The sequence below is a fragment of the Grampus griseus genome, assembly GCF_964374135.1.
Source record: "Grampus griseus genome assembly, chromosome: 2".
Lineage (NCBI taxonomy): Eukaryota > Metazoa > Chordata > Mammalia > Artiodactyla > Delphinidae > Grampus > Grampus griseus.
The window spans coordinates 175,087,657-175,149,245 of NC_139018.1; the positions used below are offsets into that span (position 1 = coordinate 175,087,657).

The 61,589-nt window shown below is 40.3% G+C and overlaps 1 protein-coding gene across 1 annotated transcript; it reads right to left on the minus strand.

Moving 5' to 3' along the window:
* Window positions 1–17,182: 17,182 nt before the first annotated feature.
* MTPAP (mitochondrial poly(A) polymerase) lies at window positions 17,183–45,758 on the minus strand. Its single transcript, XM_082649315.1, has 9 exons — window positions 45,594–45,758; window positions 40,620–40,792; window positions 39,859–40,092; window positions 38,576–38,800; window positions 32,604–32,815; window positions 29,161–29,387; window positions 19,935–20,027; window positions 19,782–19,855; window positions 17,183–18,095 (listed from the first exon to the last, which is right to left on the minus strand). The coding sequence occupies exons 1-9, from the start codon at window positions 45,745–45,747 to the stop codon at window positions 17,760–17,762; spliced, it is 1,728 nt and encodes a 575-aa protein (XP_082505441.1). The 5' UTR covers window positions 45,748–45,758; the 3' UTR covers window positions 17,183–17,759.
* Window positions 45,759–61,589: the final 15,831 nt, after the last annotated feature.

Genomic DNA, 61,589 nt, shown 5'->3' on the forward strand with positions numbered 1-61,589 from the left:
CAGGTACCAGTCCCCTCCACCAGGAAGTCTACACAATCCATTGAATCAACCTTACCCACTGGGGGCAGACACCAAAAACAACAGGAACTAAGAACATGCAGCCTGTGAAAAGGAGACCCCAAACACAGTAAATGAATTAAAATGAGAAGACAGAGGAACACACAGCAGATGAAGGAGCAAGGTAAAAACCCACCAGACCAAACAAATGAAGAGGAAATAGGCAGTCTACCTGAAAAAGAATTCAGAGTAATGATAGTAAAGATGATCCAAAATCTTGGAAATAGAATGGAGAAAATACAAGAAATGTTTAACAAGGACCCAGAAGAACTAAAGAGCAAACAAACAATGACGAACAACACAATAAATGAAATTAAATATTCTCTAGAAGGAATCAACAGCAGAATAACTGAGGCAGAAGAACGGATAAGTGACCTGGAAGATAAAATAGTGGAAATAACTACCACAGAGCAGAATAAAGAAAAAAGAATGAAAAGAATTGAGGACAGTCTCAGAGACCTCTGGGACAACATCAAATGCACCAACATTTGAATTATAGGGGAACCCAGAAGAAGAAGAGAAAAAGAAAGGGACTGAGAAAATATTTGAAGAGATTGTAGTTGAAAACTTCCTTAGGATGGAAAAGGAAATAGTCAATGAAGTCCAGGAAGCACAGAGAGTCCCATACCGGATAAATCCAAGGAGAAACATTCCAAGACACATGTTAATCAAACTATCAAAAATTAAATACAAAGAAAAAAATATTAAAAGCAGCAAGGGAAAAACAACAAATAACATACAAGGGAATCCCCATGAGGTTATCAGCTGATCTTTCAGCAGCAACTCTGCAAGCAAGAAGGGAGTAGCAGGACATATTTAAAGTGATGAAGGGGAAAAACCTACAACCAAGATTACTCTACCCAGCAAGGATCTCATTCAGATTTGATGGAGAAATTAAAACCTTAACAGACAAGCAAAAGCTAAGAGAAGTCAGCACCACCAAACCAGTTTTACAACAAATGCTAAAGGAACTTCTCTAGGCAGGAAACACAAGAGAAGAAAAGGACCTACAATAATAAACCCAAAACAATTAAGAAAATGGTAATAGGAACATACATATAATTACCTTAAATGTAAATGGATTAAATGCTCCAACCAAAAGACATAGACTGGCTGAATGGATACAAAAACAAGACCCATATATACACTGTCTACAAGAGACCCACTTCAGACTTAGGGATATATACAGACTGAAAGTGAGGGGATGGAAAAAGATATTCCTTACAAATGGAAATCAAACAAAAGCTGGAGTAGCAATTCTCATATCAGACAAAATAATTTTAAAATAAAGACTATTACAAGAGACAAAGAAGAACACTAAATAATGATCAAGGGATCAATCCAAGAAGAAGATATAATAACTGTAAATATTTATGCACCCAACATAGGAGCACCTCAATACATAAGGCAAATACTAACAGCCATAAAAGGGGAAATCGACGGTAACACAACCATAGTAGGGGACTTTAACACCCACTTTCACCAATGGATAGATCATCCAACATGAAAATAAATAAGGAAACACAAGCTTTAAATGATACATTAAACAAGATGGACTCAATTGATATTTATAGGACAGTCCATCCAAAAGCAACAGAATACATTTTCTTCTCAAGTGCTCATGGAACATTCTCCAGGATAGATCATATCTTGGGTCACAAATCAAGTCTTGGTAAATTTTAAAAAATTTAAATCATATCAAGTATCTTTTTTGACCACAACACTATGAGACTAGATATCAATTACAGGAAAAAAATCCGTAAAAAAATACAAACACAGGAAGGATAAACAATACACTACTAAATAACTAAGCGATCACTGAAGGAATTAAAGAGGAAATCAAAAAATACCTAGAAACAAATGACAATGAAAACACGATGACCCAAAACCTATGGGACGCAGCAAAAGCAGTTCTAAGAGGGAAGTTTATAGCAATACAATCGTACCTCACGAAACAAGAAACATCTCAAATAAACAATCTAACCTTACACCTAAAGCAATTAGAAAAAGAAGAACAAAAACAAGCTGAAGTTAGCAGAAGGAAAGAAATCATAAAGATCAGATCAGAAATAAAGGGAAAAAATGAATGAAACAATAGCAAAATCAATAAAATTAAAAACTGGTTCTTTGAGAAAATAAACAAAATTGATAAACCATTAGCCAGACACATCAAGAAAAAAAAGGGAGAAGACTCATATCAACAGAATTAGAAATGAAAAAGAAGTAACAACTGACGCTGCAGAAATACAAAGAATCATTAGAGATTACTACAAGCAACTATATGCGAATAAAATGGACAACCTGGAAGAAATGGACAAATTCTTAGAAAAGCACAACCTTCTGAGACTGAACCAGGAAGAAATAGAAAATATAAACAGACCAATTACAAGCACTGAAATTGAAACTGTGATTAAAAATCTTCCAACAAACAAAAGCCCAGGACCAGATGGCTTCACAGGCGAATTCTATCAAACTTTCAGAGAAGAACTAACATCTATCCTTCTGAAACTTTTCCAAAATATAGCAGAGGGAGGAACACTCCCAAACTCATTCTATGAGGCCACCATCACCCTGATACCAAAACCAGACAAAGATGTCACAAAGAAAGAAAACTACAGGCCAATATCACTGATGAACATAGATGTAAAAATCCTCAACAAAATACTAGCAAACAGAATCCAACAGCATATTAAAAGTATCATACACCATGATTAAGTGGGGTTTATCCCCAGAATGCAAGGATTCTTCAGTATAGGCAAATCAATCAATGTGATAAACCATATTAACAAATTGAAAGAGAAAAACCATATTATCATCTCAATAGATGCAGAAAAAGCTTTTGAAAAAATTCAACACCCATTTATGATAAAAACCCTCCAGAAAGTAGGCATAGAGAGAACCTACCTCAACATAATAAAGGCCACATATGACAAACCCACAGCCAATATTGTTGTCAATTGTGAAAAACTGAAAACACTTCCTCTACGATCAGGAACAAGACAAGGATATCCAGTCTCACCACTGTTATTCAACATAGTTTTAGAAGCTGTAGCCACAGCAATCAGAGAAGAAAAAGAAATAAAAGGAATCCAAATCTGAAAAGAGGTAAGCTGTCACTGTTTGCAGATAACATGATACTATACATAGAGAATCCTAAAGATGCTACCAGAAAACTACTAGAGCTAATCAATGAATTTGGTAAAGTAGCAGGATACAAAATTAATTCACAGAAATCTCTTGCATTCCTATACAGTAATGATGAAAAATCTGAAAGAGAAATTAAAGAAACATTTCCATTTACCACTGCAACAAAAAGAATAAAATACCTAGGAATAAACCTACCTAAGGAGACAAAAGACCTGTATGCAGAAAACTATAAGACACTGATGAAAGAAATTAAAGATGGTACAAACAGATGGAGAGATATACCATGTTGTTGGATTGGAAGAATCAACATTGTGAAAATGACTGTACTACCCAAAGCAATCTATAGATTCAATGCAATCCCTATCAAACTACCACTGGCACTTTTCACAGAACTAGAACAAAAAATTTCACAATTTGTATGGAAACACAAAAGACCCCAAATAGCCAGAGCAATCTTGAGAACGAAAAACGGAGCTGGAGGAATCAGGCTCCCGGACTTCAGACTATACTACAAAGCTACAATAATCAAGACAGTATGGTACTGGCACAAAAACAGAAATACAGATCAATGCAACAGGATAGAAAGCCCAGAGATAAATCCACACACCTATGTTCACCTTATTATTATTATTTTTTTTTTGCGGTATGCGGGCCTCTCACTGTTGTGGCCGCTCCCATTGCAGAGCACAGGCTCTGGACGCGCAGGCCCTGCGGCCACAGCTCACAGGCCTACCCGCTCCGCGACATGTGGGATCTTCCTGGACCGGGACATGAACCCGTGTCTCCTGAATCGGCAGGTGGACTCTAAACCACTGCGCCACCAGGGAAGCCCCTGGTCACCTTATTTTTGATAAATGAGGCAAGAATATACAATGGAGAAAAGATAGCCTCTTCAATAAGTGGTGCTGGGAAAACTGGACAGCTACATCTAAAAGAATGAAATTAGAACACTCTCTAACACCATACACAAAAATAAACTCAAAATGGGATTAAAGACCTAAATGTAAGACCAGACACTATAAAACTCTTAGAGGAAAACATAGGCAGAACACTCTATGACATAAATCACAGCAAGATCCTTTTTGACCCACCTCCTGGAGAAATGAAAACAAAAACAAAAATAAACACATGGGACCTAATGACACTTAAAAGCTTTTGCACAGCAAAGGAAAATATAAACAAGACGAAAAGACAACCGTCAGAATGGGAAAAAATATTTACAAATGAAGCAACTGACAAAGGATTAATCTCCAAAATTTACAAGCAGCTCAATATCAAAAAAGCAAACAACCCAACCCCAAAACTGGGCAGAAGACCTAAACAGACATTTCTCCAAAGAAGATATACAGATTGCCAACAAACACATGAAAGGATGCTCAACATCACTAATCATTAGAGAAATGCAAATCAAAACTACAATGAGGTATCACCTCACACCAGTCAGAATGGCCATCATCAAAAAATCTACAAACAATAAATGCTGGAGAGGGTGTGGAGAAAAGGGAACCCTCTTGCACTGTTGGTGGGAATGGAAATTGATACAGCCACTATGGAGAACATTATGGAGGTTCCTTTAAAAAATCTAAAAATAGAACTACCATATGACCAAGCAATCCCACTACTGGGCAGATACCCTGAGAAAACCATAATTCAAAAAGAGTCATGTACCACAATGTTCATTGCAGCTCTACTTACAATAGCCAGGACATGGAAGCAACCAATGTGTCCATCGACAGATGAATGGATAAAGAAGATGTGGCACATACATACAATGGAATATTACTCAGCCATAAAATGAAATGAAATTGAGTTATTTGTAGTGAGGTGGATGGACCTAGAGTCTGTCATACAGAGTGAAGTAAGTCAGAAAGAGAAAAACATATGCTAACACATATATATGGAATCCAAAAAAAAAAAAAAAAGGTTCTGAAGAACCTAGCAGCAGGACATGAATAAAGACGCAGACGTTGAGAATGGAGTTGAGGACACAGGGAGGGGAAAGGTAAGCTGGGAGAAAGTGAGAGAGTGGCATGGACATATATACACTACCAAATGTAAAATAGATAGCTAGTGGGAAGCAGCCACGTAGCACAGGGAGATCACCTCGGTGCTTTGTGACCATCTAGAGGGGTGGGATAGGGAAGGTGGGAGGGAGACACAAGAGGGAGGGGATACGGGGATATGTGTATATGTATAGCTGATTCACTTTGTTATATAGCAGAAACTAACACACCATTGTACTCCAATAAAGATGTTTAAAAAAAAGTTAGCAAACTAGAAATAATAGGGAAATTCCTTGAAGAAACATTTGCATTTGATATTATTATCTACATAAGCAAATTAAGAGACCATCTAGGCGAGCTGATTTTTTTAAAATTATGGATACAAAGTCAAATAAAATTAGTGTATTTGAACACCACGAACAATAAGTTAGGAAATGTAGTTTTAATGTCTTACTCCAAGTAGCTAACAAAAAATAACATTCCATAGAATAAATCTAACAAAAGATCTGTAAATGCTTTATGAGAACAAATTTCATACTTTATTGAAGGATATAAAGGAAGACCAGTTGGAGAGGTATACCACGTTCATGGATGGGAAAATGCACTATAATAAAGATGCAAATGTTGAAGGTTAATCTATACCATCAATATAATTTCAAAGATTTTTGTTCATAAAACTTGACAAACAGACCCTGATATTCACAAAGAAATGTTGAAGCCCAGAATAGGCAAGACAATTTTGAATAAGAACAGGGATGAAACACCTATAAGATGTGAAGACTGGTTATAAAACTTAATAAAAAAGTTGATTTGGTGAAGAAAGAGATAATTAGAAAAATGTAAAAAATAATTACAAAACCAATCCAGAATATGACAGACAATATTCACAATGAATAAAGCTAGAATACATAAAAAGCTCTTAAAATTAATAGGGAAAATACAAAACTGAGTAGAAAAATGGCAACAGCAATTTACACTAGAGGGAACACAAAATAACTATAAATATTTGGAAAATGTGCTTAGGGAACTGCAGGGTTTTTTTTTTTTTTTTTTTTTTAAGCCGTATCATCAAACTCTCTAAGTTTTTGTAGCGATGTGGAAATCTTGAATTTTTGTATTTCTGGTAGGAGGGAAAGTTTTTACAATCACTTGGCAAAGGAATTTTGAGGTATCTGCTGCATTGCATTGTTCTCCCTGATCTCCACCCCCTACCCCCATACACACACATTTTAACATTTCTGAAATGCAGATCCATTTTACAATTGTTGGTGTCTTAAGATTTTGAATGATAGCATTTTGGGTACAACTTACATTAAATGTCCTCTCAGTTTTAATAAAATATGTAATAAAGTTGAAAAAAAGAATATATATAAAGTATATAAAGCTATAAGTAAATAAGAATGTAATGAAGAAGATATTCATAGGACATTAGCAAGATGGCAGACTAGGAGGTCTCAATACTAGAACCCCCAAAAAACAACTACTAAAGTTTTTATCTTTGAGGTGTTCTTTGTCCTGCTTGTGTCCTACGAATCACTGTTTTGCTTTCTTCGATGTAACAGGCTTCTCTCAGCTATCTTGTGTACTATTTTCCTACTGCTGCACGAATTACCACAAATGTAGTGGCTTAAAACACCACAGATTTCTTAACTTACAGTTCCATCGTCAAAGACAGCAGTGAAGTATCTTCAAATACTTCTCCACCTGACCTCTGAATCCCTCATCACATCTTCTTTCCTCCTACTGACCCTTATGATTACATTGCGGCCACTTGGAAAATCCAGAATAATCTCCCCATCTCAGGGCCTTTAACTTAATCACACCCACAAAGTCCCTTTAGCCATGTAAAGTGACATGTTCAGCTTCTGGGATTAGAACATAGACATAGTCGGGGCCTTTATTCAGAGCACAGCTATAACCTTTGATTGTTTACTGATGAGGATGATTACTCATATCAATCTTCATCCTTTGACTGCCAGTCCTGAACAAAGATATTTACACTGTAAAGTGAATAAAAAATAATTTAACTTTCACAAGGGAGGTTTTCCCTAATGTATTGATTTTCTATTACTGCATAACAAACTCCCACGAACTTAGCAGCTTAAAACAATATACATTGATTTTCTCAGTTTCTGTGGCTTGAGTCAGAAATCGATTTAACTGGTCCTCTTCTCAGTCTTAGAGTGCTAAAATCGATGTGTTGGCCAAGGTGTCATCTCACCTATGCTCAGGATGCTCTTAAAAGCCCCTACATTTGTTTATTGTCTCACAGTTTCCTTGTGGCTGGGACCAAGGCCCCTGGTTGCTTGCTGGCTGTTGGTGGGGACGGCTCTCAGCTCTTAGAAGCCACCCTCAGGTTCCCGCCACGTGGCCATGCACAATGAGACAGCTTACTTCTTCGAAGCCAGCAGAAATGTCTCTCTCCAGTCTGCTAGGAGTCATATCAGGTAATAATCACAGAACGATTCAACCATCACCTTCGCCATGTAACACAACCCAATCAAGGGAGTCACTCACAGGTCTGATCACACTCAAGGAGAAGGGGTTACACAGGGGTGTCCTCCAGAGGGTGGGAATCTTGGGACCATCATAGAACCCTGCCTACAACACCATGCATTAATTTTGAACCCTTCTTTTAGAAAAAGAAGTTTAAAATTTTTAAATGGAAGCTGAGCTCTTAAATTTTTCTTAGTACTATTTTTATTTCTTAATACCTTTAAAATCATGGGCTAAGAATGGGGGTGGGATAAGGGAAAGAAAGCAATGTTTATCGATTACCAAATATGTGCCAGGCACTGTGCTAGGTCCTATACTTACTCCATATCAGAGAAAAGAACTGCATTGAAACCGATGTACTGTAAGAAATGTGACCAAATCAAGTATTAAGAGTGTTCTTAAGGCTTTTTTTTTTTTTTTTTTTTGCGGTACGTGGGCCTCTCACTGTTGTGGCCTCTCCCGTTGCGGAGCACAGGCTCCGGACGCACAGGCTCAGCGGCCATGGCTCACAGGCCCAGCCGCTCCGCGGCATGTGGGATCTTCCCGGACCGGGGCACGAACCCGTGTCCCCTGCATCGGCAGGTGGACTCTCAACCACTGTGCCACCAGAGAAGCCCTCTTAAGGCTTTTAAGTACAGATAAGAAAATCAGACAATCATAACAAATGCCATTAAATTGATAGGCTAAAACTAGTATTTCAAAATTTTCCTAAATATGTGACCGGGTATGCTTTTGATGGTCTTGGATAACAAATACTCCACATTTTCCAGTGCAATGAACTTTTTATTTTTAAAGCAAAACAGATTTCACTGCACAGAATTTAAAACATACCATAGCTTATGTAACTAAATTTAATGGCCTAAAATATTTTCTCCTAAATCACGCTGCACATATTTTACTAATCTATGAATAAAATTTACTCCAGGATGGTACTGTACATATTTAATCATAGTCAAATCTTTCTTCATCTAGAAGATCAAATATAGCTAATATTGCTTAGAAAACGGAAACTACAGAGGGCTTTAGAATTAAGAAACATTTTAAACCACATTTAAATTCAAATACTACTTAACACAATTTTCACCCTGAAGCGTCGAGAAGTTTGAAGTACTGGCTTTGTTCAGAGCAACCAAGATAAAAACACCGAATTATTTTGCTTTTCAAAATGATTTTATTAAATATTTAGACTTGAATTAAGGTTTCTGGCAATATGGCAATGCTAGAATACAAGTATCAAATTATAAGTTGAAAACTAACTCAAAATTATGATAGCTATTTTTAATTGCTACCTCTCTGTTACCTAAACAAATATAGGCTGATAATATAGCGGAAAAACTACAAATATGAAATAGCTAAATATTAAAAAAATAACTTATAGAAAAGAAACACGAGTTATTTCACTGACGTAAAAATGCACTAAAATCTTGCGTTCATAAATAAGATACTCTAACAACAACATATGCCTAAAATTCAAAAGGGAACTCTATCATAAATCATAAAATTTCCAAGGGGTTTTTGGCCTCAAATGCTTTCATTCTTGGTCTCAGCCCAGATAAATATTTTGGAAAACTGGAAGAAAAATTGTATTTCACAGTTGTTTGAGGTGTCTGAACATGGTTGGAAAAAGAAGATATTTTCCCCATTCTTATTTGGGCACTTTGCCACTCATTCACACATGGCATAAATTTAAACTTGCAACTGGCATGGACAAAATCCTCTATGAGGAAATCACAATCCAGAAGTAAAAGCTGGAAATTTCTGATTTCTGAAGCCGAGCACAGAACAACACCTGCAGAACCTTGTTTCCTCAAGGGTGAACTAGGCTTTCACTTCAGCCAGGTGTCCGCACTGCTAGGTAAAGCCCAACTCAAGGCTTTTCGGCAACTGAGACATCATGTGAAAGCCCCTTAGAAGGAAGTAAACTAAATGAACAGTATACATCATTCCTATAAAATTAAAAAAAAAGAAAAAAAATATATATATACACACATATGGGATCAGAAGCTGGACTCAAAAAGAACTCAGTGGCTTCCAGTAATGGCAGTCTAGGCAGTACGTACCAACTCTCTCTCTCTCTCTCAGCTGTCTTTGCAGCTGGGCAAGACAAAAAGCAGTTGCTTGAAAGCATCCAAACACTATCAAGGCAGTGAAAACCTACAGGACTGCAGAGACGCAGACCTACACTAGGTGAGCCTAGCACGTGGGACTGCTTTCCCCACAGGGACGCCTGCGGATGAGGCAATCAGAGCTGAGCAGGGCTTTCAGAAGGATCGCAGAGAAAGGGAGCTCAGGACCTAACGAGGAGAAGGGGCCCTGCTGAGCCCTCCTGGCTTTGGGCGAGGCTAGAATCTGGAACTGAATCCAAATTCAAAATCTCAAGCCCCTTCTGGACCACAGTGATCCAGGATCATAAGTACTCCCACCCACCTTCCAGAAGCAAAAATAAATCCATTCTGAAGGGAAATCAACATCACCCTCCCTCAAGTAATCTATTTTCCACATACAATGTCAACACACAAAACACCACCAGTCAGGCATCCTAGAATAGAAGTCAGCATCACGAAACACAGAAGCAGACCAGATAATCGATCAACTTATCAGACAGACTTTATAAGAAAATCAAAGACGAGACTCAGAATTCTGTCAGAAAATTAGGAAAAATAATTTCAAATACCAAATAGAAATCCTAGAACTGAAAAAACAAAAATAAAAACCCTACTGGAATTGAGAATTGAATGAATGGGTTTAAAAAATTAGACACCTCTAAAGAAAAAAATTGATAAGCTGTAATGCAGATTAGAAATACCCACGATGAAGAGACAAAGATAGGAAAAAAACAGGAAAGAACATGACTGAAAGTTTTCTAAATCTGATAAATATTCTTATGTCATTAACGTTGAACTCCACAGCACAGAATCATATGCGCCAACAAAATCAGCACCGTCCATGTTGTGGGAAACTCCCTAAGACAGATAACCCCATATCTTCAATGTATCGCAAAAGAAAAAGAGATGAAGTGTAAACCTAAGAATTCAAGAGACTTCAGAAACAGGCCAACCAATCACAACATGGGGACCGTAACTGGATCACGATTCAAACAAACAGTCTTGGGAAAAAACAACTGTGACATCCATAAGACAGTTGGAAACTTGAACTCTAAGTAGATATGAAGATACTAGAGAATTATTGTTTTGTTTGTTCTTCTTAGGTTTAATAATGATTTGTGATTATGTTAGAAAAAAGCTCTTATCTTTTGGCAGTAACTGACATATTTACAGATAAAATGATAGAATGACTGAAATATACTTAAAATAATACAGACTGGGTAAGTAAATGGGTTATATATTAAAGCAATTTGCCACGAGTTAATTATTGAAACAGATGATGGATTTATGCAAGTTCATTATACTTTTCAGTTTACTTTTGCCTGGGTTCAAAATGCTCCATAATAATAATGTTTTATATAATTATCTGTAAGCTTGACCATCTTTATTACTTGTCCATTTTAACTGCTTCTATGATATAGCTTTGTTCTGCCTATTTCTTATACATTTGTGGAGCTCATTATTAGAAAAATTGGCCCTTTTTCCATTAGGATCAGAATTTTGGTTATGGCTGTTTTGTGGCATAGCTTTCCATTTTAAAGTAGTCAAATCATCAATATATTCTTTTATAAATGCATGTCATACTTGAAAAGACACCCTTCCCTATCCCAAGTTCATAATATTCATCCAGGGTTGCTTTAGGACTTTATGATTTCACTTTCTTCCCCTCCACATTTAAATTCCAACCCACCTGGAGTTTATTTGGGTATTAGAGTGAGACTAGGATCAAACTATTTTTTTTCCAATAGCTACCAGTTGTCCCAACACTATTTATTGAATAATCCATCTTTCTATTGATTTGAAATGTTGCCCTTTATCATATCACTGTAAATTCCCTTACCTATCTTGAGTATATTTCTGTTACTGTTCCATTGGTTTGTCTATCTCAAACCAGTAGTATTATTTTAATTACCGTGCCTTATATTTTAATGTTATTTGTTGAATTTTTAAAAACTTTTTCTCCTATTTTTGTATGTTTATTCTTCCTCATACACTTCCAATGACTTTCAAGTTTCTTTAAAAAATTCTTAAAGAATTTTAATTGACTGCATCATCATTAATTGATACGTAGGCAAAACTGTTACCCTTACACTAAGCCTTTCTATCCAAGAACAAAAATCATTTTTCTGGCAATTCAAACCTTCCGTCTCTTGGTATGTCTCAGTTTAGAAGTTCTGGTACATAGCAATCACGGGTAAATGTTTACTGAGTGAATGACTCTGTTGTACCAGTATTTGGGGGATTAAGTGTCATTAGTAGAGAAGTTTGAAAACTTTCAGAAGTCAGTGGAGTTTATAAACAGAAGACATTTTGATGTTACAGAAAAGAATCCAGTGCTTTGTACTAATTAGAACCTTCAACTGGTATATGTTTTGTACACCTGATATTTAGAATGGCCTTAAGCTCTGTACAGTTTCAAGGTATCTTTAGAATTGCAATAAACACATATAATTTAATGTTAATTTACCATAAAAGGTACTTTGACTCCTATTCCTTTGAAAATTGATGGTTTACATGGGTACACAGAAGAGGGAAAACAGTGGGTTGGGAAACTAGCTAATACATTATTGTATTAAATTAGAAGAGAGGTAATGACATAAACTAAGCTAATGGCAACAGAAATAGAGAGATTAATTAAACAAGGTGAAAAAAAAAAGGAGTCTAAAAGGATCCCAGAGTCTGAGCTATGGTGGCAGAGAATAATGATACCAACAACAGAAATGAGCCCATTATGAGGTTAGCCAGTTTTGAGGAAGAAAATAATTTTAATTTAAAACAGGTTGAGGGACTTTCCAGGTGGTCCAGTGGATAAGAATCCGCCTTCCAATGCAGGGGACATGCGTTCGATCCCTGGTTGGGGAACTAAGATCCCACATGCCGCGGAACAACTAAGCCTGCGCACTCTGGAGCCCGCACATCTCAACTACTGAGCCCGTGCACCACAACTAGAGAGAATCCTGCAACGAACAGCCCGCGTGCCGCAATGAAGACCCAGCACAGCCTAAATAAATAAATAAAAAAATAAAAAATAAAAAAAATAAAACAGGTTGAATTGGAAGTAAAGCACAAAGTCCAGTGCACAATAATGATGAAGTTCTAGAGGTGGGACTAAAATAATCATTTGACAGTCCTATGTCCAGAGATGAGGATGAAGCTCTGGAAATCAGTGTTATATGAAAAATGTGTTCATTTGAACCCATCTTACCACTTAACAACAGATAAGTGAAGTACCACTGCTCGCTGTTATTCTAGTCATCACTTTTTTAAAAAAGAAAGATATCAAAATATAAAAATATTTTGATCAAATAAAAAATATACGAAAAATGCTGTAATCCTCTGTTTTAAAAACTCAATTATATAAAGCTGAAGAAGACCCCTCAGTCCTGATAACTGAGCTTTACAACCAGTGATGCCAAGAATCGAGCAGGGAAACGCCAAAGATACTTGCTTTAGGTTTGGTTAGAGAACTGGGGGGAAGGGGACATTATCACATAAATCATAAACAAACAATCCTTCTAAAATCACCAAAATCAACCGCTAAAGAAGAAAAACAAGGTGAAGCTTGCGCTACTTCTATACTGACAGGCGTATCTCTAGAATTATAATACACATCTCACATGAAGTAAAAAAAAAAAAATCAGGCTTTGAGTTTCAAATTCCACTGCAAGACATCAGCCAGCTTCATAATCCACCTTTTACTCAGTTTTTGAGACAAAGAGATGTTAATGTTATTTCACACCACTCTCCGAGCCCACGTGTAAGCTTAGCAAAGATTAATTAAAACTCTAACCATGAGGCTCCATTAATCTAAGCCAAGTACCAGTAACTCTGTAATAAGAAGCTTCAAAATGTATGACTTCCATTGTGCCTGACTCGTTAATGAATTTGGTGACACAGAACATAACACAAACCTAATTTGTAATCTTTCATTAACTTGCTCCATTTTATTTGACGGCATCCATTGTAGTAAGTTTTCAATGTGTCATACTTCAAAATAAACCCAGAAAATATCATTTATAATTTATATTTTTCATTATGTTGGACTTGCTCTATTCCAAATTAGGTATTTTACCATACTATGTATTCTTCACAGTGTAACATTTACTGTTTCAAATCCCATCTTTCCAATACTCTCTTTAAAACATCTCAGCACCCCATCCTAAAAGATTAGAAACTTTGCCGTGAAAAAAAAAAAAAAGTTTAAATGTATTCATCTGAAAGTAGACAGAAAAAGTGAATAATGACTTTAATCTAGTTTTGACCCCACTGAGCACTTAAAGCTGGGTGGATACACATACACACAGATAACATAAGGGATCGCATTTGAAATATAAAGAGTGTATTTTCAAAATAGTTTGTGGTGATTTATATATCCTGTATCATAGATATTTCTGATTAAAGATTCCACCTAAAATAGACATTTTCTGGGAGCTGCTCCATGGGAATTCCAGAGGAACATTGTAATGTTTATATTCGTTGGACTATGTATCCACAAGAAATTGAACTCAGCAGGGAAACTAAAATAAGCCTTTCAAGTATTTAAAATAAAATTTCCAACATCATCCCAAGGTGAAAAGTGACTTCTGATCATGTTTTCATTCCTGTCCAAGTAGATACTGCAAAGAATTTCTCATTAGGAAGGCTTTACATAAAATTACATACCATGACCTGATGATATTTCCTGATGATGGCTTTAAGCCACTTAAACTTTGCCTTCTTGTTAAATACTCTTCTGAGGTATCTGAGAGTCAGCTCCCGGACCTGTGTGCAAAATTTAACAGCCAAATTTTATCTAACTCAATGATGGAACCTAAGGTACTCAAATTTGCTAAGAGAAAAGCAGCGGCGCTTGATAACTACTTAGTATCAACAGATTTACCATCTAAAGTACTGCTTGAACTTTTATGACTCTCGTACACAAAAACCTTCAACGCTCTGCCGCTGCAAATATACTCCACCTCCTTAACTCGCTGTCCTTCCCCATCCTGCTCAACTCGACTCTCTGAGTGTCACAGCCAAACCCACCCCAGCCGGTCAGGCGGCCCGCACTCCAAACGCGCTTCGTCCTCCTGACTCCCATTTACACTGCCTTCTGCTCCCAGAATGACAATCCCTATGGCCCCTCCTTTGGTCCACAGGGATTACAGTTCCTTCAAGGCCTACCCTATTCTATTTGACGAACATCGGCCTCTTCTATCTCCGGCAGAAACAGTTTCTTCCTTGCTACAGCGTTTTGAATGTTCCCCTCCCACAACGGCTCCTGAAGGGGCTGAACCGAGACACTAGGACAGCTACTCACCAACTGAATACGGAACTCTGGAGAGTGGAGAAGAGAGCTGCTACCCGGACGTGCTGCGACTGCCTGGTGGCTCTTTCTGCGGGTTTTGCTGCAGATGTTCTCTGTGCAGGTTTAAATTATACATGTAAATGTGGCGTTTGCCTACTGTGGCAGCATCAGGCTGTAACGAATTGAATAGAGCTGTATGTCTAAGGCCAAGTGATTTCTAGGAACATGAAGTGACTTGAAACAGTCTAATTCTGGTCTCACCCTAGAGCAAAACAAAGAGCTAAGTAGTGAATGATCGCAGGAAGAAAGTCCAACTGCAACTGTTTTTATCCTCTCTTCTTCTCTATGATGACTGAAGGTCTGTGAATGAGACAGATTACGCGTTGTTTTCCTAGAATGTCTGGACAATTCTCTGATTTCCTAAAAATGGATAATAACTCCACGAATTAGCCTAGTGGGCTATAAAATCAGGAATGATGTATAATGAAATCAATCTGATTCAGGTAGGCTCACATCAAAGTTACTTTCACACAGAGAATAAAACTTATTGTTCATGAGAGTTAGTGGATGAAACCCTCATAATAGCTAGAAAAGAAAAACCTTGAAAAATTTTCCTTACCTTTATTGCTGCAGTTAGTTTTAACTAAGAAATGGCAATGACAAATAACTGCTGATTATCCCCTAAGATGTAATAAAAACTATCTTTTAAAAATTTGGTAAGTGATACAATGAACTTATGAAAAAACATAATACATTTGTTTGTAGTCATATGCAGTTTACTGGAATGAAAACTTCATGTTAAAAGATTAGTGTAGGGACTTCCCTGGTGGCACAGTGGTTAAGAATTCGCCTGCCAATGCAGGTGACACAGGTTCAATCCCTGGTTCGGGAAGATCCCACACGCCGCGGAGCAACTAAGCCCGGGCGCTTCAACTACTGAGCCTGCGCTCTAGAGCCTGTGCTCCGCAACAAGAGAAGCCACTGCAATGAGAAGCCCGCACACCGCAACGAAGAGTAGCCCCCACTCGCCGCAACTAGAGAAAGCCCATGCGCAGCAATGAAGACCAAACACAGCCAAAAATAAATTAAAAAAATAAAAATAAAAAAAAGATCAGTGTAGATTAAAACATCCTATAATTAAACCTCATTCTGAAAAGTAAAACAGACCTAGAGTGTCAAAGTTATTCTATAAATTACAAAAAAGAAAAGAAGTGCTAACACATATACATACTTTATGTGCTTAAATGACCATTTTAGACTTAACACCAACCAAAAAATGAAAATGTCCAATCAAATACCTGCGAACAGAAAAAAAAATCATTTCATTTAGAAACTCTTAAATATTTATGCTTTTTAAACCTCTTTTTAACTCTCAATACAGATTTCCGGCCCAACAGAATTAACCTAATTAAAAAACAAATGAAAAACGGCTTTTAATTTAAGGACACCGCCTGTATAGAAGAACACTGATGCCTGCCTGTTTGTTGGTCTCAGATGTGAACTCAAATAGCACGGCACATGGGCACAGAACCTACTTGCTTCATGACAATTCTATTAATGAGTTTCCCATAACGCCCCAAGCAGAGCTCATTATCGTTTCTGACCTAAAACTTAGATGGGAAACTATTTTGAAAACCAGTACAAATGCTACATCTGTATTCTGAGTAGCAAGAATAATAATTCTATACCACAAACATCACAAACACGTGCTAAGTGCCAGGCCCATGACCTTGCACTTTCCTATGGGCCTCGCCTAACCTTCACAGCCATCTGGTGAAGGAGGCACTATTATCATCCCCATTTAACAGAAGAGAAAACTGGGGCCCAAAGCGGCTGAGTAATTCACCGTGAAGTCAGCTGGCTCAAGTGTGTATTTTCCAACTCTATATTTGCTGCATAAACTGAAAGTTACTCTACAGGGAATGTAATGGAAATAGTATTTCAATACATACCTATTCCCCACAGGGAGAAAGGAATTCTTAAAAGAGAAGTGAAGGAATATTGGCAATACCACATACTAGTAGAAAAAGGATTTTATTTTTGAAAACAGAAAAATTAACTAAGTAATATTTTTAAATACAGCGCACTAGTATTTTCATATATTTGGCTTAGAATACCTAGAATGTAGTAACTGAAGTGTCTGCATTCATCTGTTTTAAAAACATGAACATTTTTGGAAATCAGTACCCATCTGCTTTTACTTATATGTGAATACGAGTACTTTGAAGAATACGAAAACAAAGAGTACTACCAAATTCTGCAGCTTTCCTGTATTCATTGCCTACGTATGTACATACCTAGAAGTCCTTCTAAGTGATTTACACCCAGAGACTGATGCAGATTTCAACAATGGTTTGATTGTAAAACTAGTTTTTCCCACTTGCTTTGTATATTTTAACTGAAGTATATTCCAATCTTCTTTCACCTGTTCCCATGGCTGGCGTTTTAATACAGTGCCACTGGCTTTCAGACTGAAAACATCGCAGAATGTCAGACCAGTTTAAGGGGCCCAATGAGAAGATCATGAAAACTGAGACATCGGATGAAAGTGTGATCTGCCAGAATTTCACACCATTCTTCCAGGCAGTCCAGTAATTATCTTAGAGGCTAAAACCAGTTCTGAAAGCGAAGGAGCAGCCATCATGCCTGAGTACTAACTGCTCTTTACCCATTGGTGGCTGTGGAATTTTCTGTACTCTCACTTTTTATGGATTCCAACAAGTTTTTAATTCTTTCACTTGCAGGCTTCTTTTTCTTCTTGGCAAGAGACATACTATTTGCTACAGAAGGTAGCAGCAGGGCTGCCAGCCCCCAGGGCTGATTATTTGATGGCGAAAGGCGATCTTTATCTTCCTGATGCAAAATCCAGGCACTTTCTCTGGCCAGATCTACAAATTTTTGCAGCTGACTTTGACTTACATTTTTGCTAATGTTGAGAGAAGTTTCAAAAGGATTCTGAATGTGCAGTGGAGAAGATTCAGGTTTGTTTTGTTCCCTTCCCTACAGATAATTACAAGGAAGACAAAGATGTATAAATATATGAAGGGCTCAGATATAAAAACTGTTTGGTTTAATAAAACGTCAAAAATGCATAAAATACCAGCATTAACTTTACAGAGTAAAGAGTTTCTTCCCCAAGGGGAGTGGGTATATATGCATGTTATGAGTTAGTGTATATGTGTGTGTGTACTTCTGACTGATTTTTTCCACTGTAGTTTTATGAATATTCTTTAGAGAAAAGTAAATTAGGTTTATGAGCTACGGATGATGATGTCACTGCTCTGATGAGAGGTATCTGGGCTGAGTCAACCAATAAAAGTATTTTTAAAATAACATAATATTTACCTAACAGAATAGAGCTGGGAAAGAAAAAAAATATGAAAAAGAAAAATGGCAGAAAACAAGATACAGTTATGTTTGAAACTTGCTAAAAACATACTTATTACAGTGGGAATAGAAGCACACAAAATCAGAAGCCTTAAATTAAATATAGTAATTAATGTTGCACAAATATGAAATGAGAAAGGAAGAGAAGGAACAAAGGATTATTCATTTAAAAACACTAGACGTTTCCCATCTACATTCCTAAAGATCCAACTTAAATAAGGCTCTGCCAGGTAAGACACAGAAATAAAAAGAAAAGCTAGAGCTCGAGTCACACAAACATCAGTGATCCACTAGCCTATATAATCGTTTCCTCTTGCAAATGACACCACATATATGACTCAGACACTGCAAAACCAGCAGTCAGGTCTCCAACGCGAGCAGCCCGTTAATTCCCTAACTCCTCTCAAGCCGCTGCCCCGCAGGGTCCTGCCTGACCACCATCCCCGAACCTTAAGGGGTAAGGGTGCAGAAAGGGTGAAGAACTCCCTATGCTCCGTGCCTTTTTCCTTCTAGACTGCAGTCCAGAGCGCTGTGCCTCTACCCTCTCCCAACCCCACACTTTCTTTCTTTTTTATTTGTTAAAAACAAGATCTCCATGAGCAGGATAAGGGTTAGGGAAGAATGAAAAAAGGAGAGTTGAAGAAACAAAAACAATATCTGAGTATGTGCTTTATGAAGCCCGTCTTCTAAGGGCTGTAACCAGATACCTACATGCTGAGCAGAACAGACCCGGAGCGCCATCTCGAGTATTTCCCACGTGCAAACAAGTTTTGCTCAGGGTTTACTCTGATAGATTCTCTTTAGGGAAAATGTCTGTCATTCCAGCTACTCAGATGAACCCAAATCATAATTCACTTGCCTAAGTAATTTAAACCCTAAGGGTTCAAACGGAGGGAATCACTCACATCTATCTTTGGGACTAGGTATTCTGTTTCTTTCATAGAAACCCAAATCCAGTTTAAAGAGAACTATATGTAAAATCATGCTTTCTAAAAAACTTTCAGAATATATTCCACATTTTGAAGGACACAGTATTAGTAGTAAGTGACACAAAGTTACTTGGCCACGTGACAAAGGCAGAAGTTGAAAAGAGCTGGCCTTTGCTCCTCCAGACACTAGATGACTGATCTTAGCCAAGTCATGTAGCTCCACTAAGGCACCAGCTTTCTTATTACCGTCTATCACCATAGAGGTGACACGCAATGACATTTGTTACAGTGCTTTGAAAACAAAACTCATTAAATATTAGTGCAGTAGAAGACCATCTACCTAATAACCAAACATTGAAACAGTATTTACCTGTCGAATATTAATGGAATTTTTATTGAACGCGAAATTTCCAAAATATTCAAAAAATTCTTTCAGTAGTAATTCTGTAAGAAAATAAAACAAGGAAAACAATAAAAAAGTCTGTTTCAGTCCAAAAGGAACAAAGAGCAAGAAAACACCTACCTAGTGTTTCTGCGTTTCCTGAAGGTTTAATTCTACTGAAGTCGCGAACAAAGGTACAGTTGTGGCCTTCTATTATACACTTATCTTCTGCATCTTAAATAACAGGGATGAGAAATATTTAGCATGCTACTTCAAAGATATGCCCTGTTCCAGAAATCTATAATCACATAAATCAAAGTTACAGATGAATGTGCCCTCTTATTAGTCAGTGTTTTTTATATATAGTAGAGACGGTTAGTAGGATTAAAACTCGACTAAAAAAAGATTTGAGAGCAATTTTACTTCGGTAAAATTAACTTCACATGTACTTTAGCAAACTAGAATTGTCTGTCAACACTCGATGACTCCTAATCTATCTTTTGAGGTCATCAGTTTTCTAGCTGAAAATGTAGAGAGTTCCCATCTTTCACCAACTTAAATCCTGGCACTATCTTTGATCAATAATATTTAATTTCCATTTTCATTCCTATCACCCTTTTGTGCGTTTACTTTCAACAATTCATCCACGATACATACGAATTGAATGTCCTAAGAATTCTGAAAAGCTTCCAGTAATTTCTAAGACGCAGGCCTCTAGAGCGACTGGGACTCAGCACCACACACTTAACAGCACAGTGGACTTAAACATTCACCCTTCCTAACAGTATATACATCTTCAGAGGTAATCATTTCCCTAGTTATCAATAAATATACAGCTACCATGAAATCCTGCAACCATTTTAACCTACCTTCCACTGTACAACATGCAGGCAAACTCCCATTCTGGAAAGTCTAATGAGTGGCCACCTAAAAACGGCTTTCGCCTTCCCTAACTCCAAGCTGGCGCTCCAGCCTTTCTGTTCTGTGCTCCATCGGCACTTGCCCGACTGCGCTATGACTGCGTGCATGCTGTCTGCTCCCTTACCCTCTGTAGTCTGGGGCTACAGAGGCCACTGTCCAATCAAGGCAGTGATGACCTTCCCTCCCCACTCCCATCCAGCCCGTAAGAACAGAGTCCAGCGTACAGCGGGCACACAACCAAGAATCTGAATGATCGCTGATATTTGACTCTGAGTGCTTATCTAGAACAGCCAGAAAGAAATTTAGAAAGAGATAAACAAGATTCCTTCCAACTTCTGTCTCCCCTTTTTTATGATTTTGGTTATTTTTTGGTTAAGACCTGAGTTACTGACTTAAGTTGTCAAAAAGCATTCCAGATTCTACCATTAATTCTAGATTCTAAAATTAATTGCTATTAATTTTAGTAGCAAATTTTATGTACTCTACTATACAACTGAAGAACTTATATACAGTTCCACTTAGATCTACTTTTTATGGGACCTGGGCATATGTTTTATTATTTCAAATTATCAACAGTTTATATTTTTTGTGACACAGGCCAGTCACATACATTGATGCTCTTTTAGCTGCTGTGTCCTTTTTTTCCCCCAGAAATGTAATTCTAATAGAAAAATGAGATCCACATTAAAGTATTTCTACATTAAAGTATTTCTAGGAATGTACACTGATGAAAATCAGACTGTGTCTATGACTGCTGGTCTTCACTAAAAGAGTTTTTAACAAAGTAGTAAAACTTAAAGGACAAAAATTATCCTCTGATTTAAGATAGGGCCATTTTTGTTTTTTCAAAATCCCCAAGGCATTCAAACCTAAGAAACAACTCAGCTGTTGAAGTCTTCCCCTTTTTTCTCTCCCTCGTTTTTCTGCTATTAAACTATCACCCAAACAACAGCTACACAGCCCAATATAACAGCCACTAGACACATGCGGCCATTAAAATTAAAAATTCAGTTCCTCAGTCACACTAACCATATTTCAAGTGCCTGATAGCCACAGATAACAGGTGGCTGCCCTAATGTACAACATGACCACAGAAAGTTCTACTGGACAGCACTGCCACAGAGAAATGATGCTCAACCTACTCAGACGTAAGATACCCTATTACTCTGCGTTAATTCCCGCGGCAATGACTTTCTTCTTAAATGTACTGTATGAAACACTGGCAAAAATTCTTCATACGAACTTTCTCAGCTGTGGACAAAATAGCCGTGTAAGCTCCTTAATTAACTCAGAATAGAGTCCTTCCCCTTAAGTGAGCTTCAAAACTACACGAAAACAATGAGGATTATGTATTTACTAAATCTGATTTTCTTGCTTCCTTTGGAAATCTTTAGATTTTCAATGACTGGTACAGCAATTACTGTTTTTCAACATGATACATATGACAAATGAAATTCACTGAATAACATTCTCACAGACATATCCAGACTGATAAACGTACCCACATTTGTCAGGGAACTAATATTGAACTACCATAACTCACAGTCTGCCAGAGAGATCACAACTGGCAAGAGTTGGTATATATTGGATTACTAGGGGCTGCAGTAGAGATAATCGTATCTATGGGGTTATATAATTATTTAGGTTCATCTTTCTGTTCGAAAGAGCCAAAATCAACACTGCACCAGCCACATGCATTTCTAACAAACAACCTGAAGTGGACAGGCATCTAAATAAGGGACGTAACAACAGGCATCAAGTTTATATGAAAGCTGATTAATTTTTCTTTGGTAACAAATCCTTCATCACGTCCTACTCTTATAAGAAGAGTTTACTGGAATTAAACTTGAATAGCTACAATTATATAACTAACTACATTCCGCTTCTACTGTAACTATCAACAGCGCCAAGCCTTCCGGTATGCCATGGGTCAGTAGTAACTGAGAGACGCCAGCAGGTGGCAGGGGACTCCGCCCCACTCACTTGTGAGGCTAACTCTTTAATATCTGGGGGTGGGGCGGGGGTAACACACCCGGGCAGTTGCCGTTTTGCTTCCTTCTAGTCCACCAGCCAGTGATTTTTGAAAATGCACATCCAAGGGATCGCCTCTCAAGTACCTGGATCTAACTCTGTGAAGACTCTGAGTGGCCTGGGTATATCCCCCCTTGAAAGCAGCTCTAACACCTCGTAGCTCACGCGACTCCAGAATAATTCACACTTAGATGCTGTTCCTCACACGTGTGCATCTGTAACACAGACTACTTACTGCTAATCACCCGTGCTAGTCTACAGACGAGGCCAGGTCCTTCTACGCACCCCTCCCCCATCAGGCCTCGTGCTCCAGTGACACTCAGCCCCTCTGGGGTAAAGATGGCAAAATAAACTCGGGCATCCACCTTTACCCCCTCCCAGAGCACCACTGAAATGACAGTAAGATGACATACAATCTTAAAGGTGGAGAAAAGAAGAGCCAAGAGCAACCAACATTTTTAAGATGAAGAACAGATGCACAAGCAGCAATGACTCAGGCAACGTGCAAACACCGGGTCCTAAACCAGCAGTGGAGAAAGCCAAGAGGAAGCCAGATGTCCAGGCAGAGCTCCCAATGGCTCAGGAGCTGAAGCGCCAGGCCCAGCCTGGACGCCTGACGGTGACAGAAGCACTGAGACCCTCCCCCGACCCCAGGTCTCTTCCTGACGGAAAATGTCGCGTTTACCCTGGAGACAGAAGAAAGAACCTCTAGACTGGGAGATGCAAGACACAGCTGACGGTGGGAAAACTGTTCTAAATGCAAGAAATGGCACAATAAATGCCACAGTTTCAGCATGCCAGTAGCCAGGCCTTTTCTGCCAGAGAAAAAGATCGAAAGAGTCCTTTCTGGGGAGCCTGCAGCCCCAGAGGAACGACCTGGATATGGGGACCCAAAGCCCCAGAGAACAGCCCGGCCGGGCCCTGTATCGTGTGTCACAGCCAGCAAGCTCCCCCCGGGCTCAGAGACTCAGATGAGCTTTTAGTTTCTAACTCAAACATGAGCAGAAATTCAAAGATTACCAGACACCTGAGGAAGGCCTCTAACATGAGACTAAACAAAATAAAATGAAGAACTATTTTTAAAAACAGAGGTTAGGTGAAGAAGAATTAATTAACAGAGTATTTGACGCTTCTATTTTGAGAAAAGATTTATTGAGATAACTCATGGCAAGTTTGAGATTCAATTAATGTTAAGTACATGAAAAACTAAGCAAACAAAATAAATAAGGAATATTAAAAACTATTAACTCCAAAAAATATAAGAAGTTGGGCAGGAAAGGAAATTAATTTTAGTTTACTGCATGGATCAGATATGAATAGTGCTTCCATAGTCACAACAGTGTCAAGAGTGCAAGCAAGATCATGCCGTAGCTCTAGTCACAATACGAGGGGTGGAAAATACGTGTGTATGTGTGAGGGCCCTACAGGAGCAAGAGTTATTCCTCCTCTTCCATAAATGGAAGTCACAGACGGTGCCGAATGCTAAAGAAAAAGGAAAATCAAGAAACAGCAATTCAGGATTTTATTTTGGAAATATGGTTTAAAATATGAAACAGATCAGGTAGAAGAGTTAAAAGCGGTGCCTACAGTGAGAGACTAAAGGAGTAGAAGGCACGGGCCCAGAGCGCGAGTTACAGTCACAAAGTCCGCAATAACCATGCGCATCTGTAACTGATAGAACTTTAAAAGCCACAGTCCTTTTCATCAGACACTATCAAGGGCGTGAAGGGAACCAGTGTGCACATAGTTGAGATACACAGATACGCATATACATACAGAACACGTGACCAAGGACTCACATGCAGAATATGTAAAGAATTCCAACGAATGAATTAGAAAATGACAGATAATCCAACAGAAAAATAAGCGAAAGACTTACAGAAACTTCACAAGAGATACCCAAATGGCTAATACATATATGAAAAGGTGCTCAATGTTATTAGTCACCGGGGAAAAGAAAATCAAAACAAACCGCGATGCCACGACACATGCAATTAGAAGAACTACATAAAAAAAGATAATCCCAGGTGTTGGCAAAGACCAACAGCATTTACAACTTGTATGCTGGGCCTGCGGGAGTTCACACTGTGGAAAACTGTTTGCCAGTGTCTCTACCAAAGCTCAATATACCCGAAGCCTGAGACTCAGAAACTCTACTCCTCAGATACACTGGACAGAAATGAGTACCTGTGTTCAGTTCTCACCAAAAGAAATGCGCCAGAACAGGCACACCAGCACTACCTGTCACAGTTCCAGACTACAAATCACCCAAGTGTCCACCAAAATAGAACTTGAAAAAACCTCTGGAATATTCATGTAACAGAATACTACTTAGCAATGGAAATGAATGGTCCACAAATGCACTAAGATGAGTGAATCTCCTAAACACAATGTTGAGAGGGAAAAGCCAGACACAGAAGAATATGGACTCTGTGATACCTTTGACATAAGAGACACGAACAGCTAAGGCTCATCTACGCTGTCAGAAGAGACTGGGCTGCGGGAAGGTGTACAGTGACCAGAAAGGAGCACAGCTGGTACTTCTAGGTGCTTTATCCAATCTGGGTGGCGGTTACAGAGGTGTGTTCAGTTTGCGAAAATCTATACACACACACACACACACACACAAACACACACACACATATGCACTTTGATGTGTATTATATTTCAGTTGGAAAAAAAGTATAAGCTCTGAAAAGTGCTTGCATTTGAATTCTGACTCTAGCATGTTCTAACTACGTGAACTTAGGAAATTGAGACGATGCATAAAATTTTTTAGCCAAGTGCCTGGTACTCAATACATTGTTACTGGGTCACAGAAAGCTGGCAAATAAAGCTCTCTTCTGTGCTGGGGTCTCCGCATCAAATTTGCTGAAAACACTACCCAGTCGTTTCTTCCTCAAACCTTCAATTTGTCATAGGAAAGAAAAGCAGGAATCCTAAACAAAAGAACTCTAATCAAACAACTGAGTGTAAGAGGAAGATGCTATATTAAAAGCATTAAACACAGAAGTAAATATAACAAAGGTAGCAAAGCCACAAAAAGGGCAGAAGACCCACGAAAATAAGACACATGAGGGAAAGTAGTAGCGACTAAGAAAAGATAAAGAAACAAAAATTCAAGAATAACCAAAATACGAAACTTGCCATCATGCTCAGTACAAAACCACCTTCAACTTTAAAATGTTCATCCAATCATTTCAATCTATTTACCGAACTTCTCTAAGCCAGGAGCAGAAAATGCAGAGACGAATCAGACAGCCTGCCCTAGAAAAGCCTGGCCAAGGCAGGCAGGTAAAAGAACGACAGCAGTCTACCCGCTGTTACCAGCCAGGTGCGCTCCAGGTACTTGGGAGCCGACAAGGCACTGCCTCCTGGGAGGCAGCGGGGAGAGAGAAGCCAGGAAAGAGCTAACAAGCAAGTCTGTGGACTGGGCATGTCCTCTCTGCCTTGACGATGAGGGGGTCCTCCAGGCAAGAAGAGGAGGCAGGAGGAAAAGGCCACCTCAGGCGAAGGCACAGAGATGTGCAGAAGGGCTGCAGCTCCCGATCGACACACAAGAGGGAAGGTACAAGAGGAGGAGGAGAACGAAGACCACGAAAGGACCCGAAACACAAGGATAAGAAGTTTGGACTTCCACTTCTGGATTTCAAACAGCGGTTGACAAAGTCCTAGAAGTGCTAACAGGCGCCCCAGAAATTGACGCTGCCGTCTACTAACAAACAAGCCAGCAGGCAGGCATGCAGGTAGGCACTCGTGTTGACAGGGTCTCACTGTCTTCTTTGTGAAACAACACAAACGACAGCCTCTACTTGAATATCCAATGAGAGGCGCAGTTTAGAAGACAAGGACTGTAACAGGACACAAGTCCCTCAGCTGCTTAGTTATGCAGTGCCCAAGATGGCTTTGATTATTTCACGATTTAACACTGTTTTTATTCTTAGCCATATACTATTGAATGTACATCAGTATGGGACCATTGGTTAAAATCAGAAAGTATAAAAAACATGGATTCTGAAAAATACTTAAATGAGTAGGAAAAAAATATTTTGACAAATTCTCCTCAAAAGCATCTTCACCGCATCCTTCATATACATTCATCCACAGAAAATTATTTTACAAGTTCAAGATTTCACTAGAACTTCAAAAACCAAAGATAAAAAAGTAGCAACATCAAATTCGCTTTACATTGTTGGCAATTCACACCTACAATGTGCTGTGTGGAAAGAAGCAACTGAAGTGGTCCCAAAGTTTCTCTGACCACGTTTAAAAACATGAAGAATTTTTAACAACTAATTTGGTGTTTTTAAGTAGAAAATGAAGGAATTCACAAACTAATTTTGTCAGTTTTGATGCCATAAGATGTGAATAAATTTAAATTGGGTTTAAAACAGATTTGGAATAAAAACTCAACATGTCTTTTTTTTTTTTTTTTTTTTTCGGTACGCAGGCATCTCACTGCTGTGGCCTCTCCCATTGCGGAGCACAGGCTCCGGACGTGTAGGCTCAGCGGCCATGGCTCACAGGCCCAGCCGCTCTGCGGCACGTGGGATCTTCCCGGACCGGGGCACGAACCCGTGTCCCCTGCATCGGCAGGCGGACTCGCAACCACTATGCCACCAGGGAAGCCCAACATGTCATTTTTAATTAGTTCACAAATCATATTTTTTCTGAAACAATTAGTGAAAATTAAAAAAAAAAAGATACTAGGAAATTACTGAAGGATTTCAAGAGAGAGAATACTACAATTAGACATGAATTTCTGAAAATCACTCTGTTAAGAATGGAGCAGTGGGAAGGAGAGAAGCAGTATAAACCTCCCCGGGCAGGGATGCGAGGGGCCTGAGCGTGGCAGGGTGGCAGCGCTTGCCAGACTGGAAGAGAACAATCACGATGTTAGCAGCAGTCAGCCCCCAACATAAACCTGCCTCAATTCCTCCTCTTTTTCAGTTTCTACTCTTTCTTAGCTTCTGAACTCCAAGATTCCATGATATTTCCCCAAAGTGGTTTCTAGGAGAGCAGTCAGAAGCGTCAGGGCACACAGCAGGGACTGAGCAGGAAGTGCTATTTCCAGGCTGCTTACTGGTGAGATCTACCCATGTTTTCTGTTTGTTTCTTATCTCTTTACTAGACTGAGTTACCTGAGAACATCGTCTGTGCCAAAAATCACACCTGACACATAGTAAGTCACCAACAGATCTTTAGTGAATGAATGACACCAAACGATGAGATGAGCACCGGCGCGGACGATGCCCTTTAACCCAACCTCAAAGATGAGACACAGGCTCACCACTCCACCTCCCTGAAAACTTGCTACTTTCCATTAACCTGCCACATGGAGCTTTTTTTAAAGCTTACTTTCAAGCTGTACCACCACTTACAGTGTTCACAGGAAAGAAGAGATTACTTCTAATTTGAATAGTAAGGAAAAGTGGCATGGAAGGGAACTTAAAAGAACTTAGAGAAGAAAAGGCACATTCTAGGAAGAAAAACACACAGCATAAATGAAAGAGCTAAGAGGAAATGTTATGAACGTGATATTGGCTGAAACGTGGGAACACATGAAGAAAAATGGTGGGAGAAGAGGTTGGAAAAATTGGATGTGGCTACAGGTGAAAATCTTAAACACCAAGCTAAGTCAACTGCTTGAGGTTTATTCTACAGGGAATAGAATTCCTTTAAGGTGATTTTAAACAGGGGCGATTCAGGGATGTACTTTAAGAGAACCATTCGGCAGCAATATACAGGAGGGGCAGAAGATGGAGTGCGCATACACTTTGAGCACATCCCTGAATCATCTTCCTTTTAGAATTTAGGACTGTAATACTTTAGTATCTCATCCAGCAGTCTAGCAAAATTTCAATTTATTTAAGATATAAATTAAATAGTATACTAATTTTAAAACCATTTACCTATGATTCCTTATAAGCTTTAACAAAAAAAAAATTTAGGATCTCTGTAAAGCAATTATGATCCAATAAAGATGCGAAAACAACAAAAAAAACATGAAACAGTTTTTAGCATCTCTAAGAGAAATCTGGAAATAGCTTCAGACTTGGAAAGCCATCTCTGAAGCTGGGATCCTATCAGAAGCTGCATCTGGGATATATTTTTTTCCAAGGTCATTCCAAGATTGGTAAACCAAGGGAGAGGTTCCAACTGGCTCAGGAGATTGTAAACAACATTGCCAACTGACACAAGACAGAACTCTCAAAAAATTCTAAAGGCCTCAGCTTCACAAATCATCTGCTCTCATGACCTCTGCTGGACATTAAGAAAATTAAAAGCTCTTAAATTTTAGATTCATAAGGCTTTGAAAATACATGACCACCAAACACACACACATGCTTTTGAAAACACATGGTAATTCTATCCATTCAAATGTCAGAGAGAAAAGAGATGCTTCCAGTCTCACCTGCAAGGGTTTTTAGGTAGTCTAGTGTTGGAAGAATAGGGGGTGATCTCCTCTGGAGAAAAAAGATGACCATCACGGTAAGGGAGAAATTTGTAATCCAAGCACCAGGAATACTACTCGTTAATGAATGTGCTCGAGCCCAGCATCGGATACTGAACACCAAGGCTCTCACTCGGGAGTCCAGGGCACCATACATATAAAGGAGTTCAGAACTCTTCAAGGCAATCCTTCAAAAGAGAAAAATAACAGGAATTGTCAAACCCCCAAATTATGATCCCAGAGTAGAATAAAACACATACCTGGGGACGTATCTAAATATCTTACTCTACCCGAACATATTCAGAATAACAAGAGCGGATCATCAAAAGCATTATGTATTCGCAATATAAAATTTAACGCGAATGGTTATACTTTCATTACCCTTAGAACATTCTTCTAACTGCTGACAACCATGATGCAGTTCTAAAGCTTAAAATTTTAAAATCAAAGTTCCTAAACATGACCTAATAAGTGAAATACTACCTAAGCACTCTTTATTAACTAGCAGTAAAGACACCAGCACATCTGTAAATAAGACGCTTCACACTTCAGTTGCACACCTGGATTATCTAGTCCTTTTTTCTTTTTTTTTTTTTTTTTGAGCTATCAGTTCATGTGTTTATTTGTTGCACCCATTGCTTTTCCAGTGTTTTTAGGGAGCATTTAAGAACCCCTATAGTAAGTTGTCCAGGTATGAGTCTAGAAATTTAGATCAGAGAAGATACAGACAGAACGAACAAAGTCAGCACCAGAATGCATTCGGGCTGTAGGCATTCCAGCCCGATGGTTCTGCAGATTAATTAAAATTTGAGCTGCAAGTTTATTTCTGATCTTCCTACCAGAAGTAGCTAGAAATGAAATGCGGTCATTTGTAGGATTTACACTGGCCACAAAGAGAAACATGATAATTCTTCCAGGGTAAAGATTTCCTGATAACTGAATTTCAAAAACAATTTGATCTCATTGTAGATTATAGGTGAAATAACCTTATACTTTATCATCTAAATCAGGACGCTTTAGAATGGGAAAGGGGGGTTATCTAGTCCTTTGACAGACAAGGAAAACATTCTACTTTTTTTATCAAGAAAGTATAAATGTCTTAAAATTCAGCCCAAATTACTTAAGTTTAATATTTATAAAAACCACAATCCATGAAGATAAAATGTCTATTAAGAAATCAATCTTCAGAGCCTGTTTTCAATAAGTTTTCTAGTCATAATGTTACAGTGCAAAGAATTATAAGAATTATTTTAAAATTAACCTCCTACTGATCAAGACATGTTTTTTAATTACTCAAAGAGCTGAGAGAGGGCACAGCATCATTTCACAGTATCAGCTCCAAACTGTCTACTAAGTACCACCATGGATGGCATTTACCTCCTGAGTTTAAGGAAAAGAGCAGAAATGTCAAATTAGAAATTCATGGTGATTAAATGTTTTATCCATGTAAATGAAGGTAAATTAAGCTGAAAAATAAATATCAAATAGTGCAAGGTATCTGATATAAAAAAACAATGAGAGTATAAAAACCTGAAGCATATTAAAACAAAATTTTTAAAACTATACCAACAAGACCATGAAAATAACACTATTACAAAGATAAATGTCCTTTTAGAGACACAGATGTAGAGAACAAATATATGGACACCAAGGGGAGAAAACCGTGGGGGCGGGGGGATGAATTGTGCGATTGGGATTGACATGTATACATTGATGTGTATAAAACTGATGACTAATAAGAACCTGCTGTATAAAAAAACAAACAAACAGAAAAACAACTAATACTAAACTTTCTTTGGGTTATTTGTATGGAAATACGTTAATATAAATGTTTCAGACGTTACATGAAATTTCTAAAAATCTTATATGTCCTGGTATAATGTTATAAGTCATAATTCTAGTTATTACTTTAAAATGTATATCTCAGAAATAACTAAATTTCCTTGTCAACTGCATTATTATAAACTTTTATCAAATCTTTAACTGTGGTCATTTTTAAGTCTTTTGTCATTTACAGACAGTTCTGGGTGTACTCTGATGCTCTTGCAAAAATGTTCCTATAAAAGGGTTTCCTCTTCAAGGAATTCATGGAAAAGACTCTGACAAGTACAGGTTTCTGGTAACTGACTATACTGCTGAACTGAATGAATAAGCATTTTCAGAACTCTTATGGAAAACTGATGAATTCATAAAAGTGCTAACAAAAGATCAAGATGAAAAAAAAATTAATTACATGGGACTGAGTGAACTGATGAGGATGATTATAATTTTTGTGACTTTCTATTTGAATAAAAAAAAATCCCACAAGGACTCAGAAGCAAAATATATACAAATCAATTTTCACTGCAAAGTAAAGGAGCTGTTACAGTGGACGATTCCTGGACTGAATGTCACTATTATGACATAGTGTGAGTGGGTTTCATGTTTGGTAATTGCAGTCATTGTTGCTTTCGTTGTGGTCATCCATTTACAATGCTTGGTGTCAGTCTATCTCTTGTAAAAATAAAATACAGCGTGTATGTGTGAAAAAAAAATTTCAGTAGTTTAAAAACTATTCTGATTGTATGGATTTATATAAAGGTGTTTCTTGCTAAAAAAAAATTAATGATGTAATCTTTCACCTCTTAAAAAAAAGTCATTTTATTCTATTTATATACTATAAAGAAAATATAGTAATGATAGAAATACAGTATATATTTTTATTATTCAAAAGTACTTAGCACTGACTTGTTAGTGAACACTTGAGTTTAATCAAAACTGCTCTAGATTGGATTTTCTGAATCTATTTGTACTTCTGATTATGTATCTAGTAGAGAGTACAGTGAAACCAAACACACGTAATGAGCATACTAGAGTATAAAGAAACAAACTCCTCAGCTGAGAAGTCTTCCCTACTGAGAACCAAAGAAAAGTCGTCAGAGTATAAAAGAACTTGTCATTCTCATCCTATGTGTTTTAAAGCAAACAGGTTGAAAATAAAATGAAAACATGCTGAAGAAAAACTACGCAGTCTCATTAGGCTGCTCAGACCACCGTCTGACTTAAGCAAATGCTACCTTTGTTTGGACACACAGTCGACTGCATCTGGAAGCAGCTGAGAGCACAAACCCAAGGTACTGCTTTATTTTCCAAGTGCGCTAGAAGGCTATATACTTCGGAATTTCTTAGTTGTTATCAGGCTACATAAGTAAGAACAATGAAACACAAGTCTTCTCAGAGGATGTTAGTTAGGCATGTTAACATTTTAATAATTGAAAACCCTACTTTTCAATTCAAGTGTTCAAATTTTTAAAAAATTATTATTAAAGCATATCAAAGAGTCGAAAGCCATTGCTTCTGTACCAGAAAAACTATCCTAATACCTTATAACATTCACATGTAAGGTAACAAATGAGAGACCATACCTATTGTTAGTAGTCAAATCACACTGAAGTCCAGAGGCCTGGTGTGAGAACCGGACAAGGGGGCACCGAGCATTCAGTATTTTCTGCACCCCCACACAGCCCGGGCCGAAGTGGTCAAGGCATTCTCCTACCACAGACAGGATCTTCTGTGTTGCAATTCTTTCCGAAGGAACATTTTTCACTTGAAATTCCATCAGAAAATTTCCTGAGGCCTGAATAATAAAAACATTTGTAAATAGGAGCTTTTCATAAAAAGGAATTTCTTAAAAAAACTTTTCTGAAAGGATGCCCTAAGGCATTTCTGGCCAAAACACACACACACACACACACACACCAACAAAACCCAAAACAAACAAAGAAAATCAATAACCACACAAACACATACACAAAAAATTCTTCATGCGATCACAGCCAAACGCAGACCAAAAATCTTCAGCTCTCAAAATAGACAACCTACAGACTAGGAGAAAATATTTGCAAACGATGGGACCGACAAGGGCTTAATTTCCAATCTATACAAACAGTTCATACAACTCAATAACAAAAAAGCAAACAACCCAATCAAAAAATGGGCAGAATACCTAAATAGACATTTCTCCGAAGAAGACATACAGATGGCCAACAAACACATGAAAGAATGCTCAACATCACTAATTATCAGAGAGATGCAAATCAAAACTACAGTGAGGTATCACCTCACACCCATCAGAATGGCCATCATTAAAAAGTCGGCAAATAATAAATGCTGGAGAGGGTGTGGAGAAAAGGGAACCTTCCTACTCTGTTGGTGGGAACGGAAATTGGTGCAGCCACTATGGAGAACAGTATGGAGGTTCCTTAAAAAACTAAAAATAGAACTACCATACAACCCAGCAATCCCACTACTGGGCATATACCCAGGGAAAACTGTAATTCAAAATGAGTCATGTACCACAATGTTCATTGCAGCTCTATTTACAATAGCCAGGACATGGAAGCAACCTAAGTGTCCATCGACAGATGAATGGATAAAGACAATGTGACACACACACACCCACACACAATGGAATACCACTCAGCCATTAAAAAGGACAAAATAATGCTATCTGCAGCAACACGGATGGACCCAGAGATTATCATACTAAGTGAAGTCAGAAAGAGAAAGACAAATATGTGATACCTCTTGTGTGTGGAATCTAACATATGATACAAATGAACTTATTTATAAAACAGAAACAGACTCAGAAGACATAGAAGACCAACTTATGGTTACCCAAGGGGGTGGGGGAGGGATAAATTAGGAGTTTAGGATTAGCAGATACAAACTATTGATACTATACATAAAATAAACAACAAGGCCCTACTGTATAGCAAGGGAACTATATTAAATATCCTGTGATAAATCATAATGGAAAAGAATATGAAAAAGAATATATGTATGTATAACTGAATCACTTTGCTGGACACCAGAAATCAACACAACATTGTAAACCAACTATACTTCAATAAAAATACTTTCAAAATATCTTCAGTTTTCTTTTGTTTCTCTAGAGTAAAAATACTAACCTCAAAAATCATTGGCTTTTTATAATTAACTTACATACCACAGTATATATCATAAAGTAATACAATAGTAGAACCATAGATTCTATAAATTCTGTGAACATACATGTGCCCTTTCCAAGTTAGCCTTTCCATTTTAATAAGATCTGTAAACCCACAGTAGTTATAACAGGAAATATATGCACGAGGACAGTAGATCAATAGAAGAAAACAGTACAAACAGACCTAACTACAGAAATTTAATAGTTAATAAAATGAACTCTGCGAGTTACTGCAGGAAAATTGCTATTGAAACAATGAGCCAAGTGGCCATTAAAAAAATACACTAGACTAGGCCAAAACCAAAGTAAATTCAACACAGACCAAAGACTTAAACATAAAAGGTTTTAATCAATAAAGTACCAGAACACAATGGGTGAAAGTTTCTACAGTCTTGGAGTGAAGGATTCTCTAAGCATGACATGAAATTCCAGAACACACAAAAGAATACGGATGAATAAAAATTAAAACCATCTTCAGGCCAAGCACATATTCATTACTAGATAAAAGACAAATGAAGACAATAATACATATCATATAAAGGGCTAACTTTCCTAATTTATGAAGGGTTTGTACAAATGGAAGGGAGGAAAGCCCACCCAATTCTAAAAATGGACAAAAACACTTGAATAAGAAACTAACAGAAAAAAAAAAAATGAGTAAGAAACATAGAAAGAGATGTTCTTGTTGTCCAGAAACTAAGAAGAAATTAAAATAACAATGAGATTTTTCATTTATCAGTCTGGCAAAGACAAAAAGGGCGACAGGACCAGTGTTGGTGGGTGAGGGGAAACACATACATCCCGTCAGTGGGAGTGTAAACCGGGACATACTTTTGGGACAACTTTAGTATTGAAATAGCAAAATTTTAAATACATATCAATAAGATTTTGATTAGCTATTCAAATCCTAGGAAATCACCCCAAAGGAACGCTCATACAGATGAGCTGATTTGCAAGGCTGTCCCCTCATTGCAGCATTATTTGTGTGGTAGACACTTTTTAAGAGCTCTGTCTAGCTTAGTAAAGCCTCCTGCCCCTCTTTGAGAACTCAGTCCCCCTGAAAGGATCATGGCCCTGACAACACATGTGCACCAGGCAGGGCGGCTGATGTGAGCACTGTGGGGGCACACCCTCATCCAGCCAGCCGTCTCCACCAGGAACTGCAGCTGAGGTTACGAGGCAACCACGTGGTTGAAATATAACTCAGAAGCTTTGGGGCAGGCACAGTCTACACCATGAGGATGAAAATGTAAAGAAAATCGAAGCGGGTGGGGAGAGGGGAGTGAAGGGAAGGAAGATATTAAGTAAATCAAATACGTGGAGAAGAAACAGAACCCTTCGTGGACTCTTGATTGGTTATACTTCCTAGTGCTGTCCTTTCCTAAGACTCACCCACATTCCTGACCCTGGGTTCTGGGATGCTTCCTCTACTTCTTTTGTTTGCTTGTTTAAGCTGCTTTGGGTTGGTTTCTGTTATGCACAACCTAAGAATATTACCTAATATAGTTGGCAATAAAGTGGGGAAAAAAGATACTGTCCCCTGTCTAACAAATAAAGCACTGGTTAAGTAAATTATGGTACATTCGTTCAATAGAACATTCTGCATCCATTGAAAAGGATGCAGTAGACTGAGATGCTGAGACACTATTAAGTGGGGGGAAAAATCACGTTAAAAGCTGTATAGATTATATTATAATCCCTTCCTAACTGCCCTCAACTCAGGCTGAAGAATAAAACAAGCCCAGAGAACCACACACCAAGGGGGAGTGCTGGGACACACGGAGCACCAAGAGGTAAGAGGGAGAGGCTCACAACTGCATACAGTGGTCAGGAAGCTGCTTTATGGAGGATGAGTTTAAAAGTGCTCCTGGTTTTTAAAATCTATTCTTTAAAAAAAAAAAAAAAAAAAGTGCTCCTGTTTTTCATGTTTCATTTTTAAAATGTTTCTATTAGCAAAGCTATTATCATCTTAAACAAGCATATATTTCAGAGTATATGTTTATAACAACACTGCATAAGTTAAATCTACATACGAAATAATGTTAAATTGTTTAGTGAGACTGGAGCACCGTCTTTTAAAATATCTTTTCCTAACAGCTCTCTATTTCAGAAATCTAAGATCCAACTAAGTTTCCAACTCCTTCCTCTGCTTCCAACAGAAAAAAATGTATTTCTCACTGTCTAGCAATCCTCTCAAACACCCCATGAGCTGGCATTATAGCACTCTGCCAATTTTATGGCTAGGAAAATCGAGGCACAGAGAAGGTAAATAACTTTCCCAGGGTCATACAGCTGGTAAGGAAAAGAACTGCTATTCTGCCCTCCCGAGCCCAAGCTTTCACCATTACAACACATTATAATGCACTTCAATTATCTGGCAAGTTCTTTTATTTAATATAAAAATAGCCTAAAATAATTTAAGTGTCCCTGCCAGGAATTTAATACAATTTCAAGGACACGTTAGTCTTAATCAGACTGACCCGTTTCACTTTCATGTGTTTCGTATTTCTTGGCCAGTTTCAACTATGTAATTACATGCTGAGCAGACAAAGTATGGCGGGCACTGCGTGGGACGAGGAAATGAACAGACGTGGATCCTGCCCTGCCCACGCTTAGGATACAGTGAGAGACACAGATCAACCACGAACTAAACGTAACACAGGAGGAATCTGGAGACAGAAGTATGAGCTACACTCCAAAAACGGAGTGACTAATTTTGACCGGAGCAGAGGAAACAATCAAGTATGGTTTAAGACGGTGGAGTCAGAACGAGGCCTTGAAACCCGTGTAGGAATGGTAGCCAGGCGTGGAAGGGAAGCGCACTCCTCGGTGAAGACACAGAACGACGGTTCAGTGGCCATTCATATCCTAAAAGTGCCCCACAACTGGTAATTAAATGACGTGATTGGAAAACTGGGTGTGTGAAGACAGAGAAAGACAAACGATTACTAAAATCAATTATGAGACAGATCATTTCAATTCTGTGTTAAAACCAAGAACTGTTCTAAGCTTGTGGATGATCCAGTCTGTGTTTTAAGATAACCCCAGCAGAGACTGAGGGCTGGAATACCAAGGCATGACACGAGAAGCACGTGGAAAGCAGGATGTTGCTACAACCATCTAAGTGAGAATTTATAAGGGACCGTGTCACTACAGCTTTGAGTATGTAAATGAAGAGGCAGACCTGAAAGATTAGCTTAGGTATCTTCGCTTAGACGACAGCAAATGTCAGGAAAGCTAAAATGCCACTGATTAACATGGGACACATACCTAAGAACTTTTATAAAAACTTATAAAGAATATTTACAAGGAGATGAAGATAAAGTTTTGTTTTCAAAATGTCAAGTTTGAAGTTTCAACTGGACATCTACACAGAGATGATTACTAGTTTGAAATACATAAGAAAGAACAGTCCTAAAAAGCTAAGATTTTACAAAAACACAGAAGCCTTTTCAAATCAAAGTTGTAATGAAATTAAAGCACCTCATATTGTTTGGGATGATGACAGACACACTGATTAAGTTTACTCTGTCAGACACACATGTTAATGAGAACATAAATGGGATATACAATTTCTAAACTGTAACAGGAAGGGAGGAAAGGGCAGACTAAAGAAAGAATCCAACAGGAGGAGCAAAGGAAAGGAATGAAAAGCAAAGAAAAAGCATAGAAAACAGGAAATAAAAAATAAGACAGGAGAAATAATCCAAAAATTACCAGTCATAATAAATAAGAAGACTCCCAGATTGGAGTAAAAGCACAGAATTCAGTATCTGCTATTTATACCCGAAACGTAACAACACATGTGAAGGCTGGAAATGCTGATGCAGGAGGAGAAGGTGTGTGAGACAAGTAACGAGCAGCCATCTTAACCAACAAAAAAGAATGGAAAGAAAAGGCATTTAGAGATGATGGACAAAATTTAATGATAAATGAACAACCCAATAAAAAGGTATAATAATCATATACCTATATGTAGCTAACATAGTCTTTGAATAAAACAAATATCAAAAGAATTCTGAGAAATGAAGAGAAACAAAAATCATGAGATGTAAAAAGCATTTCACTAACTAGATCACGCAGATGAAAAAATTAGTTAATACACACATAATCTGAATAACACAGTAAGGAACCCTGGCCTACCCCCAAAAATTCTCAACCCTCAAAAAGAATAACCATTTTATTACATGTTTAAGATATTCACAAAAAAATGATAACATTAGACCAATACAAAGAAAGACTCTACAATTCCAAAGAATCAGTATCAAACAGACCCTATTCTTTAACCATATTGCTTCTTAAGCTTAGAAATCAAGTTGTAATTTTATTAAACCCAAAGATTTCCTTTATTTTTTCTGACAACGTTGTGATTTAAAGAAGTGTAATTACCTTGTGAGTACTAAATTTTTCAATTTCATCTAGATCCAAAAACATGTCCAAATCACATCCTAATTTTCCAAAACTGTTCACTGAAGAGCCAAAGGGTCTGACGGTGCAGTCCGGAAAATACGCAGCGGCTACATCTTCAATAAGAGAGCAGGTGAGATATCGGAGCCTGGTGTTCTCCTCTGTGAGCTGGAATTCCCTCAGGAGAGTGTTCAGCTGATCATCGACCTAGCTGGCCAGAACAAAAACAAGAGAATATGGAAAATGTTAAGGTCACGTGAAATAATTGTCATTTTACCTCCAGAAATTTGATGGCTCAGGAGACCTACCTTAAAAAGGCGCAATCTTTTTACATGTAGCCTTAAAAGTGGATTTTACAAATGCCCTTTAAAAAGCACTAAGGAATGAGGACACCAGCAAAAAACAAAAGTTGCCTAGAATTAAAACTACTGTTTTTCTTAGGCCATGAGTATAAAGTATTGTTTTAGAAAATGCAAACAGTAAAATGCCCCAGTAGAGGAGGTCAAAGCAATCACAAAGCTGGACATTTAAATGAAGTTGGGGGGAGAGAAGAACCAATGTTAAAGGCAAGTAACACCAGAAATAAGCAAGGCTCCGAGGAATGCAGGCCCAAGGTCCCCCAGTTCCTCCGAACAGCAGTCCTGTATGTTCCCTAGAAGGCTGGTGATAGAACGATCACACACTGTGAAGGCGCATGCTGGAGCTGAATATTTAAAATGAAAACCACAGCCTTAAATGCCCACATTTGAAAATAATATTGAAAATAACTGAACTAAACACTTAACTCAAGAAAAATAAATAACAGAAAGCAGAGGAAATACAAAAGGTTTTTGCTTTAAAAATTAGAAAATCAACCCCCAAAATAGTATTTTGATAACTAAAACCATGAACATATTCTTGCAAAGGACTAGCTAAACCTTTGACAAGTCTGAGTAAGAAAAACCAAAACTACTATAAACATTACTAGAGCAGAAAAAAAGAGATAAAACCAGAAATAAGGTATTTTAAAATTTATAAAAGAATGCCATGTACGATTATATGCCATGTTGACAAGTGAAAGAAAGCCAGAATAATCCAAAGGCCCAAAACTTTGGAAGAATGTGGTTCCTTCTGAGGATTACAAATGGGATATGGTGGCAGGGAGTAGGGAAGGATTACTTTTACTTTTCATTCAGTATGAATATCTAATAATAAAAACTTACAATATACAAAACAAGTCAAACACACACACATATCAAGTCGGGGAAGGACACCTATAAACTTACACTTTCTGCACAACAAAGTAATTCAAAAAGCTTCTTGCTTGAAGGAGAAGACTGATTCCTACATCGAATACTTGACTGCTCAGAAGTCTGGTTTAATGGAGTCTTCAACTTTAAATTGAAGTAACGTGATCTGAATGGAATTGCAGCCTCTGTGCCCAGGCTTGGAGTGCGAGTTACATTCTGCAGTGAAGCTACGCTTTCCTTCTGACTGAATTCTACAACAGCATAAAGACCCTATACCAAAAGCACAAGAAGAACAGAACACATTTCAAAATTCTATTTTTAACACAGTATTTTAGTTCATATTTCAAAGCAATTATCATAACAGGCAAAATACTAATTTTTAAAATTTACAATGATACACTTCTAACACGAGCAATGGTTTTAACCATTATAAGCAGATTAAGAAAAGGAACATTATAAAGTGGTATTAGTTAAGAGAAGCTGAAAATAATGCTGAAATAGAAAATTAAAAGGCAAAACAAAGATCTCCCGCTGGCTTCTACACCTAAGGTAATGGAACGATTTAAAGTATTCAAATTATGAAATGATTCAGGTATAATTATGCTTATAATTCTGTGATACTCCTATAAGGATCTCTATTCTCATATCAAAAAAAATCTCATTGAAGAAATTTAGACAAAGATAGATGCAGGATATCAAAAAAGAATCTAACTTTACCATATTGCAGAGGCAACAGAGCAAAAAATAACTTTAAAAAAAGTATGAATGTTAAGTTAGATTGTTTTCCAAATACTTACAAAGCTTTCATAGAAGAAGTGGTTGTTAATAGATCCATGTTGGGATAAGTACTTGAGAAACTTCTTCTCGCTGATTTTGTTTGGGCAGTGGATTAACACAGTCCGCTGCGCCTGTTCTCGTCTCTCTTTTTGCACCTCAGAGAATCTCTTTTTTGGAGTCCTGTCTTCAGAGCCTATGAATGAGACAAAGACATTCCCAACACACACACGTAAAATTCAAAGCATCTCTTGGTGTGGTATATACAGATTTTACTCCTGACCACACCAACTTCATCCCCATTCCGTCTGCTTTCTTCTCCTTGACAAGGGGGAAGCCGTACTATTCCCAGTCTTCCTATTACCATTCTCTTGTGATTACCATTAATTGTCCACTCTGTTTTGACTGACTACACTCAATGCAGAGCGCTAAAAAGGGAGCACTCCACAAAATTTTAAAAGTAAAACCACTTCCACAAATACACACATACAAAGTCTGTATAAGCTGTAACATTCCAAAACCTGAAAAAAAATGATTACAAGCCTGAGCGCAACGAGACAATGAGTTTAGAAGTTTAATGTATTACAGTAAGTTATTAGTTTTGGGAACTTCCCTGGCGGTCCAGTGGGTGAGACTCTGCGCTCGCGATGCAGGGGGTCCGGGTTCGATCCCTCACTGGGGAACCAGATCCCACACGCCGCAGCTAAGAAGTCCGCGTGCTGCAACTAAAAGATCCCACACACCGCAATGAAGATCCCCACACTGTAACTAAGACCCGGTGCAGCCAAAATTAATTAATTAATTAATATTTAAAAAATAAAATAAGTGATTAGTTTTTCTCTGTAAAGGGTCTTGATCTGGCTCAAACAATTAACAATGAGTTACCCACTATCATGTGCTCTGCATCACAGGGAAATCTGCGAGCCCGAACCCTAGCTGCTGCCCATAAAGAGCTCATGATACTTTTTACTACAGAAATAGACGGGTTTTCTCCCCATTAAAAACCATCCGGGGGTTAGGGAGTTTACAATCACAGGGAATGCAGGCAAGAGCTGTGACAGGCAAGAAGTAAATACTCCACTGACCACAAAGGAAAGATCAACAAGTGAACTAAACACAAGGAAAACGAAAATCATTCAAGTTCTAATTCCAAAGAGGTTAAATGTAACCGATGCACAGAAATCAGCAAAAGCTTTCAGCCTCATCTTCTTTCAAAAGGTCACAAAACTGATGGATACAGGAAATACTGCACACACACTGAACCTTCATTTCAGCAAACCCCAAGACATCCTCATGGTCAAGACAGAGGAAGGCAGGCAGTACGCACCGGTGGGACCCTCCAGCCTGCTGGGCTGCATCCACCTGGAGGCAGGTCCCCGCAGAGCACTCTTGGCCCTGCCCTACTCCACGTTTCTAACAACTGATCAAACACACTGCGCGTCTTCCCTACACTCACTGTAGAGATGCTAGACGTGCACCTCTTAAATACGCGTCCTCTCCTCTCCTCCGGATGCCAATTCTTCCACATCAATCTCTCATCTCAGGCCTGGAACACAGCAGCCTGATCGCTAAACTGGTCTCATTCACTCCCGTCTTGTCCTTCTCAAGCCACTCTCCACACTGCTGCCGAAGTCAGCTTCCTAAGGTAATCGTTTTCAGAGAGTCTTCTTCTCTGACTTCCCTGCCGCATCCGTGATGAGGTCTGAGCCCCACAGCCCGGCTATGAAGCTGCCGGCATCTCGGCCCCCTCCTCAGCCATGTCAACCTCAGCCCCACCTCCTCCACGATGCTCACGCACGCTGCCCTTCACAGGGCACCACCACACACACTGGAACTCTTCAGTCTTCTCCTCTCTGGCTGGAATGCCCACCTTCTCATTTTCTGCCCTGCAAACTCCCATTCATCCTCCAAACTGTGCTCAGCTCTGAGAAGAGCTGACTCTGCAAGGCAGAATTGCTTCCACCTCTGCACTACCTCACTTCAACATCTATGGAAGAAGGTAAGTCACGGTGCTGTGTTTACGTAACAGCACGGAAGAACATCTGTCTTCCACGCTGAGGGCAGGGACCACTCTCACTCACTTGGACCTCAGTCTACTGACAGCCCTTCCAACTTGTCCTTCTTTTTCTTATGGTCCAGGCTTTCCTCACCCGCTTTTCCAGCTGGAATTACCACCTCTATCTTCTTGTCTCTGATATTTACCGAGTCTACACTGACGTCCAACTGCTTACTGTAAAAGTCAAGTCAAGCTGTAAACTTTCAGAGAGTAAAAGTATAAATCCTCCCCTTGTTCCCTCCAATACCCACTTACTAGGTGGGACATAAACATATACATTTGTGTCTCCCCGGAGATAAACATTTTTCACACGATTACTGAAAATGTACTATACATTCTCTTCTGTAGCATGCTTTTAAATATTTAATACATAGTTGATATCTTTTTGTGTCAGTAGATATATATTTACCTCATTTTTAAAATAACTGCATAAACATTCTTAGGTGTTTATGGTAATTTAATCAATCTTCTGATAAATACGGAGATGGTTTACCTTTTTCACTATCACAAACAATACTGCAATATCACTGGTATACAATGTTTTGCACTATTATGCAGGTATCCCTGCAGCTGGATTACTGGGGAAGCGCAGGACTGCGTGCGAGAGGGAGACAGAGAAGTGTGATGACAGATGGGGCGACAGGCTTGAACAGGACTGACGGCTCTAACCTTGAACAGCAGTAGGCACGACGGAGTAGACGGGACAAAGTCATGAGGGGGACAAAAAGTTCAGGTAGCATAAGTACATGACCTTGCAAAAGGCTTGTCAAATCTACAAACAACACAAAGTTGGGAGGAAAAACTAATAAGTGTTAGTATATTAAGACAGACTCAAATTTGCAACGGTCTTGATAACAGAATCTGAAAACCATAAGCACAAAACACACTGTCCTGAGTTTAGAATTAAAAACAACATAAAGACACAAGCACATAATGGGGGGGGGGGGAATTCAGCCAGCAGTAGATGGACAAAAGAAGACCAAAAGTTTGATCTGATGAAGGCTCAAAATGAGCCAAGGGAATGTCTTAGCTTCCGGGGTGAGGAAAGGGAGAAGACTCATATAGATATCAAATCCAAACCCAAGGGGGTAAGAGCACTTCCCGCCTATTTACTGGTCAGGCCAAACTTTTGGCAACGAGTTCTCACACTGAGTGAAAAACTGAACTGGAGATTTCTCAATTTCCTTCTAATTATAAAAGTATATGCTTCTAACCTAGGGGTAAGACAGGAATAAAGACACAGACCTACTAGAGAATGGACTTGAGGACATGGGGACGGGGAAGGGTAAACTGTGACAAAGTGAGAGAGAGGCATGGACATATATACACTACCAAACGTAAGGTAGATAGCTAGTGGGAAGCAGCCACATAGCACAGGGAGATCAACTCGGAGCTTTGTGACAGCCTGGAGGGGTGGGATAGGGAGGGTGGGAGGGAGGGAGACGCAAGAGGGAAGAGATATGGGAACATATGTATATGTATAACTGATTCACTTTGTTATAAAGCAGAAACTAACACCATTGTAAAGCAATTATACTCCAATAAAGATGTAAAAAAAAAAGTATATGCTTCTAAGTGAGTTATAATAATCACCTTCTTCTCTTTAAAAATGGAAAAGAAATTCAAATGAGGATTTTGTTACTTGTTATGCCTCACAAGAGTCCCTGGATATTTAGCCAGTCATATTATCCTAATGATACAAAATGAAACACATTTCCTGAGAAAAACGACAAAGCTCTACTAAGTGAAGCCTTGGAATCAGAAGGGTTTATTCTCATCTTTGCTACTGAATAGCTAAGCATGATCCACTTACCAGCCAGCTGTACCAGCCTGTTTCCACATCTATAAAATGGAGTAATAGTAATTCCTTCCAAACCTAGTTCACAGAGTTTTATATCTCAAAGAGCATATGAAAATACTCTAAAATTTAAACCACTATACACATGTTAAATCACAATAGCTCCTTTGGCAAAAGCCTTACTCACATTTTCAGTCACTTAAAAGTTTTTAACAGAAACAGCTTCTACTAAATACAGTCCAATCACCATTTCAATGAACTGTCATGGTAGTTGATATTTCCAACGCTCTGTCAATATGAGTCTCTCATACAGTCTGATGAGGACAGCAACCCTATCATTTACTTTACGGGAAAATACCGTACTTGTTTAGCCTTCTTTAGAACTGTTCCCACAAATAATCTCATACCTTAAAACTACAGCTCCAAGAAATGGTAGAAATCAACACCTTTTATTTAACAGCGGGGCTCGAGGTCTAAATTAACTCAGCGGCAAGTCCCTAGGCTCTCTGCGCCTCTGTCTCCATCTCCAAAATGGAGACCGTGATAGAATCCTGCCAGATTGTTTTAAGAATAGTAAATAACATAAACGCAGCTCTTGGATCACAAGAGGGGGACTGGGCTTCTCAACACACCAGCCTATAAACTTAGAACGCCTGCCTATTCCAGCCCAGGCAAATCTGTTACCAAGCTGATTCTTGGTAGAATCAGAAAAATAAAGCAAACGTCAGTAACTGCAGAGGCAGAGCCTCCACTGGAGGACCAGGGGTCCTGGTTATTCATCAAGGCTTCACTCCGTTCGGCCTCCATCGGCAACTTGCGAGCATCAACCTCAGTTACATCCGTGAACGAAGAAGCGACTGGCTCAACTGTGGCATCACTACCGTAACTGGCAACAGCGTTTCGCCCAACTGTCAGACACTAGCAAACTCTGCTCCTGGCCTGCGCTGCGGAGCTCTGAACGACTTCATCACCGGGCACGCAGTCCCCGAAGGAAGGAACGTCCCACACCGCGCCGCCGCCACGCCGCCGGAAGCACGGCGGCAGCCCTAGGTTCCCCGAGCGAGGCCGGGACACTGCCGTGCGGTCCCCCCGCCGCTTCCACCGGCCCTGCGCCCGCCCGCAACCCCAGCCCCGGCGCCATACCTGTCTCCGCGCTCCCCGAGGACTGCTCTTCCCTCCCGAGGGCTGCGGCCACCGTTCCTGGGCAACTGAGAAGCCTGCAGAGAGGACGCTGGACTTGACTTCTCCGAGCACGGAGGGGCAAACTGGTCAACAGCCCCAAACCACGAGCCGCCATCGTCAAAAGTGCAAGAGCGCGGACGAAAGGGCGCCGCTTCCGCGCATGCGCGCGGAGGAGGTGGGAAAGGATGGGAGGCCTAGAGGGTCAAACTAGGCGAAGGACGCTCGCTTATACAAGAGAGCGAGTTGCGGCTTGAATGAGGCTTTCGCACGTGTCTGATTTCCCCTCTCCCACGGTTCTCTAAAAGAAGGCTCCCAGGAGAACGAGCACGCCACCTACTTTTTCAAACTGAGTCATGAAAATAGAACCAGAGAGCAAGGGCATGAGGAAGGAGCACTGACTTGCGAATCTATACTTAGAAGATGATAAACGACACTTTTTCTTTACCAAACACTGTTCTAAGTGCGCTACGTGGGTTGACTTTTTTAATCCTTACAACAAGCCTGTGACGTAGGAACTCTTATCTCCATTTATTTACGGGGAGGTTAAGGCATAGAGACGTTGAGTAACATTCCTAAAGTTCTACAGCCAGGCAGGGGCGGAAATGGAAGTTAAACCTAGGTTTCCTTATACAGGGTTTTTTTCTTTCCCTCCTTTCCTCCCCTTCCTTCCTTCCTCCCTCTCCCCCTCGCTCCCTCTTTCACACTTTCTGTAACAGTTTGACTGAGATTTAAGTCATGTACTACACAATTCACCCCTTTAGGTGTACCATTCAATGGTTTTTAGTATATTCACACAGATGGGCAATAATCACAATTATGCTTAGAACGCTTCATCACCTCCAAATAAGAAGACAGCCATGTAAAGTCAGACGCACAGGGAGGATACCAGGTGATAACAAGGCGGAGATTGGAGGGATGTAGCCAAAAAACAAAGAACACCAAAGTTGGCCAGCAAACCACAGAAGCTGGGAACGGACAAGAAAGAATTCTTCTGTAGGTTTCAGAGGGAACATAACCCTGCTAACACCTTCACTTTGGATTTCTATCTTTCAGAACGGGGAGACAATAAATGGGAAAGTAGGGGCTGAGGGGCATAGAAATGAGAGACTTTTAGCATCTCGGTATTTTTTAAAAAAACAAACAGGTATTATTTTTATCATTAAAAAGAAAAAGGAATCCTATGCAGGTTGGAAAGCCAATAGCAAAAGAATTAGCGAATTCTTAAATTGTGTCTACATTTCATATGCCACTAAAATACTTTTTACACGGTAAGCTAGTCTTTGATAAAATGTGAACGTGTGTGATATAAGGCTCCAGAAACCATATATTCAGGTTGTGCCCATGTAATTATTAACTCCACACTCTTTCACTCTCAAAAGTGTTCCCATTCGGATGATAAATTGTCCGGCTACCTTACTAATGCCCTTTCAGATCCTGGTTTCCTGTTCAAGTCACCAAGAAGGATTTTCACATTCAAAGCTGAATATATCGACTGAGAACAGCTCAGCAAGCAGAGATGCCAGGGAAAGCTTTACTAGCAAAGAAAAGCAAACTTATAGTCACTGGGATTTTGAAAAGAATGAGCTATCACAATCTTGCAATTTCTGTGAAATTATGTTTTTTATCTATAAAATGATGAAAAGTTTGCATTCTCTACAATATTTATATTTTCGCTGCAATAGAAAAATAACACTTTTCCTCACTATAGAATTAAGTTAGTCAGCCCTCTCTATCCACCGTTTCCACATCTGCAGGTTCAACCAATCACAGATGGAAAACATTTGAAAAATAAAATTCCAGAAAGTTCTAAAAAGCCAAACTTGAATTCTCCCCATGAAAGCAACTCTTTACATAGCATTTACAGTGTATTAGGTATTATAAGTAATCTAGAAATGATTTAAAGTACAGTTAGCTCTTGAACAACACGGCTTTGAACTGCCTGAGTCTACTTAACATGTGAATTTTTTTCAATAAATGTATCGGAAAGTTTTCGGGACATTTGTGACAATTTGAAAAAACTTACAGGTGAAACTCATAGCCTGGAAATATCAAGAAAAATAAGAAAAAGTTTACGTTATGAATTCATAAATTATATGTAGATACTAGTATATCCTTACATAGGCATAAGGTGAGTGATTTTTTTTTTTATTTATTTATTTTTGGCTCCCTTGGGTCTTTGTTGCTGTGTGTGGGCTTTCTCTAGTTGCCGCGAGTGGGGGCTACTCTTTGTCGTGGTGCGCAGGCTTCTTATTGTGGTGGCTTCTCTTGTTGCAGGAGCACGGGCTCTAGGCGTGCAGGCTTCAGTAGTTGTGGCACGTGGGCTCAGGCTCAGTAGTTGTGGCTCGCGGGCTTATTTGCTCTGCGGCATGTGGGATCTTCCCGGACCAGGGCTCGAACCTGTGTCCTTTGCACTGGCAGGCGGATTCTTAACCACTGCACCACCAGGGAAGCCCTAGAAGCTATCTACTTAAGAAACTAAAAGCTTCTTTTAAAATCATATTCTCTTTTAGTTAATCTTTATGAGTAGGTTGTAGAAACCAGGGAATCAAGGTTGGCATGATGTTCTGTGACATACAATCGATGAAAATATGAAAATTGATCATCTGACAAGCCAGTTGTTAAATATATTCAATGTGCTCATTATATAAACTCCTGCTCCAGAAGTTCAAGCCAGGAGGCCTTTGGTGAATTAGAGCCTGGGTATCAGCTGCCCATCCCAAACACTCACTAAAATTCACTCTTAGAATTCGTTGGGATTTATAATGGACAAATACGACTGCCAAAGTATGTCTCATGGTTATATTATGCAGGGAGATCAACTGTTCCCATGCAGTTTCACAGAAATGATGATAAACTGTTTCCCCAGTTCATTGGTATCTAGGAGGTCATCCCCTGTCAACCTTTAAAGCAATCGCTCAGGCCGTTCTATTCAGATCGGCGGAGCCCCTTATCCCTTCCCTGAATCTGTCTATCTCAGGTTGTTCAAGAATCCCAGGCACAGGCTTCTGCCAGCGGACGGTCTGGTCAACCGACACCGGGAGAAAGAACTGAGGGAATCTCATCAATTCTGACGACACAGGCCTCCCTTCCGCGGATGCTGTTTCTATTATGGCCACACGGGGTCACTGTTGGAAACTGGTGATTTCAAGCAGTGCAGCTCAGACCCCTCCAAAGCTGGCGTGAAGCCCTGCTTACTGTTGGGGTCTCAACGTCCCAGCAAAATAGCTTACCTTCATTTTTAACTTACTCTGGGCCCGTATTGTATGCTGTCTAATTGCATCGTTTAATTTAAACCTCACAATATGCCTGTGTTAAAAAAACAAAATTCCACCGAGTGTATTTGAAGCTCTGATTAGTTTCATTCAACGGTTCCTGAACAGGGCAGCACCCAACCTTGCAACTAAGAGGCACCCCAGGGGGTTATACAAAATGGAGAGTTATTATGGAGAGACGGGCGGGACAAGGGAGCTATTAACAAAAGAAAGGAAAGGATTATTTTCAGGCCAGGACAATTTTTTGGGGGGGCAGTGTGGGAAGGGAATAGCAGGGATTTTATCAAACAGCTGGCCTCTTCCTCTGGGGGGCCGCGGGGGGAATGGACAGGGCCCACGTGATAGAGGATGTCACTGGTGCTGACCGGGAAATTCCAGACTGGTTGATTAAGGTTACATTTCCAGGGGAGGTCGAAACTGCAAACAGGTGAGGTATTAAGTCGAGGCTTGATATCTTGGGCTTTAGCCCAAGTGATGCCATTCTGGGCCTGTAGTTTTTCTCTGTAACACCCGTGGATTTTATTATTATCCCCATTTGATACCTGCAAAACTTGAGATGTAGAAAGATTACATAAAATGACTAAGATCCTTTGGTGATCCTAACCCAGGTTTGACTGACTTTAAGTCCGTCCTTTCAATACGTCCTTGCTTTCTGACCCGGTAATTCCATTTCTAGGAATCTGTCCTAATTAGAGGTGCACCTAAAGGTTTACATACAAAGATATTTGATGCAGAGTATAATGGTAGGAATAGTGGAGACAATCCAAAGGGCCACCAAGGAGGGACTAGTTAATTTATAATCCATCCATGGGTGAGAATATTAAGATTATATTTATCAAGTGATTAATTATTAGCGAGTCACAGTTCTAAGCATTTTGTTTTTTGACTCAGTTAACCCTCGCAAAACCTTAGGATATCCATATTATTATCATATTTCATCTAACCTGAGACATCCTCATTATAAGACACTCCATTATTTTATGCACCTCTAAGAAAAATCTGCCAATTAATGTAGGACACAATGCTTTTTAAAAAATTGTCAATGGAGAGGTGCACTCTGATTTCAGCAATATCAAAATATGGGGAAAGTGTTCATCTTAGAATTGATAAAATAAACTATTACCATCCTCATTTTATGGGTGAGGAAACTGAAGCATAGATTAAATAATTTGCCCAAGGTAAAAGAAAAAAAAAAGGCTGTGAGTAAAGGTAGAATAGTAATTAGGGTAACCAACAGTCCCTGCCTGGTCAATATCTCTTTCTTTCTCAAGAAAAAGTATGATATTTTAACAGTACTTTTTAAAAACAACAACAGAAGACCCTTAAAGAAAGAGTAGTTCAGGCACCTCCAGACACATAGAGGGCTTTTGTACAGACCTCAAATCACGGGAAATATTTCTATTAGGACCACAAGAATCTCTTCTATTAAGTGAACTAAGCAGAGCTCTGAGCTACAAAGTTGCCTTAATGGAAAGTGCTTCGTATCTTCTTTCCCCCTGAGATGCTTTCTATAAAGCAGTGGCACTGACAGCTTTTCTCTTTCTCCTGTGACTTTTTTTTTAAGTGGCTGCTGCTGTCTGGGGAACATGAAGATGGAACATTAGGTTGAGAGTCCTGTACAAATGCTTATAATCAAATGTTTTCAGATGTGAACATAGGCTTTGGAAATGTGATACCAATGTTCCTGCAGTTTTACTTCGTATATTTCACACTAAGTGTTCTTTCTCTTCCGGGATGCTAGGATTTCTGAAGTTGGTCCAGGGACCTGATTCTTGCATCAGAAGCATTTGGTGAGCTTGCTAAAATAGAGAGTTCTGGGTTGTACCCCCAGACTTACTTAATCAGACTATCCAGGGGTGGGATTCAGGAATCTGCATTTTTTTACGAGCTGTTAGTGTTAGGTATGCTTGAGAATCACTGCTGTGTGTGCCTCTGGGTGTGTGTGTGTGTGTGTGTGTGTGTGTGTAGAATCCCATGGAATTCTACACTTTTCTGAAGAAGTTGTTTACCCCAGGAAAAAACACCTCATCTAATCTAGTCATTGCTAGAGTTATTATGTACTTTTCTCCACGGAGATGCTGTTTGCCATATTTGTAATGCAGGGGAGGAAAACTTCTCCTCTTTCCTTCTAAGTTCTTTGGCTGATCTAATCATTAAATTGACACAAGACACACCGAACAGAAGAAAAGCAAACTGAATTTTTGTATGGAAGGGAGTCCATAAATATATGAGACTCAAAGAAGTGACTAAAGCAAGCAGCTTTTTTTTTTTTTTTTGCGGTACGCGGGCCTCTCACTGCTGTGGCCTCTCCCGTTGCGGAGCACAGGCTCCAGAGGCGCAGGCTCAGCGGCCATGGCTCACGGGCCCAGCCGCTCCGCGGCATGTGGGATCTTCCCGGACCGGGGCACGAACCCGTGTCCCCTGCATCGGCAGGCGGACTCTCAACCACTGCGCCACCAGGGAAGCCCAAGCAAACAGCTTTTATACCTTTTAGACAGAGAAACAGTAATTTGTGAAGAATCCACAACACGAAGAAGTGTGGGCTTGGGGCAGTAAATTAGTGAGCAAGTGAGGTTTGTTTCCACAGCCTTCTCAGCCTTGAATTCCCTGTCTCTGGTGATAAGGATGTCTTTCTACCCTCCTGGTACAGGGAGGGTAACTTCACATGGGACACTTATTTCCTGCTTCCAGGGGGAAAAAGGAGGGTCAGTGTGTCTTGTACCAGCTGTTTTTCAAGTGAACTTAATTCAGTATAATCAATACACTAAACTGGTATATTTTGAGGTGGCCTATTTTACTTCCTCTTAATAGTAATAATAATAATGGCTATATTTGCCTATACTATTTTTTTTTTTTCTGTGTTGGGTCTTCATTGCTGCGCATGGGCTTTCTCTAGTTGCAGCGTGCGGGGACTACTCTTCGTTGTGGTGCGCGGGCTTCTCATTGAGGTGGCTTCTCTTGTTGTGGAGCACGGGTTCTAGGCGTGTGGGCTTCAGTAGTTGTGGCACACAGGCTCAGTAGTTGTGGCTCACGGGATTAGTTACTCCGCGGCATGTGGAATCTCCCCGGACCGGGGATGGAACCCGTGTCCCCTGCACTGGCAGGTGGATTCTTAACCACTGCACCACCAGGGAAGTCCATGCTTATGCTATTTTTTTTTTTACTTAGATTACAAAGAGTTCTACTGATTCACTTATAGGTGAGTTTTCATTGTGATCCTGTCTTTAATGATGAGGTCCATGACCTTAGATGCCAACAAACCCATGAACTCAGACACGTAGTCACCAGCACAGAAATATTCATTTTTATTCTTGCCACATTTAATGCTAACTCATATCTTATTTTCTTAAAAAAAAAAAAAGGAAAGGAAAGAAAGAAGAAAGAAAATTTCTTTGAAGGGGCAAGAGGGAAGTGAGATGGCGGTACCAGGTTTCTTTCCTCTGCAGGCCGGTGTCCCTTCTCTGGGCCATCTGTCACTGGCTGCATTGCCCACACATCTGGAAATGTTGCTGCCAGCAAGCCACAAGAATGCCTTTTTCTGGGCAGAAATGCCTGCCAGGGGCTGCAGAGCAGAGGAGAGCAGCCTTGAGCTGGAGGGGGCTGGTATCTGGGAAGAGTGTGATTCCCATCCTTGGGATGCAGCCGCATCTTCTCCCCGGATCCTTCTCCCACTCCTGCTTGGTCTGTGGGATATCCCCAGCTGGGATAGGAAAACAGCAGCCTGCCTGAGGAGCCTCAGAGCTAAAGGCTCAAACACATTAAAATTCGGCTTCTTCCTGTCTGTTTCAGTGTTCTAAAAAAATGAGCATTCCACGGAGATCTCTGAGACCTAAACATGGACCTTTAAATTGACCTTTCTAAAGAGATTCTTAAGATCTTCCTAACACCTCTGCAAACTCTGTAGAACAGTGGATGGTTTCTTAGTTGGGTATTTCCTTCAAAATGCCCGGCTGTGATCAATTTCAGATAATTTTCCAAGAACCCCAGGGAGATTTGCAGAGGGATAATCCAGTTCACTGGTAAGAATGATACCACTACCACACAGCTGATGATGCAGTAAATAAAGCAAGTGTTAGAAACCAGGCACCAAAGAAAACCGGAAGGTTTGGTTACTTAAAGAGAAAAACCACAGCGATACAGCTTCGAACTGCTGGATTGGTTACCAGGTTTCTCCACACACTGACCCAGGGTTTCTGTTACTAACCTGAGCCCTACTCAGTTGCAAGAAAAACCCAACCACTGGCAAGCTTGCCTCTATTTCCCCCGCGTAGAAGATGTTAACTTTTATCATTCTACGTATGCTATATTTTCCCCTTATAACCTCTCACTGTTTTCTCCATTTAAACATTGGAATAAAAACCACATTTATGATGCATCCTGGTTTCATAAGTAAGGACACTAAAGCCCAGAAGATTAAGTAGCTTTTCCAAATCACACAGCTAGGGAATGACAAGGAAGAAAAAAAAAAAAGAGAGAGAGAAAGAAAGGAAGGAAGAAAGAAAGAAAGAAAGAAAAAAAAAAAAGAAAAAGAAAAGGCATCCGGATGTTATGTAACTGACACTAAAACCCTTGTTCTTTCTTTCACCTCAGACTTTGCATCAGGGGAAAAAAAAAAAGATACCAGATACTATGTCATTGATTATATTTGATTACAGTGTATTTATGGGAACAATATAGAGCAACATTTCTTTATATTATGCTTCTCTAAAAGGAGATGCATGTTATAGTAATAATAGATGGGATTTGTGGGTGACAAAAGTTAGCCTCTAGACATATTTCTTCTCTTTGCTAGTAACATGATTTTGGCTAAGTCACCGCCCTGACATCATCTTTATCATTTATAAAAGTGAAGGTGTTAAATTAAATCACCTCCAAGATCTTTGCTGACTTTGAGACTTGATCGACATCAGCTCATAACAAAATTGAAGCATGGATTTAAGAGATTAACAGCTACACCTACACGGTGACTTCTGACCTACATCAGGCTGCTGTCATCTACATCGTCATCTTTATGTGAGGGGCACATTCTCAGAAAGGTCCTCTCTGAGCTTCGCAAGATCCAGTTCATAAGCATCTTTCACTTCCCTTTACTTCCTCCACCTTGTTCATTTCCGTCATGGTACTTGTCAGAAGTTGACCTCTTATATGTGTTTGTTTCTTCAGTGTTCTGCTGTCCCCAGGCTACAGGTTCCCTGAAGGCCATTGAGTTTGTCCACTGCTGTTTCCCAGCACCTGGAGCTGTGCCTGCCGTACAGTACTCGCTCAAGTGTTTGGTGAATAAACAAATGAGTGAGCAAATTGCCTTCTGAATAGTGTGGTGGTTACTCTTTGCTTCTCACTTGCAAAGCTAATTTTAGAAGCAGTCGCCAGGGGTAAAGACAACAAAATCTTAATTTCTGTGCATTACAAAAAAAAAAAATCAGAATGACGTTCCCTACAGTGTTGACAGTAGTCATGGCTGACCTGAGTATTGGGACAGGGGGCACATTCCATCATCTCTATTTACCAGAATGTCTTTACTGAACATAACTTGTCTTGCCATCAGATTGAAATTTTTACGAAGTACAGATTCTTGGTGTGATCTCTAATTTGGAGTTCTTTGGGGGGCAGTTAAAGCTACAACCTGAGCACCGGGAACAGGGGCGCCTACATGTGGTGTGTCTGGAGCTTCTCCGACTTTATTATCTACGGCTAAGGACAGGCATCTTACTTTACCAGCCCCTCTCAGAGGTCTGTGCCCTGGAATATGATCATGAATCTTGGATCTGGTGGGTGAAGCCCAGGTTGTTGACTCTCCTGCAGTTCAATTAGCTAGAACCACCCATAGTGGCAGGTTTCAAGCAACCAAGATGGGGTTTGGGGGAGGCTGGTGTGGCCTCTGAGAGCAGGGCTGCAGGCAGAAGTAGGGAGGACTGGCCAGCGGCTTCACGGACAATAAATAAAGAGCAGCAGATGCACGGTGAGGTTTGTCCCTGGAGTCTACTAATCCCCATAAGTGGCTCTTGAATGAATGACTTGTAGCCCCCGCTATGTCAAAGAATATCATAAATCTAATGGCTGCATGGGCTTTTGTTTTTTTAGTTTGTTTATTTGTTTATTTACTTATGTCATTTTTAAATTTATTTTTAAATTTTTATTTTATATTGGAGTATAGTTGACGCAGCGTTTTGAAAGTAGCAAGTGTGGGTTAGAATTATGGCTCTGTGTATTATCTGAGTAATCTCAGATAAATGACTTACTGTAAATTTCAGATTCCTCAAATGTCAGACAGGCCTAATGACAGTCACTTTCAAGGTTATTGTATGAATGATAAGAACTGACAAATATATGGAAGTATTGTGTTTTTCCTAAGTATTTTAGTATAAAGACACATAATAATGGATTTCACTTTGCTCCTGGTGTCAAAGCTGTGAGTTTTTGATAGCACTTGATGTTATTTTAAAAAAAAAAGGAAAGTGTAAAAAGCAAAATGAAAACAAAGTAATTTTTATTTGTTTCCCTTTCTGTAAATAAAGAAACTAAGGCTCCATGAATTTATTGATTTGCCTACAGTGACATGGACAGAAAGTGGCAAAGCACAGGTGTGAATGCAGGACATGTCCTTTTTGCTTGCCCCATACTCCCCTTCTCTTGGAGCTTTCTGAAATTCATATCTCAGGGGCCCAAGCCCCTTTATACTGAACAAGAATTCCCCAGGGGATTCCTAAGAGGCAGTGGGCAACCCTGATCGTAAACCCAGCCAGCATCAGCTTGGGAGTTTAGATTAGGAAGGAGAGTGTCCGCTGCCACCGCTCCTGAGGGGTCAGCCCAGGCTGCAGCCTCGCTCTCAGGACAGACCCTCCAGGCCCTTCTCCCCTTCCCATGGCTCTACTGTTAGAACAGAGATGAAGCTCCAGGAATGACAGAGAGATGGGGGCCCACGATCACCCTTCATTGTTGGAGATTTTGCTACTTGGGTAGAAATAAAAGTTATTCCGATGAATTATTGAGTGTTAGAAAAGGGAGGGTAGAGTACAAAAACGAATAACCTAAAGTGTGTCAGAAGTACCTAAAAAGGGCGTCACAAGTACCTGGATGCAGTTCTGTGCCGGCAAAGGTTTAACAGCCAATTTTGTGAAAGCCCTGCCCTGGTGTATAGCATTTGCTGGTTTCTGTGGTGTAAATACTCCCACGATGGCCTATTTTCAGTTGCTAACTCGAGGCCACCTAGTGCAGAGTTGGAAAAAGACATACAGGAACCCCTCACGGTGCAGTATTTCCGCCAGGTGGATGTAATAGACATGAGTGAGAGCCTGGACAGCAATAAAATGCAACAAAATAGTCGGGAAGTGGTAAGGTTTTCATATTTATAACATTGTCTTTAATATATATTTCATTTACTTGTAATTTTATATAATTTTAGTTTTAGTCATGACTCTAGTTAACAACCAGCTGTCACAGTTCCTGAAGAGTTTATCCCCGGCTCTGTGAGCTGATAGAAATAGGTTCCGTCCATCCTCCGTAGGGCTTTGGGTGAGGACCCTTGTTTTGGGGAGAGCCTTGGCCTCGGGGGGCTGTGCTCTGTGCCAGAGCTGGGTGGGTGAGTGGGAAAAACTGCCGGTCCATCCACCCTCAGCATCTGTGAGAACATTTCAGGACGCTCTTAAGCCCCAGCAGTGCCTCTAAGCACACATCATCCCACCCAGAACCGGGCTGAGAGGGGGCAGGAAGTCCCTCTGGGCTCCCACAGACCCCAAGAGACATTAAAGCTGGTTTCCCTTAAGCCTAAGCAAAACTAGCGTTCTATTTCTGAGTTTTCCTGGGCTCAGCCCTCTTCCACATCTCTACCCCCTGGGAGACAGCTGAAATGCTTTCAGAACCTCTCCTCCCGTGGTTAGAGATTATAGATTGTCCAGCTGAAGACCCAGTAGAGGTATGTCTGACATTTATTCATATGTGGCAGAAGGGAGCCAGAGGCTAGAGCCTGAAAAGGGAGACCAACCTCCCGCAAAGGAGAGGCCAGATGGGAAAGCAGTGGGGGGCCTTTCCCAACGGGCTGAGGTTCAGTCCTGTTCTCCTCCGAGTGGCACCAGCAGACCCAGCCATGCACCCTGGCGCTTCTGCGTCCATCTAACCCCGTGCTGGTAGATGCAAGACATCGCTTCTTTGAACTTGGGATCAGACGTGGATTAGCGTCTGGTTTCCTTGGACACATTAGTTAGCCTCTTTAAAGTCATGTAAATCCTACTGGCAAAAAAGAGAGACTAGTGCCCGTCTCAGGAAAGCAATGGGCACAGTGCTCGGGACGCGGCTAGTGCCTAAAAGATGACAGCTACTCGCATTATTTTCAATACGGTCGGAACGTATCAGGATGCTTCATTATTATGCAGTCCATCCATCGAAGCATCTTGATACTTAGAAAAATGTTCTCATGAACATTAATCCCGGGCTTTGGTTAAGAAGGGGGAGAAGTCTCCCCAAGACACGCTGCGAGGAAACTGTTGGCAATTGTTCTTAGTGTTGTAACTGCAACGGCAAACCCCCAAATGTGTTTAACTCACTTGGTTTCAACTAATCACGTGAGAATAAGCATGAAACACCTTTTTTTAAAGGCTGTTGAAATACTAATCCGGCCAATTTCCTAACATGTAATGTGTGAAGAACACCGTTTCAAAGGAGGTCAGTAATGATTGTTTTTGGAGAGGATGCTCTTCTGGTGTTTGTTTTTTTGTTTTTTTTTTTCTACCTCTACATTTACACTTGCAGATCAGCCTGTGCTTAATTTTTTAAAACAATTCCTTGCCTCACCCAAGCAATAAGTTGCCGGTAGTCCCTCACATCGTGTTTGCAGGTGATGTGTGGTCCTGGGATGAGGGGACTCTGGCTAATAAGGAGTCGTGGGAGATGCTTAGGAGATAGTTTCCACAAACCCATCAGGGACTGCTCCAACATTTGGCCCCATGCAGTTTGGGGGAGCCTCACTGCTGAGCCCTTTCCCCCCCCTCTAAAAATGGGAAAAATGAAAGTTATTGCACTGGCCGGAGGAGAGAGCCTTGAACAGTTCCTGGGGGCATCCCAACCCATGTGGTAATCTCGGAAGCTCGAGATTAAGAAATGCTGTACCAGGAGTTTCCATTTGGGGGGTGGAGGAGAGAAGCACAGGGCAGTAGTTTCTGTTTTCAAAGTGTGGTTCATGGACCTCACATTTGGGGAAGTCACAGCACAAAGCAACGAACAAAAAAACATAATACATTTCATACAGAACGGCGTGATGTAGGTTCTTTGAGAGACCCGAGTTTTAGCTCTCTGCACATGAGAACAAAAGGTGTCTGACTCACACCTAGGCCCAGTTTAAACACGGCCTTCAGAGATAAACAACGGCCACAGCTGAGAGCATCTGGAAGCAGGGGATTTCTCCCCCCATCTCCCCCACGTGAGGTCTCCATCTCTACTCCGGGCCTCACTGCCCTCCTTCCTTGCTGTTCCCGCTTTGCACGGTGATGGCAGAAGTTGTGAGTACAGAAGGTGAGGAGAGACACAGGAGGGATGAGGACAGAGGGGACTGTCCCTTTCATCCTTGTCCGCCCTCTGGGTGGTCTGCAGGGGAAAGCCTTGCATGGCGACGTGGCAGGAATATAGATACCCCCGGATTCCTTAAGGCATTCAGGTGCCCCTGCAATCTTCTCTGGGATGCCGTAGGGTGGCCAGGGCGGCGGGGACGGCAGAGCAGAATGTAATGTTGCACACGTGGTGGTCCCCACAGCTCTGCTGGAATCCTAATCCACCTCAAGATGCTGCGAGAGGCCAGCAGGTTCATCGCCAGCAGCTGCAGGGGGCCCGGGCCGGGCTGGAGGAAGCAGTTTGTGTTTCAGGTACCAGAGGAGCAGGGCCAAAGTCCAAGGAGCGTCAGCCTTGGGAGTGGGGGGACAGGGTGGGTCTGGCGGTCCTGAATCTCCTCCCCTGGGTGCTTCATCCTTCCATCTGCTGTGTCTTTTTAGTGGCATCCAAGCTAAATTCTCTGCCAGTGCATATGCAAGTTTTGCAAATTACAGCTTTGTAACTTAGAAAGACTTAATATGAAAAAGTTCAATTATCACTGAAATCCACTCACATTATCATAAGAAACTTACCTCCGTCAATGAAAAAAATAAGACCTACTGGACTTCTAAAATACAATTTCAACGGTTCAAAAAAGTTAAAGATTGTAATAGTGGTTTTAAATTGATTACTCACGTGTCTGTACAGTTTCTCATCTGAAGGTTATTGTCAGAAGTTTAAAGAGGTCATTGTTTAAACCTCTTGATGGGTAAATATGTATAGCTGTAACAAAAGCCAGACAGAAAAAAGTTATGCTCATGAAATCAGGCTCAAGTTCCTCTTAACTTTAAAAATATCTTTGGCTTCCCTGGTGGGCCGGTGGTTGAGAGTCCGCCTGCCGATGCAGGGGACGCGGTTCGTGCCCCGGTCCGGGAAGATCCCACATGCCGCGGAGTGGCTGGGCCCGTGAGCCATGGCCGCTGAGCCTGCGCGTCTGGAGCCTGTGCTCCGCAACGGGAGAGGCCACAGCAGTGAGAGCCCCAAATCTTATTTAAAGCTTAACTGAAATTCAGTATTTAATGATCTTCCTCAAACCCTTTTGTATTTTACTGTTATTATAATTTAAGAAAAAGAAATACATTTTTTCACCAAGCCACATATGGGTATCCCCTACTTTTTTCCAGTTTATCCTAGTATTCTCTAAAAATGTTATAGCTTTGGATATGAAGAAGACTGGAAAGCAGTGTCCAGTATTCTATTTATTCGTCTAGAGCCCGTTAAGGTTACGTAGGCTGAGGCACTGACTGGGTCACCTACTACTGTACATCGTTTTGGTTCTGTTGAGTAAATGAGCTCTGATTTCCAAACTACAGATGACAAACCTATTATTGTCCCAAACTGCCAGTGGAGAAAGCCTCTTCAAGTACACTGCAACCTTGCAACTCAATTTTCAAGTGCATTTTGTTGGGCGCAAACAGCTTCCAGAGCTGTTTTGTCACGTGCTCTCATCAGCCACCTCCGGCTGTGCACACTCCCGCTCCGGTGGTTTCTCCTTGGCAAGTTTAAACCTCACCGCTCTAGCATGCTGAGCAGTATTGCTTTCGCAAGCCTGTGTAACAAAGTCTTGACGGAGAAAAATGCAAGTAGCCTGCAAACTGTTTCTTTCTCTTCAATTGTCCTCTCTCTCTGGTAATCCGGGTTACCAGATCCAATCTCTGCTCGACTTTAAAAATGTATTTGAGTAAAATCTCTTAATCCACCCCACCAGATGAACTCTGCTACTGCATAAGCAATGAACAGCCAGAGAGAACCCCGCTGCAGCAGCCATTTCACCAGCTCCCTAAAATGCAACTATATTTGGAAGACCTCTGTGTAGGAAGTAAGACTAATACTTAGTTCCCAGAAGATTAGGTGTGGTTTTCATTAGCTCATCAACGGGGTGGTTCCATGTTTCTATTTTTAAAATTGCTTATAAAGATCATCCTTCGTTGGTCAGAGACAACAGATAGAGGAGAGACGTCTCTCACGTTATGATCAGAGGCAACAACCAGGCCAATCTGGTTCCCAGAGAAAAGGCGAAGGGAGCTGATGCTCCAGTTTCAGCCGAGACTGGGATAATCTGCTTTTGAGTCCCGGCCAAATTCCACGGAGTCCGCGGCCAGGCCAGCCGGGCTTCTCCCCGCCTGGGCGCGGGCTGCATCTGCCCAGTCAGGGCAGCAGGGTCGGTCCAGGCAGCGCGCCCTCCTGCAAGAGCAGAAGCAGCCCAGTCCCCTGGACCAGGGTCGGGGGGTGGTCCAGCCCTGAGACCACTTGGAAATGGTACTCGCCCCGCGTCATTCATGCCGCTGCACTCTAGTACTTAAAATAATTGGGGGGATGGCTCAGTGTCTCCAATCAGTCGTCAGCGTTTAATTTGCTAGTTGGGCTCGCTTTTACTAAAGTCTCGGGCGTCTGTCAATCCCCTTGTTATCACCAACGCCGCGGGCCCAGAAGCACAAAGAAGTGATGGGCGTTAAGGTCCCACAGCGAGGGCCTTGCTTCTCATCTCAGCTAGCCTCTGTCCGCCGGCAATTCTCAGATGACTTCCTTGGGTGGGAATAACAATTCACTTTCCGTAGGAGAAACGCGGAGAGTCTTCGAGCGGCTCCGCTGCAGTCTTGCCCTTGTGTGCGTGTGAGGGTGCGTGGGCCCGAGACGAGCTTGGGAACAGGAAAGGGCCGGACGCGGACTCAGCGAGGACGTTGGAATCTGGGCTCCACCTGGCACGTCCAACGTCCGGGTCGCCGAGATGGAGAGGGTCGGTGCGTTACAGCGTCTCTCCCTCTCGGGGCTGTCTTGCAAAATGTCCCGATACTCAAGAAGTACTGGCAGGGGCGCGGGGCAGGGGGGAGCGTGTGCCGCCTCTCGGTGGGTATCGGCAATGTCCAGCAGAGAGGATTTCGCGGAGAGAGGCGCTGTTTCCCTAGAACTTCCTTCCGGCTTCGCCGCGAGAAAACGCTTTCCACTCGAGAAGGAAGATCGCTCTAGACGCATTTGGACCTTCTTCCCCAGCGGGACAGAGAATCCCAGACTCGAAGCTGGGGGTTATAGGAAGAGACGGGGCAGATACACTTTGTAACCGGGCGGTGCCACCTAACCAGTTCCGATAAAGGCTGCAAAGAGCGAAACC

What these genes read in the sequence shown, in the direction of transcription:
- MTPAP (XM_082649315.1), bottom strand. Translation starts at nt 45,747, where the DNA reads ATGGCGGCTCGTGGTTTGGGGCTGTTGACCAGTTTGCCCCTCCGTGCT. An exon ending in CTCGGGGAGCGCGGAGACAG is followed by an intron (nt 40,793 to 45,593) that starts GTATGGCGCCGG and finishes TCTCATTCATAG; the next exon opens with GCTCTGAAGACAGGACTCCA. An exon ending in AGGAAACGCAGAAACACTAG is followed by an intron (nt 19,856 to 19,934) that starts GTAGGTGTTTTC and finishes ATTTTCTTACAG; the next exon opens with AATTACTACTGAAAGAATTT.